Genomic DNA, 72089 nt, shown 5'->3' on the forward strand with positions numbered 1-72089 from the left:
TTCATCTTCATCCTCTGCGACTTTGACTTCTACTTCTTTATCGTCTTTTTCTTCTCCAACACCTGGTTCTTCTTTTAGTTTTGTTTTTTCTTTGTCTTATTTCTTTTGAGTTTTCTTTAATCTAGTATTCTTACTTATCTCGTCTTTGTCTTCTTCCTCTTCTGCTTCCTCTTCTGATCTTCCTCACTGTATTTTTCTTCTTCTTTTTTCTTATTTTCTTTGACTTATTTTTCACAATATTCATAATCTCAACTTCTTATTTTTTCCACTTTTTTACTCCCCCTCTTCTTCCTCTTATTCTTCTACTACTTTGTTTTCTCATTTTTTCTTTTTCTCTAACCTCTCAAGCGTCTGATTCTTTTTCTTCTTTTTCTTCAACTTTCCCATCTTGTTATCCTTATACGTCTTCATTAGTTTGGGTTATCCACCTTTTTATTTTTCTTTTCGGAATTAATTGATATGACTTTGTCTTGTCTTTTTGACTTCTTCGTCGTCTATTCGTCTTCTTTTCTGCTTCTTCTTCTTTTATATCCTTCGACTTCTTCTGTAGTTTTTTTTCTCTTATTTTGAATAAGATTTACAATTGATAGTTGTATTGATTTGTACAGAATCAATTTCCTTAAAGATAGTATAATAATTCTTGTGCAATAAAAAAGAGAACGTAAGATTTGTGGGCTAACATGTTTTTTTCATCGTTGTTTGCTCTGATTATGCTACTTCTAATGAGGTTTTGTAAAACTTTTTTTCATTCAATCAAAATCAAATTCAGATGAAACACTTTTACAATACACAACATTTCAAAAACGATATCTCATTGCTCTCATTGGAAATTAGACCATAATGTCCGTTTTACATGTATAATAATAATAAAATGATCAAAAGTTGCAACAAAGCTGTAGAAGTTCAGGAACAAATTTTACGTCATGCTTATTTCCTATTTTGTTCTCTTAGTTTACTTTCAACCATCTTGGCCATCTCTTCATTCTCCTTCATATCAGTCGCACATTTTTTTGACATCAAAACAGCTTCATCATTTCAAATATTATTTTCTTGTAGCTTACGTTCATGAAATCACTTATATATTTAAATTATCTAAATTTAAATAAAAATTACAGTTAATATATAAACGTATTATAGTATCTATCATATATAAATAAAATGGAATTTATATTTGTTACCTCCGATAAAAAATATCGTACAAAAAAAAAACCTAAAATATGTTTCTTCCTTAATTTTTTTTTCTTCTTCAATATCTGTAATTTCTTCCTGCTTGTTTTTATCGTCTTCATTTCTTCCGACTTCTTTTCACTGTCTCTAATTTCTTCATCTTCTTTCTTATCTTTCTTTATCATATTCGTCGTCTCGATATACTATTATTCAGGTTTTTCTTCGTCTTTTACTTTTCTGCTTTATCTAATTTAACTAATTTATTTTTGCTGTTATCATGTATTATATTAAATTGATGAGAGTGTTGTATCTTTTAAACAAAAAAAACCATTAAGACCGTCTTTGATTGATCGGTTGAATTGACTTTAAAAGCTATATTTTTAGTAAACTTAGTGAAAATGAATAAAAAAACTATGACTTTTTAGGAAAAAGATTAACTAAACTGGTTTCACTTAATCGATTTAAGAAGAATCTATTTTTTTGATCCAAAATCTCAAGCCTTGTATGTATATATATATCAAGACTAATACAATAAAAAAAACATAAAGTAAAGCTCTAAAGATGGAGTTTTTTTTTCTTTATTTTGTATGTTTTTCTTAATACATATGAAATGGGGAGAGTCGATTAAGTAGTGTCCCTATTTTTGTTATGCTCATCAGATACAATTCTTCAAGTATATATTTTTTTACTTTCAAACATCTGATAAGCAAATATCAAAACATAAATGTATTTCAGAGTCCTTGGTTAAAGGAATAATATCAACAGAAGGACACAAAAAAGATTATAGTAATGTTTTGTAAATGTTAAGAACCAGAGAGATTCAGTAGTCAGTCACATTGTTGTCGCTTCTAAGTTTGACAAATTTTAAATCACGGTCGGTGTTTACTTACACACATGCACATAATAGGTGTCACATAAAGCACTAGACACAAAATACAAAGAGACCAATTTTAGCTCATGATTTTAAGCTAACGTGAGCTCCAATCTAAATCAAAGATTGCTACTACTCTAACACTGTTTACATATTCACATTTCCCGCTTTTGTATATTTGAACTGGTAAACCGTAGTTATGGAACACCCTAATCCTACCGTCCCAAGTTGCTGTCACGATCACAAGCCCCCACAGGTGCGGCGTACAAGGGTTAAAGTTCTCACACATGTTCCTCAAGAGCCTCAGCTTAGACCTGATGCTGGCTTTAGCTGAAATCGCTGATGCACCTGCACTTGTTACTACGCCAAGCTTCTCTTCTGGCCACGTTGTTGCTCCTTTCACTGGAGAGAGACAATCCATCCACAACAGGAAATAAGCAACTTTTTTTCGCAGATCAGCAATGAAACTGCCCCCCCCCTATTTCTCCTTGCCTAGTCAAGGTATGTCAACAGACATAAGACCTGATCGTTTTTGGTTTCTGAGAAGAAACAGCCTTCTTATTTGGTTGAGAGTAGTCTTATACATGAATCACTGAGCCCTCTACTGCTGACACAATGTGTTTCCAACAAAGCAGAGGTTGGTCTCAGTGTTTTCCTAAGACTGGAAGCTGCAAAACATCCACCATGAAAATAAGAAAAAAGATTATATCAAAACAAACCCATAGAACAATTCACCTCAGCACTGAAATTCCACTGTTTTTAGAACTTCATACAAAACTGAAGCAATTATGCGTGCAAACCCTCAAACGTGATACACAAGAACTTCTACTTCGGTAAACTAAAAAAAAAACAAAGACAAATGATCCAATATCCCAAGAGTTAGATCCACCAATAAAGAAACAAACAAAGTTCTTTTATCAAACACAGTTTTGTCTGATAATGCATGGCCCATATCTGCTTGTGTCATAAAGAGGACCCGAGCCTAAATTTTATAAAGAAACAAACAAAAAAAAGTTCCCTTTCAGTAAAACTGAGGACTGTGAATGTCTAAAGCAGATATCAAGTGACATCAAATCAAGTGTACACTGATCCTCCTCATGTATTCTGTTAGGATCTAGAAGATAAGTAAATTTAACAATGGAAGAAAGTAACGATAGAACCATGTGTTAAAAAAAAAAAAAGAGGAGGGAGGCACGCATTATACAAAATTTGTAATGAAATGTCTCAAGAATCTAGTAAACAATAAACAGAGACAGCAGAACAGAATACACAAAGATTGTGCCATTAAACGTAGAGTGATAGGAATTCTGAATACTGGAGAATTCGAGCTTCGCGTAACAAATGATTATAATCCATCCAACCCATAAATTGTGTGCGCCTCACAAGGTGTAAACCTTGACATGTCAAAATTGTAATAATCTTTTAGAAGAACATCAAACTATACATGTAAGTAACTATACATGTAAGTGAATAATAACGAAATACAAATGCAAGTAATCACGAAGAAAAAAAATTCGTGGAGCCAACTTACTTTTAAGGAACAGTACCGTTGTAACAAAAAAAAGGAAATATGGACTTACGCTTACCCTTCAGGTTCACGATCAGGTTGAGGCAAGTGGAAGCTCAAAACGGGAACATCTGGATTAAAGAGAGAGAAAATTCTGACAAATTACTTGACGCTTTGTAATTCAAACGATGCATCATTCAACTTGACTTTGCAATATTAGTGATGCATCTTAAAATCATAACCACAATGTATAGAATTTGAATTTTTTTTTTATACAAAACGATGCATCTCTGAAAAATATAAGTGATGCATCATAAGTTGTCTAATTGTATAAAAAGTAAACCGAACGAATATAACAACAGAACAAATCGATAAATCTACCTCTTGATATGTTGTCCATTTTCAAACCACCAATGAAGATAACCTAATCAAATCATCATGGTGGAAAGTATATATCAATATAAGAATTAAAAAAAAACAAATTCAAAACACAAAACAGTGAAAAGAACATAACAGAACTAAAAATGTGCTCGGTCATGAAGATTGCTTTAAGGAAAAACATAAAGAAGCTTAGGTCAATTAATATTTACGAACAATAACTGATTACTCCAAAATATTTACGAACACAAATATATAAAAAGATGTTTAGGAACAATAAAGAAGAGGAACACGATACGAGCATATATAGAGTATGATAGATGCTTTAGGGTTTAGAGTTTTTATGTTGGTAACTCATTTAACAGATTCGGTGGCTATGATCGAGATTAAAACCGCTGGTCCATTAACAAATTCAATGGCCCATAATCGATGAAAAAAGCCATGTCACACATATTGACACGTAGGATTAATGATCGTCCTATCATAATTAATTAAAATGACACATATATAAATTTTAAGAATGACACATTAGCAAATCACTCTGGAGACGACACATAAGATTTTTGACTTTGCAAATAATAATATAGATTAGCAATGCAGTAGGGACGGCGGAACACAGAATAAAAAGTGCAAGAAAACCCAAGAAAAACTTACCGGAATCCGGCGGAATCCGACGATGGAAGCACCCAGCTCTGCACGACGAAGATGAAGAGAGGGGGGGGGGGGAAGAGGGTGATTTATTTTAATTTCTGTTTTATTTGAATTTTTATTTTCTTTCCTCATTTTTAAATGAAATATTCAAATATTTTATTTTAATAGAAGAGTAAAAGAGGGATCAACAAATTATTATAAGTTTATAAGGTCATTGGGAAAAAATAAGGTTACACTTGAAATGAAACTAGCTCATTAAAGTCATTCCAGCAACTTGTCCTTTTAGCAATTGTCTATGCCCCTAATCGGTTTTATAGACGAGATATCGACGAAACAACTGTGGGAAAAAGGCAACACGTCAGCACCAACAGGGTGACTCCAGAGGCGATTCTAGGGTTTTGAACCGTTCTTCCGGTCAACGTAAGGGCCTCGGCGGCATTGCGGCAACAGGACAGGAGGTCCCACTGTAATCGGAGGTGATGAAAACATCGGAGGACTAGGAGAACAAAACAATTGGTGAAAACAAGCTAAGAGGGGGGGGGGATGAAACAGCTTTGGTTTTGAAGTTAGATGATGATGACCAAGGAGAGAGATCTCCTAACTCAAAGGAACAGAAGTTAAGTGTTGGAAAGGCGAAGTCGGTTACGGAAGATGTGGTGGGAACATCATTGCCGCTTGAAATTAGTCAGTCACAGATGAAAGACCAAATCTTTCAAGGTGAAAAGCAAGGACGATCATGGAGCTCGGTAGGCAAATCTCCATTAGGCCTGCATAAGTTCAAAGTTTTGATTAACGTTGTGGATGGGATCAGGGCCGGTCCATATAATTGTTAACTGCAAAACAGTTACACGTGTGTGTGTCTCCACATTGTTTTGTCTTCTAGATATGTGACCCTGAGTCAAAGTCTGTTATGTAAACCTATAAATACAGTTTATATATTTAATAAAAGTGTGTGGTTTTCTGATAGACAAGACTTTTTAAGGTCTCAGGGCTATCAATCCCCTTGTCAAAGTAGCACAAAGAGGTTTATCAATCCAGATGTGGTGTTAGACACTAAACTATGTGATTATGTTCTTAATTCAAGCGAACAAGAGTGATTTTGGTTAACTAATGACAACTACAAACTTAAACAGGATTAAAGACTAATGACAATGACTAATGATGTGAATATGATATGATGGAGGCATGAGATTCTAGACATGATAGTTGGTTAATGTGCTTTGGTGCTAAACTAGAAATGCTAATGACAATGATGAGACATGATTCAAATGATTAAGAACTCTAATCTAGGTTAATCCTCTCATGAAGGTATTAACCCCTATACTAATCCATTTTCAAACCAAATTCCCATTTGTGAAATATGAATCAATATGCATTAATAAACAGTTCTTAATGATCATTCAAGCAAATAACAATACATCATCATGCAGAAAATGCTTAAACCTCTAATACAGCTCTTTCAGGAATTTCATCAAACACTTTTGGTGCATGAAATTCCCAGAATCTAGATCTCAAGTGATATGCAAGGATCTAGCATAGAGAACAGCTGTTTAGAGAGATGAATCAATGAATCTAGCCCTAAGCACTCCTAATCTAATACTTTAGCACCCTAACCTACACATCTAGAACCTCGTTAAGGTGACTACTCACTAATCATACTTATCTCTCTTAGACCTTTGCAAGTTGAGAAGATTGGCATGATTAATGATGAGAAATGGAGATGGAGATGATAGATTAAGAAGAAAACAGCTTTAAACACAAAGATCTCTTAAAACTCTCTTGATTCCACACTCAAATATATATATTTCTCTTCTTAATGGAGTCTTTCACAAAAGAGGCAAGAGACAAAGGGAATAAAACTTAGTTTCTCAGAAAAAACCCTAAAAAGTATTTATACCTCTCTAAAAACGAACCGGGTCAGCCCGGAACAAACCGGGTCCTGACCCGGCTTTAATGGATAAAGTAGAATTACTGCGGGTTGGTCCAGTGTCTCCCAGGTAGCACGCCCAAGTCGCAGTAGATGAAGAATGCTGCTTGTGAGACTTAAATCGCTTGTCTTAGCCGCACACCCAAGTAGGAGTGTTTTGCGAGTGTTGCTGCGGCTTGATCTTCCTCTTCTTCAACTCGCAGGTCCAAGGCGGTTTCTGGGGAATGTACATATGTGCGGGTTGGTTTCCATTGCACCTAGGACGCAGGCTCAAGTCGGAGTGATTTGCGAGTGATCGTGCGGCTTAGTTCCAGGCGCGGCTAACTCGCATGCCTAAGTCGCACGATTGTGGACTTAGCATTTCTCTTGCTCGGGAGCATCAGACCTCATACAGTGATAGCTTACCCGCACTTCTCAACTCGCAGCATCAGCTTTCAGGCATTCATCTTCAGGCCTGCGGGTTAACCAAGTCGCAAGACCATCTCGCAGCATTCAGAGCAGCTTGGACCACTTCGTATTCCAGAGAGTGTAACTTCCACGAAACCTGTCCGAATTGAGTGATTCTGGTTGCAGAAGACAGAGGACTCATTTATCTCCAACTTTGGTGAAGGAAACTTCGGTGCTTGGGAAGTGGAAGGCTTCCTGGAGGGCACATCTTTGCAGTGCATTTACACGAACAGAGAGAGGCGTCTAAACATGTGTCCATTCCGGAGACCGTAACTTCCTGCTCATAGCTCCGAATTGAGTGATATTGGACGTTCTGGAAATAAGACTCAAATTTCTCTGATTCTCATGAAGGCCCCGGAATCTGAATCGGCCTGGAAGTACACCGTCCTTCGCATTCTTCAGAGCTCATCGGCTTGGTCCAAAACAGCAGCGAGACAGGGGTTTCTTCCGACGAGCTTAACTCTCTGCTCACGCGTCCGAATGCCATGATTCCACTTGCTATGAAACCGTGATCCAATCTTCTCCAACTTCTATGAAACACCCGACATCTGAATCGGACCGGAAGGTTCCCCGGACAGGCGATTTCGGAAACGTGTCTGCACCCGGAGATTTTGGCCGAGAGATTCAATAGCCGGTACGCGTTTTGGCCGATAAAGTCTACCTGCGGTACGTGAAAATGGCCGATAAAATCCTTCCTGGTACGCGAGAATGGCCGAGAAAAACCTTCCTGGTCAGCGAGAATGGCCGAGAACCTCCTTAAACCCAATTTTACCACTTTTCAAGCTTTGATCACCATTCCACCTCCTGGATTCATCTTTTCAGCTCCAAATACACCTGATAAACACTCAAAACATGCAAAGACTCATTGGGACCTAATGCATCTCCTAAGTTCTAAAACAAACCCTAAGGACCTAAAATGCATGGAATAAAACATGATTTAGAATGAATTATGCAACCTAAATGATGCAAATTATGAACATATCATTTTCGTTTACAAAGTATCAAGTAAATCATAAAACAACAATACGTAGAGTGTCAAAGAAGAAACAGAGAGAAAGAGAAAACAGAGTAAAATCTGTGTTGTCTGATCCTTAATGACTTTGAGAGTTCGAAGTTCTACAACTCTTGGACTGGACTTAGTTTCCTTACTAGTCCTCTTGGAGAGCCAAACAAGTTACACCTAGACACTTTGTGGGCAAAGAAGTTTAAGGAGGCTAGAGTTTTCATTGAGGTGGATCTGACAAAGAAACTCTTGGTATCATTTCCAGTTAACAAATGGCGAAATGTGGTGGTTTCGTTGATCAATCAGTTTATAATTTTAAATATTTAAAATCAATAACTATTTTAATCTACGATAATTTAAACAGGTGGTTAGAGTTATACCTTTTTGTATTAATATTAATGGACGAGTTATAATTATGTTTCATAATCACCTTTATATTTAATACTAGAAAAAGTTAAATCAACAAAAAATTATACCTAAACATAAAAATAAAGGTTTGAAATTATATCTATAAAAATAACTATATCTAAAAACATAAATTATATTCAAACACACAAAAAACACAAATTTATATTACAAAATTTGATAAAAAAAAATATCTGCAGACGCACATGTTAGAATCTAGTCTATACTATTAAAGAGATATAATTCTAAACACTCCTAAAATTGTTTAAATGTTTTGTTTGGAAATAGTTATAACATTATCCCATTTTATTGCAACATTAATTATTATTTTTATTTTATATTTAAATTTATTCTGAAACTATAGATATTCAATTATATTTTAAAATAATTATAGTATTATTGTAGTGTTAATTTGAATTTCCTAAAATATAGGTTTATTTACTTATAAAAAAATCAGTTACTACTGTATCTTTACAAAAATAATATATTGAAATTAATTTAGATTAAATTTAAATATAAAAATTTAAATAATATTTTTATAATATTGCATATGATAAATAAATTTTTAAGATACTATTTTCTGAATTTCTTAAATATAGTTTAATAAACAATAGAAATTCTATCATTATTTTATATTTAGAAAAATAACAAACACAATATCAATTTAAATTTTCAAATATTCAAAATTAAATAAAATTCTCATAATAATAGAGATGTTAAACGAAAATGTTATTTTTATTATTTTTTTTTTGTCAACAGCCTCTTCTCCTAGACCGAATTGGTTAGCCAAGCCGGTGGAGTGAATATTACATAAATCATGTTTCCTGGGTAAACTTTAGCGCTGTGTGCTAATGTGTGATATGTCTATATTTTTGCATCATTTAGGATGCATTTTAGAGTCCAAATCATGTGTTTTCTCATTCATTTTAGGTCTTTAGGCATCAAATTAGGTTTTAGGGTTTGCATTAGGTCCCAAAGAGTTTTGCATGGTTTGGAGTCTTTATCAAGTGCTTTGGAAGCTATTTGGAGCTCAAGAGGTGTGATCAGGAGTTGAAATGGTGAAGAAAAGGTTTAAAATTGGTGAAAACCGCTTGAAGGAATCTCTCGGCGAAAACTTGTACCGGCTGGATCAGTTTATCGGCTAAAAATGCTATCTGGTGGTCTTTATCGGCTAAAAATCATTACCGGGTGAAAATCCTACCTGGTGAAGTTTTACGCCGAGACGGGAAATTTTTATCGGCTAAAAAGCTCAACGCAGTACACGTTTCTCGGATATTTTCCTTACCGCGGGGAACATTTCTCGGCTAAAATCTATATTCACCCGCGCGCATCAAAGATTGAAAATCCGGGGAATCTCCTGGTCCGAATCAGTTAACGGGGTCTTCATTGGAGATAATCAAGTCAGGATCCCAGAACAGTTGGAATCATATAATACAGAGCAGTGAGTAGAGAGATATCGCCACCGGGAGACACACCTGTCTTGCATGCGTTCAAGAGCCGATCCGATGAGTTTCAAAGATTACGTGGGACGATGCCTTTACAACTCGAATCAGTTTACAGGTCCTTCATCAATAATTGAGATCTCTGAGTGCTCTTTGCAGAACACCTGAGGTCATCCAATTTGGAGCTGTGGTCTGGAAGATATCGTCTCCGGAATAGACGTTGGTCTAAAAGCTGATTTTCGTGTCGTTCTGATGTGTGGCAAAGATGAGCAATCCGGGGAGCCTTCCACTTCCAAAGCTCCTATGGTTTCTTAACCAAAGTTTGATCTGAATGAGTAATCGTGATCATGGAATTGGTTTCAACACATTTGGAGTCGTGTGCTGAGAGTTATTGCAGCCGGAATACAAGTTGATCAGTACAAGCCTAAGGAGTTGCGATACGCGCTAAGTGTTTCTGCGAGCCTCGGCATCATTACATTGATATCGCTTAGGCTGAGGCTCGTCCCATGAACCTCTTTGGACCAGACCTCGTGCTAAATCCTCGATGTATTAAGACCGAGGCTCGTCCCATGAACCTCTTTGGACCAGACCTCGTGCTAACTCCTCGATGTATTAAGACCGAGGCATGCGTACTGAAGAAGCAAAGCTGAAAATGACTAAGTGTTGGACGTGAACCTCGGCTTTGAGACCCCGGTATTGCATGTCGGACTTTATCTGCCCTGATTCCTCGACTACCAAGCCCCTCGGCATTGCATGCCGAGGTCCCTTGTCACAAACCCAGATTCAAGAACAAGTTGACTCGGAGAATGCACGTGAAGATGGATTGAAGACTAGGGTTCATGCATGTTCTTGACGTGTTCTTCATGAGATCTTCATCTTGATCTTTGCTCACGTGCACCCCTTGACATCAAGACCTCAGCTTCACTCTCTCACACACCGAGGTTCTCACCCGACAACCCGAGAAGAGCGCTCAGTACCCGGTTTGTTCCGAGCTGACCCGCAACACTTATCCCTCGCTAGAAATAGATTTTAGGACCAAAAACCTACTCACCTTTTATCTTATCTTATTTCATACCTGTTTTAGCTTTGAGAACTTGCCTCTTTTGTGAAACTTGATTAATCTAATCCGATATCTCGTTTTCACGTGAAGATCTTGTTCTCTGTCTTTTCTTTTATTCACCAGCATCAAAACTTCTAATCATGACTAGCTACACGTCTTGCAAAGGATCTAGTGAGCTTGTTATGATTAGTGAGTAGTCCACTTAAGAGGTTTTAGATAGGTAGATTAGGGTGTTTCCATGATAGAATAGCGAGTTTAAGGGTCTAGTCTTGCATGTTTCATTCTCTAACTGATCAGATCTCTAAGATGGATCCATGAACATCACTTGCGGTCCAGATCTAAGACATTTCTCGCATCAAAAGTGTTTGTAGAAATGTCTGAACCAGTCGGTTAGAGGTTTAAGAGTCTTTCATCATGAGAATGATAGTTTGTTCTTCTTAAATGACTTTTTGAATTGGGTCTTAAAGCTGACTGATGATAGACAAGACTTTTTATGGTCTCAGGGCTATCAATCCCCTTGTCAAAGTAGCACAAAGAGGTTAATCAATCCAAGAATGTGGTGATAGACACTAAGCTATATGATCAAGTTCTTAATTCAAGTAAACAAGAGTGGGTATTGATTAATCTAGAGACAACTACAAACATAAACAAGATTAAAGACTAATGACAATTGACAAAACAAGAACTAAGCAATGACAAATGATGTGAATATGATATGATGGAGGCATGAGATCTAGACATGATAGTTGGTTAGGGTGCTTTGGTGCTAAACTGGAAATGCTAATGACAATGATGAGACATGATTCAAATGATTAAGAACTCTAACCTAGGTTGATCCTCTCATGAAGGTATTAACCCCTATACTAATCCATTTTCAAACCAAATTCCCATTTGTGAAATATGAATCAATATGCATTAATAGACAGTTCTCAATGATCATTCAAGCAAATAACAATACATCATCATGCAGAAAAATGCTTAAACCTCTAATACAACTCTTTCAGGAATTTCATCAAACACTTTTGGTGCATGAAATTCCCAGAATCTGGATCTCAAGTGATTATCAAGGATCTAGCATAGAGAACAGTTGTTTAGAGAAATGAATCAATGAATCTAGCCCTAAGCACTCCTAATCTAACACTTTAGCACCCTAACCTACACATCTAGAACCTCATTAAGGTGACTACTCACTAATCATGATCAACACACTAAATCCTTTGCAAGATGTGTTGTTAATCATGATTAGAAGTTTGATTTGATGATAAGAAATGATGAATAAGATGGAAAGAAACTTCAAAATCGATCTTAAGCTCTCTAAAACAAAGTGTATTAAGTAGGTTTTCACCAAAGGGGAAAGAAAACTAAAAGTGGATAAAAAAGTTCTCTACAAATTAGGTCTAAAAACCTTATAAAGGAGGCTTAGGCGAACCGGGTCAACCCGGAACATACCGGGTACTGACCCGGCCTTGATGGGAAAGTATGGGTTTGCCACGGTCTGGTGTGTTCTTGGTGTGACCGTGGCAATCCTGACCGTGTCAAAGCCTTCACTTGTGTTCTTGGTTCCTTTTGATGCCACGGTCTGATCAAGCTTCGTCTGAAACCCGTGGCAAGTCACCGTGTCAAACGCCAAAGATGTGTAAAAGTTGCCACGGTCAAGCCCCCAGACCATGGCATTCAGACCGTGTCAACACCCGCATGCATGTGAAATCCTTCCCAGCCAAGTATTTGTTTGCCACGGTCAAGTCTCAGACCGTGGCATTGAAACCGTGTCAAAACTCGAAGCTGTGTAAAAGTTGTCTCCAGCCAATTGTTCATTTGCCACGGTCAAGTCCCAGACCGTGGCATTCAGCTCGTGCCAATCGCCGAAGGTTGCAAGAAGTTGCCACGGTCAAGCCTCAGACCGTGGCATTTGGGCCGTGTCAATCGCCGAATGGTGTGCAAAAGTTCCTCTCAGCCAAGTGTGTGTTTTCCACGGTCAAGTGTAGACCGTGGCATGAAGATCGCGTCATTAACCGAGGGTGTGCAAAAACTGCCACGGCCAAGTGTGGACCGTGGCATTCCATCGCGGCATGTTTAACTTAGTCATTCTGGGCTATTTGGACCATCTCGCATTCCGGAGAGTGTAACATCCTGGAGACTTGTCCGAATTGAGTGATTACGGTTGCAGAAGACAGAGGACTCATTTGACTCCAACTTTTATGAAGGAAGCTTCGGTTCTTGGGAAGTTTAAAGCTTCCTGGAGGGGTCATCTTTGTAGTGCATTTACACGATCAGAGAAGGCCGTCTATACATACGTCCAGTCCGGAGACCGTATCTTTCTGCCCAAAGCTCCGAATTGACTGGTCTCGGATGTTCTGGAAAGAAGACTCAAGTGTCTCTGATTCTCATGAAGGCCCCGGAAACTGAATCGGCCTGGAAGTACTCCGTCCTTCGCATTTTTTCAGAACTCGTCGGCTCGGTCCAAAACAACAGCGATACAGGAGTTCCTTCCGTCGAGTTTAACTTCCTGCTCAGGCGTTCGAATTCCGTGATTTCACTTGCTATGAAACCGTGATCAAGTCCTCTCTAACTTTTATGAAGCACCCGCCATCCGAATCGGACCGGAAGGTTCCCCGGACAGGCGATTTCTGAGACATGTTTGCACCCGGAGATTTTGGCCGATACACTTTACTCGCGGTACATGAAAATGGCCGGTAAACTCTTCCCGCGGTACATAAAAATGCCCGAGAAAAACTTCCTGGTCAGCGAGAATGGCCGATAACCTCCAAAGATCCAATTTTTGCCACTTTTCAAGCTTTGCTCACCATACCACCTCCTGGATTCATCTTTTCAGCTCCAAATTCACCTGATAAACACTCAAAACATGCAAAGACTCATTGGGACCTAATGCATCTCCTAAGTTCTAAAACAAACCCTAAGGACCTAAAATGCATGAAATAAAACATGATTTGGAATGATTTATGCAACCTAAATGATGCAAATTATGAACATATCAACTGATTCATGCTTCTCAAAAGGGATTTTGGTATAAGAGAGGATCAGTTTAGATGTTTAATACCTTCATGAGAGGATTAACTTATCTTGAGTTCATGTTAAATGAAATTGCTTGAAAATATTGATTCATTAACTCACTAGTTTAGCTTGGAAACACCCTAGTCTTTTATCCTGTCTAAAGCCTCTGCCTTTATCATCTAATATCATCACCCGATCATTTGCTTTGTTACTTGCTATTATTTGCATCTTCATCTAGCTTTCATTACTTGTTTTATTTATGTCTTTTCTTGTATCTCAGGTAGATTAATCACCAAAAACCTTGCCTGATCATCTTGAATTAAGTTAATGAGCATAATAGATTGGTGCCTCTCCACAAGTTTGGTTTGATAACCCCTTGTACTACAAGACAGGGGATTGATACCTCTATAAAGGCTGAAAAGCTTTAGCTATCAATTGGCGCCGTTGCCAACTTGTGGGAACATTATTTTCTTGCTTGTTCTTGAGATCAAGTGTTTATCTTTTTTGTTTTACTGATTACTTTGCAAGTTCTGGTTTTGCTTTCAGGTGTATGAAAACCAGATCTCGCATCTCTGAACCGCCTATTCCTTACGACAACAACATCAACAGCCTTGAAAGGAGGGCACACGAGAGAGGAGCACACATTGAACGGTTAGGCATGGCAGAACAGCAACGGATTGCAAAGCCGAGCAACAGGCTCATGTGAATCAAGCACAGGCCGAGAGGAATGAACAGCAGGCCTATATTAATCAACAACAGGCTCAGCGAAATGAAAGGCTCGCTCAACAAAACCAGCATCAGGCTAACCGAAATGAGCAGCAAGCACAACACGTTCCTCAGCCTCCACCACCAGCTCAGAGACAACCTCCACCGGTCTTTGTTGGAGAAAACGACCGAGCCAATGCACATCAGTACAGAGCCGGGATCCAAGCACCACCTGTGCAAAACAACAACTTCGAGTTTCACGGTTTACCCGGGGAGGATCCTCTAGAGCATCTAGATCAATTTGATCGAGTTTGCGATCTAACTAAGATAAACGGGGTATCAGAAGACTGCTTCAAGCTACGCCTGTTTCCATTCAGTCTTGGTGATAACGCACACCAATGGGAAAAGAATCTCCCAAGGGGCTCTATACAAACGTGGGAACAATGCAAGCTCGCCTTCTTGTCCAAGTTTTTCTCCACATCTAGAACGGCCAAGCTGAGAAATCAGATCTCAAGCTTCACACAACACACCAATGAAAGCTTTAGTGAAGCTTGGGAGAGATTTCGAAGCTATACCAACCAATGTCCACACCATGGCTTCTCGAAGGCTTTTCTCCTGAGTACTTTATACCGAGGTGCACTTCCAAAGATAAGGAACCAACTTGATATAGCTTCAACCGGAAAATTTCTTGGGAAGGAGATAAACACAGCAATGGAACTTGTGGAGAATCTTGCGATGTCTAATGATACCTATGGAGAGGATTTCAACAGAGCTAACCGATCTGATGGGTCTAGTAAAGAGTTGCGAATGGAAAAAGACATCAGGGAGCTACAGAGCAAGCTTGATAAAGTCCTCATGGCTACACAAAAGCCAATAAACTTTGTAGGAGAGTTTAATGAGCAAGGGCCAAGCTTTGACTATGTGAATGAGGATGGTCTCACACAAGAAGAGATCAACTATATAGGGAATCAACAAAGGTATCAGCGGTTTAACAACTTTGGGAACAATCAGAACCTCTCTTACCGAAACCCCAGTGTAGCCAATCCTCAAGATCAGGTGTACCCTGCTCAACAACACCAACAAAGCTATGCTCCTAAAGCTCCATTTCATGACAGCTTTCAGCCCAAGCAACAGTTCGGCGGGCAACAACAGAGTTATGACCAGCAGAATCAACCGGCTCAGAGCAACACCTTCAACAGCCAACCGCAGCAACACAAGTTTCCACCAGGGTTCAGTCCATAGCCGATGGGTCAGCAGCAACAGCACCAGGCACCGGTTCAGAATCATGGGACCTGACATGTGTGGGCTTCTACAACAGCTGTAACAGAGTCATCAACGAGTTGAGAGCCAGCACGCGACAATGCAACAGGATATCATGGAGCTTAAGCAGAATCAAGCTTCAACATCATCAAGAGGTCCGGCTATACCAGGAAAGCCGGAATCAAACCCCAAGGAGTATATGAACGCCATCACTTTGAGGAGTGGAAAAGAATTACATGCTCCAGAACCTAAGCCAAAGCTCATTGAGGACAATGAACAAGTTGGTGGGGAGGCAGCCTCAAATGATGAGCAAGAAGATGAGGTTTCAGAGAAAGAACCGGCTAAAGACAAGGGTAAAGAGGTGGAGAAGACACCTGAGCTTGAAAAGCCATACGTTCCACCACCTCCTTATCAGCCTAAGATACCATTTCCAAGGCGTTTCAAGTAGCAGATCTTAGACAGAGCCAAGGCAGTTTTTGAAAAGCACTAAGAGAATACTCAAATGACTTTTCCGATCATAGATGCTTTCCTAGCTATACCTCAGCTTGGAAAGTTTCTAAAGGAAGCCATACTTAACAAGACAAAGGAGCTTCAGGGGATGGTCATATTGAGCCACGAGTGCAGCGACATCATTCAAAGGAGATGAATACCAAGAAAGCTATCAGATCGGGGCAGTTTCACTTTGCCGTGTGCAATCGGTCATCTGAAGTTTTAAAGTTGCTTGTGTGACTTAGGAGCTTCCGTGAGCTTGATGCCCTATTCGGTGGCTAATAGGCTGGGGTTTAAGAGCTACAAACCGGCAAAGATCTCCCTTGTGTTAGCTGATAGATCAGTGAGATTACCGGTTGGCTTACATGAGGATTTACCTTTGAGAATTGGTGAAATAGAGATCCCCACAGATTTCATAGTTCTAGAGATGGATGAAGAGCCTGTCGATCATTGACGTGAGAGGAGGCATGATCGAGCTGCACATCGGTTCTGAAACCATGAAGTTTGATGTGAAGGAAATGATGAAGAAACCGACCATTGGAGGTCAGGTTTTCTATATTGAAACCATGGAGGAGCTAGCTGATGAGCTCCTTGAAGAGTTAAACACAGAAAACCCATTACAAGTGGTCTTGACATGGGAACAAAGTGAGCACGGTTTCTTGAACGATGAAAGCGAGGTGTACAAGCGTCTCTTGGACCAACCGAAAGAACTTGAAGCTGAGACGAGGGTTTTGGAGCTCAGGAAGAGTGGCCTCAACATTTTAGACATCGGGGAGTCCAAGACTGTTGGGGAGACACCTCAGGGTATCATGGCCGCGACATCTTATGCCGAGGTCAGTGGTGAACCACGTGAGAAAGAAAAGGCTGAGGTAGCTGTTCCGAGGCAATGCAGCTTTGATGCTGATTGGAACGAGGCTGATGCACCTCCTGTTGAGCTCATGCCTCTACCAACAGGACTTAGGTACAATTTCTTAGGCTCAAACTCTTCATATCCCGTAATCATCAATGATAACTTGTTAGAGAATGAAGAGAGTGCATTGCTTAGCGAGCTTAGAAAGTTGAGGAGAGCAATAGGGTATTCTTTGGCCGATATTAGAGGCATCTCTCCTGACATATGCACCCACAGGATACACCTAGAAGACCAGACCATGTCTTCTATTGAGCATCAACGACGTCTTAACCCGAACCTTATGGAGGTGGTTAAGAAGGAGATACTCAAACTCCTTAAGGCAGGGGTAATATACCAAATCTCTGCCTCAAGGTGGGTATCTCCTGTTCACGTTGTGCCCAAGAAAGGTGGGATCACAGTGGTAAAGAACGAAAAGGATGAGCTTATAGCCCAAAGAACCATAACCGGTCATCGTATGTGCATGGACTATAGAAAACTGAATTGTGCATCTAGGAAAGACCATTTCCCATTGCCATTCATTGACCAAATGCTTGAGAGGCTAGCTTATCATCCTTATTTTTGTTTTCTTGATGGGTACTCGGGCTTCTTTAAAATCCCCATAGATCCCCAAGACCAAGAGAAAACTACATTTACATGCCCTTATGGCACTTACGCTTATAGACACATGCCCTTTGGTCTTTGTAATGCACCTACGACCTTTCAAAGGTGCATGATGCATATCTTCTCTGACCTCATTGAAGAGAAAGTGGAGGTGTTTATGGACGACTTTTCCGTCTATGGCTCCTCTTTCTCTGATTGTCTTTCTAACTTGTCTCAGGTTTTAAAGCAGTGTGAGGAGCACAAGCTTGTCTTGAATTGGGAAAAGTGTCACTTCATGGTTCAAGAAGGGATCGTGTTGGGTCACAAGGTCTCGGAGAAGGGCATAGAGGTGGATAAGGCAAAGATAGAGGTCATGGTGAATCTACAGCCTCCGAGTTCAGTCAAGGGTGTAAGAAGCTTCTTGGGGCACGCTGGCTTCTACAGAAGGTTTATCAAGGACTTCTCAAAGATAGCCCGGCCTTTAACAAGGATCTTGTGCAAAGAAGTAGAGTTCTTTTTCGATGATGAATGCATGGAGGCCTTCTTAAAGATCAAAGAAGCTCTGGTGATAGCACCAATTGTTCAAGCTCCCAACTGGTCTTTGCCATTTGAGGTGATGACAGACGCATCAGACTATGCCGTGGGGGCTGTCTTGGGTCAGAAAAAGGATAAAAAATCTTCATGTGATCTACTACGCCAGCCGCACATTGGATTCAGCTCAAGAGAAGTACGTAACCACCGAGAAAGATATGCTAGCCATCATTTTTGCGTTTGATAAATTCAGGAGCTACCTTGTGGGGTCAAAGGTCATTGTCTGTACAGATCACGCAGCCTTGAGATATCTCATGACAAATAAAGATGCTAAGCCGAGGCTACTCAGATGGGTTCTTTTGCTTCAAGAGTTTGATATGGAGGTGCTTGACAAGAAGAGTATTGAGAATGGAGCTGCCGACCATCTGTCAATGTTAAGAGTTAAATCAAAAGTACCTCTAGACGATGCTTTGCCCGAGGAATATCTCATGTTAGTCAAGTCTTACTTGGAGATAGAGGAGGCTAACACGATCAGGGAAAGAAGCCTCCCATGGTTTGCGGATCTTGTGAACTACTTGTCATGCGGTTTAGAGCCACCAGAGTTAGATTCCTATCAGAGGAAATATTTCTTTAGAGAAGTGATGAGGTATCATTGGGATGAGCCGTATATATATGTGCTTAACAAGGACCATCTCTATAGAAGATGCTTAGCCGAGGAGGAGATTTATCCTGTGCTGCAAGAATGCCACAGTTCAGCATACGTTGGGCACTTAGGGGCTTTCAAGACGGTGGCCAAGGTTCTACAAAGTAGATTTTGGTGGCTGACTATGTTTAAAGACGCTCAGAGTGTTGTCTCAAGGTGTGAGTCATGTCAGAGGCACGGCAACATATCCAAACGAAGTGAAATGCCTCAAAACCAGATTTTTGAAGTAGAAGTCTTTGATTGTTGGGGCATTGACTTTATGGGTCCCTTTGTGAGCTCATACGGGAATCAGTATATACTTGTTGCTGTGGACTATGTGAGAAAATGGGTAGAAGCGGTTGCATCTCCGACCAATGACTCTAAAGGTGTGGTCAAGCTTTTTAAGAGCACCATTTTCCCAAGATTTGGAGTTCCAAGGGTAGTTATCAGTGACGAGGGTAGCCATTTTATCACTAAGACTCTTGAGAGTCTGTTAAAGAAGCACGGTGTGAAGCACAAGGTGGCTAGCCCCTATCATCCACAAACAAGCAGTTAGGTGGAGGTATCTAACCGTCAGATCAAAGCAATTTTGGAGAGAACCGTGAGCTCATCTAGAAAATATTGGAGCAAGAAACTTGATGATGCTTTGTGGGCTTAAAGGACCGCTTACAAAACCCCCATTGGCACCCCACCGTTCAACTTGCTATATGGGAAAAGCTGTCATCTACCGGTTGAGTTGGAGTACAAAGCCTTGTGGGCAGTGAAGCTTCTGAATTTTGACATCAAGACGGCTCAGAGAGAGTTCTAAAGCTTCATAACTTGAGGAGATCCGGTTAGACGCTTTTGAAAGCTCTAAAATCTACAAAGAAAAGACCAAAGTGCTTCATGACAAGAAGATACACAACCGAGAGTTCAAAGAAGGGGACCAAGTGATGTTGTTCAACTCGAGACTTAAGCGCGTGTGGTGAAAAGAAAGAGATCGTGAAATGACTAAGTGTGGGGGAAGATCCCCGGTGTAAACACCACGGTATAAGCGTACCGAGGGTCGATGTTAAAAGAAACGGTAAAAAAACCTCAACCTGAGGCCGCGACCTGTTTACACCGAGGCCGAGTCGCTTATTCCCCCAGGCACCAAGTGTTATGTGTTTAAACAAGTGCCCTCGACATGATGCCCTTGTGGTGGCATGCCGAGGTGCCTGGTAACGAGAATGAACAAAAACAAGAACACTGGCACTTAAGTCAGAGAAGAGGGTTTAAGCGGTCAATGGAAAAGACTTGAGGGCCACAAAAATTTATGTGTTAGCATGAGAGCCCTAAGTTCTCGGTCTAGTGCCCTCGGGTGGAACACATCGAGGCCACTCGTATTAACACAAGAAAAATGAGTCCAGACCGTACGGCCCTCGTCTTATCCACACCGTGGTTATTTGAAGGTTTTGCGCGGCAAAACGAGTTTAAACGCTCGGTCAAAGCATTTTTAGGTGCGGTCAACGGCTGGATACTGTAAGGAAGGGGGTACCAGTGTTGCTACCATCCAAAAGACAGCTGGAAAGCAACCCCCAGCCCATACCTGCCCCCATACCGAGCCAAAACGCAGAGTTTGCCTTCTTCACTCTTTTCTCTGCATTTCACGCACATAACTCTCTCATTTCTCACTAGTTTTGCACGATTCCAAGTGTTCTGAACTCGTTAGAGTGTTGTCTATCCTGCATACGCATATCACCGAGCTTGAAACCTGTGTTCCCAAAGGTACTTGCATTTTAAGGAAATCATCTTTTTCCATTATCGTTTGCAAGCTTTATTGTTTCTAAAATGTGTAATCGATTCTTTTAGACTGTTAAAAACCTTGGGAACAATTTTAGAAATTCCATCTGGATAGACAACACATGAAATCTGGTTCTTGCACTGAAAATCGTTTGTTCTTGAGTTTTTAAAATTCATGAGAAATTGTGCTTTAAACCGGCTTTAATGGTGATGGGTTTCTCGGCTGAACTGTCTGCTTTTCTCTGTTATTAGTGATTGTATTGACTCGTCTATTGATCACTTTGAGCCTGAGAAACCATTGAACCATTCTTTTGAGAGAAAGCTATGTTCTTGTTTGTTCTTTTGGCGTTTGAGCTTAGCGATATACTCGGTTTTCATTCCGTCTTTGAGGATTTCTCTTGCAGATGACTGAGAGGACAACTGCTTTAGCCCAAGGGAGAGAAGTTCAGAGGAGAGCCAGCAAGGGCAAGGCTGTGGCCTCAGCAAGAACTGGAGGAGCAAGCAAGAAATCCTCCGCAAGCACCAAAGGGGCCGAGGGCGAACCAGCTGCGAAGCGTGCAAAGAACAGCGAGCTCACGCTTGCACCTCAACGTCATCCTTCTACTTGCTTAAAGATCAGCTGTACAACCCCCTCATCGATCCACCATTGCACAAAAACATGAAAGAAGAAAAGGCCGAGTCTAGTAGGCCTCCGAACGAGCGAGGAGCCGATGGATGTGAGAACAAGGAGCCAAGACTCTCCGAAAGAAGAATGGGAGCCGGCCGATACTACTTCGATCCTTATGTTTGGGGCGAGCCCGAGTACCACACGAGGAAGTTGTATTTGAGAGTTAACGGTCTCCAAAAGTGGTGTAAGTGGCAAGATAAGACAATTCACAAGTTGGTGGATTGTGTGAGGCAGCTAAAGAAGAAAGTCAAGCAGCTCACCGCGCCTTCATCACCTGACAAGAACTCGGCAACCTCAACAGCACCGGTCACACTGCACGAAATCTCGAGTTTCCACCAGGCAAAAAGGACTGGAACGATCCGGCCACGACATTTCAACCTGATTCCTCGGAGAGCAGCCCACCAAGAGAGCCTAGACCGTCCTGTTCAACGTCAAATCCCTCATACTATGTGGGATCAGACCTTAGCAATTGAGGTAAAGACTTCAAACCATTGTAAATATGCATTATGTCTATATCATCTTGTATTAGTCTTGTTTTCTTTTTACTTCTCTCACACGCTTTTATAACACAGGGGACTGTGTTATTTAAGTGTGGGGGAGGAGCTTTGTGTTTTGTGATATTGTTTTCTTTGTTCTTATTTAATCTTCTGCATTTGGAGTCTCATGTAGCTTAGTGCATATGAAAAATCAGAAATTTTTCACAAAAATGCTCATTCTAGTTGCATTTCACATTTTAGGATCGAGTCTAGTTGCATCATATAGGATTGCATCAATGCATGAGAGTAATGGTAGGTTTTTTCTTGAGAGATCATTCGCTTGAGTACTTGATTTTCATGTCTGTTAGTTCCTTGTTGCACGCTAGACTTGAAACGATTTGAATCTGAGAAGCAAACTTGAAATTGAACTCGGCTCTAATAAGTGATAACCTCTGAACATAACGTGTAAATATCTCTTGATGCATAGTTTGAGTGAGTTTTGTGGATTACATTTACACATATTTGAGCTAGAACCTGTTTTACCGCTCTTTTCCTTAGCTCAAATAGCTGATTCCACCTTTGGATCAGTTCCTCACCTTGAACCAAGCCTTCTTTCAAGCCTAATGAACTTCGTGTGTGAAATGTGAGGCCGCCTTGGATCGGAGCTTAGCAGAACGTGTTAGGTTTAGAGCGACAAGAGCAAGTCTCAAATGAGTGTTTAGTTCCAACACCAAGGAACTATTAGGTCTAGCTGTGGGTGAGTGAAAAGGAGAGGCATTCTTGAGTGGTCTTTGAGAGAATTCATCTTTGAGAGGAAAGAAAGAGTGTGTCAAAATGAGAGCGTGAGGAATGAGGGTTTTTGAAAAGAAAAAGGATTAGGTCTTGGATCTTGAGTCTTTGAAAAGAAAGAAAAGCTCTAAGTGTCTAAAAAGAAAGTGTCTGACCTCTGAGTGAAAACAAAAAGAAAAGAAGCCAAAACGGCTCAAGTGTTTAAAATGAGAAAAGTAAGAGGTTAGATGTCCAAAGTTGAAAACAGAGAGCTAAGTGTGAAAAGAAGATTCCAAGCCGAAAGACTTAAAAGAAGAAACCCCTTTTTTGAGAGATGAGAGTGAGTGTAAAGAGAGTTGTGAGGTTCATTTTGAGAGTGTGTGAGCTAGAGTGTATTTTGGCAAGGGTAGTGAGCCGAGGCTTGCTTTTGTATGCACCCATTGCTTTTTACCTTTAGCATTCTGCCGAAGCTCTGATCATTCCTAGAGAGATCCTTGATTGCTCTGAACCTTGCTTGTGCATTTGCATTTGAATGAGATCATCTTCATCTCATAGCCTCACCCTTAGCCAAACATCACTCGCTTGATGGTGGGCTTGCGGGCCTAGGGTTGTTTTTTAACAAGCCCGTTGTTCCTCCTTAAGTTTTAAATTTATAAAACCCTAGTGTCTGCAAGTGCACAGATGTACGTTGTAGGACTTAGGGTGTCGATCCACAGGGAGGATGTCTAATCTGCAAGAAACAACAAACTGGGAAGTAAGCAAACTCATAAACCAATAAAAGATTTGGGGTTTTTGGTTAAGATCCTAAACTAAACGTAATCTAATATTCACAAGAGAGGCAATGCAAGATGAATTGTTAAAAGAACATCTAAAGCATATCAACTCAAACTAAAGACTCTTAAACTCATATGTGGCGATTTAGACTTCTCCGATTTACTCTAATCGATGTACGGTGGCATTTCCAATTAGCTTCCGGGCGATTTATCTTCATCTATTTCTGGGAATGTGCATTGAACTAGAATAGACACATGTATGATTAACCAACTGTCGTCACCTTACTCAACTAATCTCTTAGATCTAGCAATTAACTCTCGCTCTCATGCTAAACTTAAGATCATGCATTGAACATTGAATTCGTCTGCTCACATATTCTCTATAGGTAGCTTTCGACTCCTATAGCGACTATGTTCTTCTGAAGCTAGGTATGGATGATCTGATATAGCACTCTCGTGGCTCTGATCGATCCTAGGCTCAGAGAATAGGTCATGAATCTACTCTCATGCTTTACGAATAACTTAGAAGAGATGATATCCAGAATATGGCTAAGAACAATAAAAATCCTAATCGATATAGATGCTTGTCGATATCTTTAAACAACTTGACTCTCTGGGACTAATCTACATGATGCAATGAATGATAAAAGACATAGAAGAATGCAAAAGAATGAAACAGAAAAGTTAATAAGATAAAAAGGAGGAAGAGCAATGGCTCTGGGGAAGAATCTCCATCTCCATCGCCTAACCCTAGAAAAACAGAGTTTGGTGGCTCAAAATCTCATTACAGGAGCACACACCCGTTTAGGGCTGCTAAACAATATATTTATAGGTCCTAAGGTCTTCCAGGTCTCATTTAGGGCTTCTCTGAAGAGAAATGGCGAAGTGGGCTTTGATGTTGGGCCTTGTGGCTCGTCCTAAGGTCCACCGGGGGTGAGAGTCTTCCAGGGCAGGTAAAACATGTGTTTCCCGCGGGTGAGAGTCTTCCGGGACTGGTGAACTGGGTCAACTTGTTCTCCATGTATCTTTTGATTCCACTGTTGGATCTTTGTGATGTAAAGTGCTATGGAAAGCTGGTTGTCTCCTCTTGATTGTCTCTAAATTTGAGTTGGATCGGACAGTGAGAGAGTTTTCATTTGAGGCTGAACTTCTGATGGTCTGACTCTGAGCTAAAAATGTGGATTTCTTCCATTTTGCCCTCATATTCCCTAAGTTTCCTGAAAAGAGCTTTAAAACTACAAATACATGGAAATCATAATAAAAGTTCCTAAAACAAAGTAAAACCTTTGAAAAACCATTTGAAATCAATATTGAAAAGTGGTCAAAATCAGGTGTTATCACTTGAACGTGCATCAATAGATTCAATTGGTAAATGCTTAATGAATGTCAAAGAGCCGTGTGATAAGAAGAGTTTGTGGAGATCATTTGTTGAATTTCGAAAATTAAGGTAGAGTCTTGCATTGCACATGGAATTGGCAACTTGAAATCTGAGTCTCTTTGTGATCGTATCTCTCTCCCATAAGGAATATGCACACCCGCTGCATCCAACCCCTTTCTCTCATTTGCTCTTTTTGCTTGAGGACAAGAAAATGACAAGTGTGGGGGAGTTGATATGTCTATATTTTTTCATCATTTAGGCTGCGTTTTAGAGTCCAAATCATGTGTTTTCTCATTCATTTTAGGTCTTTAGGCATCAAATTAGGTTTTAGGGTTTGCATTAGGTCCCAAAGAGTTTTGCATGGTTTGGAGTCTTTATCAGGTGCTTTGGAGGCTATTTGGAGCTCAAGAGGTGTGATCACGAGTTGAAGTGGTGAAGAAAAGGTTTAAAAATGGTGAAAACCGCTTGAAGGAATTTCTCGGCGAAAACTCGTACCGGCTGTATCAGTTTATCGGCTAAAAATGCCATCAGGTGGTCTTTATCAGCTAAAAATCATTACTGGGTGAAAATCCTATCTGGTGAAGCTTTACGCCGAGACGGGAAATTTTTATCGGCTAAAAAGCTTACCATGGTACACATTTCTCGGATATTTTCCTTTACCGCGGGGAGCATTTCTCGGCTAAAATCTATTTTCACCTGCGCGCATCAAAGATTGCAAATCCGGGGAATCTCCTGGTCCGAATCAGTTAACAGAGTCTTCATCAAAGTTGGAGATAATCAAGTCAGGATCCTAGAACAGTTAGAATCATAGAATTCGGAGCAGTGAGTAGAGAGATATCGCCACCGGGAGACACACCTGTCTCGCATGCGTTCAAGAGCCGATCCGATGAGTTTCAAAGATTACATGAGACGATGCCTTTCCAGCTCGAATCAGTTTACAGGGCCTACATCAATATTTGAGATCTCTGAGTGCGCTTTCAAGAACACCTGAGGTCATCCAATATGGAACTGTGGTCTGGAAGATATCGTCTCTGGAATTGACGTCGGTCTAAAAGCTGATTTTCCTGTCGTTCCGATGCGTGGCAAAGATGAGCAATCCGGGGAGCCTTCCACTTCCCAAGCTCTGACTGTTTCTTCACCAAAGTTTGAGCTGAATTAGTAATCTTGATCGTGGAATTTGTTTCAAGACATTTGGGGTCGTGTGCTGAGAGTTATTGCAACCGGAAGACAAGTTGATTAGTACAAGCCTAAGGAGTTGCGATACGCGCTAAGTGTTTCTGCGAGCCTCAGCATCATTACCTCGATATCGCTTAGGCCGAGGCTCGTCCCATGAACCTCTTTGGACCAGACCTCGTGCTAACTCCTCGATGTATTAAGACAGAGGCATGCGTACTGAAGAAGCAAAGCTGAAAACGACTAAGTGTTGGACGTGAACCTCAGCTTTGAGACCCCGGTATTGCATGTCGGACTTTAACTGCCCTGATCCCTCGACTACCAAACCCCTTGGCATTGCAATCCGAGGTCCCTTGTCACAAACCCAGATTCAAGAACAAGTTGACTCGGAGAATGCACGTGAAGATGGATTGAAGACTACGGTTCATGCATGTTCTTGACGTGTTCTTCATGAGATCTTCATCTTGATCTTTGCTCACGTGCACCCCTCAACATCAAGACCTCGGCTTCACTCTCTCACACACCGAGGTGCTCACCCAACGACCCAAGAAGAGCGCTCAGTACCCGGTTTGTTCTAGGCTGACCCGCTAAATTTTAGGACCAAAAACCTACTCACCTTTTATCTTATCTTATTTCCTACCTGTTTTAGCTTTGAGAACTTGCCTCTTTTGTGAAACTTGATTAATCTAATCTGATATCTCGTTTTCACGTGAAGATCTTGTTCTCTTTCTTTTCTTTTATTCACCAGCATTAAAACTTCTAATCATGACTAGCTACACGTCTTGCAAAGGATCTGGTGAGCTTGTTATGATTAGTGAGTAGTCCGCTTAAGAGGTTTTAGATAGGTAGATTAGGGTGTTTCCATGATAGATTAGCGAGTTTAGGGGTGTAATCTTGCATTTTTCATTCTCTATCCGGTCACATCTCTAAGCTGGATCCATGAACATCACTTGTGGTCCAGATCTAAGACATTTCTCGCATCAAAAGTATTTTTAGAAATGTCTGAACCAATCGGTTAGAGGTTTAGGAGTATTTCATCATGAGAATGATAGTTTGTTCTTCTTAAATGACTTATTGAACTGGATCTTAAAGCTAACTGATTAATGCTTCTCAAAATGGATTTTGGTATGAAAGAGGATCAGTTTAGATGTTTAACCTTCATGAGAGGATTAACTTATCTTGAGTTCATGTTAAATGAAATTGCTTGAAAATATTGATTCATTAACTCGCTAGTTTAGGTTAGAAACACCCGAGTCTTTTATCCTGTCTAAAGCCTCTGCCTTTATCATCTAATATCATCATCCGATCATTTGCTTTGTTACTTGCTATTATTTGCATCTTCATCTAGCTTAAATTTCATTACTTGTTTTATTTATGTCTTTTCTTGCATCCCAGGTAGAATAATCACCAAAAACCTTGCCTGATCATCTTGACTTAAGTTAATGAGCATAATAGATTGGTGCCTCTCCAAAAGTTTGGTTTGATAACCCCTTGTACTACAAGACAGGGGATTGATACCTCTATAAAGGCTGAAAAGCTTTAGCTATCAGTGTGTCCGCCTTTGTATTCTTCGCTCGTGGTATGTAGATCAATGTGAAATGTTAGAACTTCTCCCTGCATTTTTGGATTTCCTCCAACTGTAATGCAAATGCTGGCCAATCCTTGGGTGCCGACACCATCTTCACCACTTCAGAATAGTCTGTTGCAAAAGCCACTTCTCTTCGCTGATTTTTGATCATGCAAAACATTGTCCATAGGAGTGCTTCTACTTCTGTATGTAAAGGAGATAAACTTCACCGTAAATTTCTTGTCCCCGTTATTGTTTCATTGGTTTCCTCCTGTCAGTAGTACCAACATATATCTGACATTTTATCCGTCTCTTTCAAGAACCATCCACAGAGTACCATCTGCCACTAAAGGAGGTTGGATGCATAGTCAAGTCCGTGAGTTTGTATATCCGTTTCAAATGTCGTTCTTTATGCTTTTTCCCATAGAATGGCTTCTGTTTCCGCTAATCTGAACATCATTCGTCGATCTCTATTCATATATGAGAATAGTTTGTCATTTCTTAACAAAAATGTTATTATATATATATATATATTTATCATATTCAATTTGTTTAAATTTTTAAATATTTAAAATTAGTAAGTATTTGTATAATACAGTAATATGATGGAGCGAATTAGAGTTATCAAAACATGCAAATTTTATTTGCAGGTTGAGTTATAAAAAATGCAAGATAGTGGACTGATTTGAGATAGATTAAAAGGAAATATTAATCCATTTTAACAGTCATAAATATATAGATTGGTTGTGTAATAATCTATATTTACATAATAAAAAAGTTTAGAAAATAGATCAAAACATTTTTGGTAGCTACAATTACTAAAGTTGAATCATAAATATTATTCCACAAATATATGGTTTTTATATTATATAAAAACCATAAAAATATATAAAAATTTGATTTTCTATCTAAATAAATAATTTTTTATTTCTTTAAATTTATTAACATTTATATTAAATTAATTAAACAAATATATTCTACGCAGATGTGCGGGTGAAAATCCAGTTTGTATAGTTATTATTACAAATTTACAATCATCAATATACACAAAGTATCACAAACTAGTTAGTCGCTTATATTTTTTATCAAAATAATATTAAAAAATACTCATATGGATGCAAAACTTAGTTTGACTAAACTCAATGTTCTTTAAAGATCTTTGGTGTATTTTTTTTTACATATAAAAACGATTCCAGACCAAAATCAAAAATGTATCAAACCAATCTGAATGGTATTCGGTTTCCATTCGCCTTATATTTTATTAACCAAAATTCTTATAAACCAGCTCCAACTAATTTGTTTAGCTTTAGAAAATTGTTGATTGTATTACCATAACAATCTCAAAAGGGGACCTCAAGTGAGTCGTCCCATGCTTCAGCACTTCCATTAGAAGCATCTTCGACATCTTCTTCCATAGATAGCCTAATGTATTCTCTATGAGCAAAACGATCCCACTCGGTCCATGTAGGATTTGCGCGCTCCTATGTATTAGGAATCAATAAAAGAGCAATGAATATCTCTATAAGTACATAGCTAACTTGAAAGGAAATTCTATTGTGTATATATATACCTGGCGAATGAGGAAGGGATCACGCGTTTCAAACGCCATAAACTTGTTTAGGTTAAAAAGTATGTTGAAAACATTTCCGGAAAGTTTAGAACCCTTCAAATCACTTAGACAAATGTACCCTTCGTCTTCTGGTTTGACCATATCGAATAATTGGCACAGAATATCCTCAAACAGCACTGCCTCTTGCGCCATGCATTCCATTCGATGCAGTTGCTCCTCGTAAAAGAATTGCAGCTCGTTCCGTGTCAAAACTCCATTTGCATCCAAATCTATGCACTTGAACCTATATCATCAACTTAAATCATAACATAGCTCTTACCAAATAATACCTACACATGAAAAGTTTCACTCTCACCAGTACTCAAGACTAGGTTCTGATGACTTGTCTTCTTCAGCCAAAATGAAATAAACAAAATCCTCATAACCCATCTTTCCTTCGGTTTTATTAGTGAACTTCCTTGGTACCTATATAAGAAGACAGTGAAAATGACATTTCCAAGGCTTGCTAAAAGGAAGAAGAGGAGTAGCAAACCTGCGAAAAGATTCGGTCGACAATCCTGTAGGTCAGAGCATGATTACTATATCGGATGAGATTCTCTTTGTCAATCAAGAAATCATGGTCTGTATCGAGCTCCCAGAACTTGCAATATATGACATAAAAATGTTCATACGAAAAGTACCTAAATAAACCATAGAGAGTCAGAATTGAAGGGTTAAATTAGCTGCAATTACAATTCACTAATTAATCTTGAGCCACCTACCTCAACACCTTATTAATGTCTTCTTCTTCATCAGCATGTTGCATTGCGTCAACTAAATTTCCTCGCTTAAGTTCTCTCAGGGTAAGATGTCCATTCCCACTCCTATTTATGTAGTAATATATTCTGTATATTACAGTTTCAGCTGTTTCCAAAAGTTTTCCACAAACATTACAATGGACGTCATATATTTGAAATTTTACATTTATGAAACATATTTTAAGAAAATTTATTATACAATATATGAGGCACATTTTCTTACTTTTTGAGAAATATAATCATTTGAAAATAAGATATTGGATAACTTCATAGCCTTGGACTAACCATATCTATCCTGAAACTCAGGTGTGCCTTGCAAGAATTCTAGACCAGGGTGTGTCGCCAATAGTTCTTGGAGCACAGGCTTGAAATCATCCTGGCATAAAATTTCATCAAGAACTTTAGAATTCTTGTATATATTTCAATAAAGAATTGTTGCTACATAAAAATGAAGAAGATATAACAATATCATCTAAAGCCAAAAGAAAAAAATGGGATAAACATTACTGTAAAAAAATTGGGATCAACATTAATAAGTGCAGCGTAGAAAAACCACCTGAACAATGTACTTATTATCTGATTGCTTCAGTATTGTAAATATTTGAGTTGTTATCTCCTTTGTCAACATATTTCCATTAACCCAGTAATCAATGAAGGTTTCTCTGTAAAGAAATATCCATGGCTGTAAAGAAAATATCCATGGCTTTTTATCTTTGTTCTAATATATATTTTTAGCATTTTTCGCAACAACCAACTCCGTAGCGAAAAAATGTGAGAAATATTGCAAACCTTTTCACAAAACCAGTGTTATTGGTGTCAATTTTCTTGAAAATAGAGGTGGAAAAAAATGATGGAACCTTGCAGATCTCAGTAGTGACCAACTTAAATTCTGTGAAAATAAAAAGAAACACATGGTTAGTCACTAAATATTAGACATGAAGATATCTGAAAGAGCAACCAACCTTGCAGTTGCAAACCATCCTCATGGCCATGGAAAAGACTATTGATCTGAGTTATACACTGCTCTTTTTGGTCATTTGGTGGTGGGCGACCATCTTCAAAGTAAAACTATAATAAATACATAATAGAAAAGTCTTAGCACCAAAAAGTCAGAGATTATAGCAGTACGAGATGGCGGTACAACAAGAAAATGGTGGTACCACCTCTCCATACTACCATCTTCCTTACCGCCTCACTAAATGGTTACATAAATAGAATAACTTATAGCACAAAAATACATAGATCATAGCGTTATGAGATAAAAAAATGTTGGTACCACCTCACCGTACTACCATTTCATTGAATGGTTTATACATTAAGTGGTAAAACATTAAAAGTCAAAGCCTATAGATATATAATTAATTAGAAATTGGATCAACATGTAGACCTGAGGAATGAGTTCTTTAACATGGTCAGAAACTACTTTGAGAGGAGAGCTAAGATTAGATAGTCCAGTTCTTTGTCTAGTGATCCGAGGTGAACCGGTCGAGTTCCTTGGAGAAAGAGGCGGGCCATTACGTGATGGAAACATTGAAGCCAAAGGACTATTAGAACCTGAATTTGTAGCCGAAGAAGAGCCTCCACATACAACATTCAGTGCAACTCCAGATTTGATATCATTTACCAAAGAGGCAACCTATAAGAATAGATAATATCTCAAATTTTAGTCACATGTATATATCCAATATTCTCATATTATTCCAGAGAATTTCATAACATTTTACCAAACGATTGGTTTCAGGAAGCGTAAGCCATTGGTCAAAGAGCTTCTTGACGAAATCTTGATTCGATTTCATGGACATTGGTGATGTCTCCGGTAACTGTAACAGCTCTATATCGAGCATTAGAGACTCCATCGCCTTGGATTGGATCTTGCTTCGAATTTGATAAATTCTCAAATACAAAAATTCCTTGGTGGAGAAAGTGAGATTTTTATTTACATTCATACATGTGTAATAGTGTGTATTGCATATTAAGAAAAGAAAACTGATTCAATTAAGAAAAAGAAAAAAAAAAAGATCCTTCCGATCCTGGAGGAGATTAGCTCTGCAATTGTAGAAATTTCAGGGCAGATGGAGAGAAAGAAAAGGGAAACACACCTATTAACATTTTCTTAGTCAAAACTATAATTAGTAAACTGTTGAAAAATAAATACAGTAATTACTTTTTCCCAAGAATCAACATTAGTGTAAGCTACTACTTATTAAGGGTTGACACGTTGAGCAACAAAACCAGAAGCATTCGACATTTGTTTTCCCAATTGAATTTTTTAGTCAAACGACAATAATTATGAAGACATATTAACAAAAAAGAGCAATTATGTGATAATTTGTTTATTTTTCATGAATATTCCCTCCGTTTCACAAAGAGTGTCATTCTGACATTTTTTGACACATATTAAGAAAATTATTAAAAGTACAACTTTGTCCCTTATTAATACATTAAATAATTTGTTTTTATCTAATAAATACATTAAATTAATAGGGTTAAAACTGGAATATTGTTTAAAGTTTTACATTGAAAATATAAAACGACACTCTTTGTGAAACAAAAATAAAACCTTAAAACGACACTCTTTGTGAAACGGAGGGAGTATCACTTATTAAAGAGTTCTTTACATTTACATGTTATGACACTTTCTGAGTTAATTACAGTTATTGACACTTATGGTTGAGATGACACTTTTTCTAAGTGTATACACGTGAACAGCCAGTTTTGTCTTTCCGTAGCAATTTGTGTATCATATACCGGTTTGGATTTAATTTCTTAACCGATTATGCAAATGATTAAGCGATTACTTAACCCCCAAACTTAGTATCCGAGCCTACGTTTTCGATCTTCGCCCACCGCCGAAATCTCTATTTCGGATTCCTCTTCTGATAGTATTCCTCAAGAGTTCGATCTTTCGACCAGTCGACCCTTCCGATTTCTTCTCCACCACACCGCCGTTAATTCTTGTGTCGTAAAACGACGATTGTCTTTGCTCGTGTATTTTTAACCAATGATTGCTGACAACTACACCGGTGATTCCTCTTTATGATGCTTGAATGTTCACTGCCGGTTGCAACCAAGTTTTTTATGACTCTGAACAGTAAAACAGATGTTCTTGTCCACTTAATCATGATGCCTACCACAGGTGAGAATGGCAATATTGATAACTATCATAACATATTTATGTTCGTATATGTAACATCCTGATTTCTAGTATATATGGAAAGACTTATATGAATTAATTTGGTTACCTATATCATTAAAGTGCATTTATTTTTTCCGGTCAACTGTGGTAGCTTACGGTATCGTGTGAGTGAGGATAAAGCATAGGGAAAGAACACGTGGAGATTGCATAGACAGTAAACAAGTCTTACAAGCCTTCCATACCAAATAACTCCTGATCGTCGGACAAAGGTGGACCAACGGGCCTAGAGAGGACGTTGGGCCAACGAGCCTAGAGAGAGGACGTTGGACCAACGGATCTAAAGAGGACGTTTAGTTCACTGAGAGCGACGGTTAAGGACGTTCAGAGTTGATAACCAATTCAGATGAAAGGCGGATTCGGGGTCTCATGGATTTGATAGCCACTCCGTCTGGTTCCTGAAAGGAAATAAAAGAGCGGGGTCTCACAATATATATAAGAAATGTGGACAAATCCATATCATTGAATATATAAACCACATACGTGAATGTGTACATAGCCAGTATAACACAGTTCTCATTTGTCCGTATGATGTTTAGGCATTGGGTGAAGGAAAAAAAGGGATGAACAACATCTTATCGATTTTATATTGCAACTACATGGATCCGGAACAATGTCAAACACCTTCAAAGCTAGTAAGGCTAATGGTGTCGTCCACTTAGGTGTTGATTGGTTCACCCGCTATCACCCGCAAACGCAGCGTTTGCGGCTGGTAGCGGTTAGTGGTGTTTTATCACAATCATAGAAATCGCTGCAAACCGCTCCATATTGTTTTACACCGTTGAAATCCAAAAGCTGCTTCCCGCCAGCGTTTGCGGTTGCGGGTGGTAGCGGTTTGATAAAAAAAAATCACACTAGAAAAAAAATAGAAGATCACGTTAAAAACAGTTATAAAATCCTAACCCTACTAATCTTCTCCTATATATATAAACTTTAACCTCTCATTTTTTCTATCAAGTTCTAATCTCTAATCATGACTTTCATATCAGTTGAAGAAAATTAAGATACAAGCATAAGTGCCATAATACTTTAGTTTAATTCATTTATATTAATTATTCTGTTTCCACTTTTAAAATAAGAAATTATAAATATGTATCTTATTAATTACAAAATTAGTTTGTTATAATTCTTTTTTTTTGTTCTTTAGAAAGTTACATGATCAAACGAGATGACATGTGCGTTACTTCAACAGATCATTGCGAAAAAACAAACTCAAGATAAATATCCTAGATTTTTGAGTGCATTCCAGAAAAAACATATTTTGAAAAATACTAATGAGCAATTTGGAGTTGATTTGAGTTGGAGTCGTGCAAAAAATCGATTAGATCAATTGAAGAAATTTTACATCATGCATAAGACAAATCCAGAAAATCCATGTATTATAGCAAATTTTTTCCTGTCTATTACATCACTAAACACAATTTTGGGTGATGTTCCTATTAATTAAAATAAAACATATTATTATAAAATTTATTAGTTTTTAAAGTAATTATTTAGTATTTATTTATAATTTTTTTATTAATTATTTTGAACTAGTGATTTTGATATTAATTATAATAATATAGTTTTTCTGTTTTTTGTAATTATATGTGATTTTATTTTGGTAATTTTATGTTTAACCGCTAAAACAACCGCTGGTTTTCCAGTCAAAAATGTCCCGCAAACGGACCCGCCTTAAAAGTTTTACCAATCGTGCAAACTGCTAAATAACGCTCAAAACCGCAATCGTCCACTTCCGCAAATTCTCGCACTCGCAACCGCAACCGCTGCGTTTAAACCAGTCAAATCCTTAATCATGAAAGCGTACCACATGTAATCATTGCGATATTGATAATCACCAAATCATGTTTATATATAAGAATGTGGACAGATCCATGTGTTTAGCATTTAGTCGACAATTAATTTGTATTTAAGTTTACGGAAATGTGTAGTCTGTTAGACATTGATATGTTTATTTGTTATTTTACAAATGTGGATGTGTGAAGTGTGATAACCTAACTGATGTTGTGGACATGACCACCTGTTATCCGACCGTAACCTAAAACACTACTCTATATATTTTGCTTTCACAAAAAAAGAACTTGTCGTTCCATGACATGATTGCAGAGGGAATATAAAACCCACTTCATGACATGATTGCAGTGTGAGCTTGACATAATGTTCCATCTGGGGAAAGCTCACTTCATGCTAGAGGAAATGGTTATGAATGGTTGCATTGTGGAGACGAGCAAAGCCAACATACTTTCACCTATACAACTTATGGACAAAGCCCATTAATTCAAGAGACTTGTTTGTTTCCATTTCATCACACTGTTATAAAACCTCTTGGAATACTAATCCATTTTTTCATCGATTGGAATTAAAAAAAAATACTTCCTTTATGTTTTTCTTGGTAATCGTGCTAGTTAAAATAAAGGGAGAGTTTCAGATTTAACCCATATTCAAAGTCAAACACCAAACTAACCTCTTTTTTTTCTCTCTCCAACTTTGTCATTTTCTCACAATTTTATCCTTCCCACTTAAACTATTAACGAATGCCATTATAAAATCTAATAATTTAATTTTTCTTTAATTGGCTAAAGTCTTCTTGGACCTTCTAAAGACTTTTTAATTACGAGAATCTCATCGTCTTCAATACCTTCAACCACCATGAACAATCATGAAAATGGAATAAATGCTTATCAACCAGTTTTAAAGCTGTAATAAAACAAATATCTAAGCTCATTCACTCATAACCTTGCTCATTCTATCATAATTTCTTCTCCAAAACATCTGGGCAAAGTTACAATGCTTCGCGCCATGCTTTTTCAGTGAATTCTGGTTTACTCGACACCTGGGTTGTTTAATTTCGGTGAAATGCTAAGTTTTGGGTGGATAAGAGAAACTTAGGGGAGCTCAATTTTGTTAAAGGTAATCCTCGCACTTCAATTTCTCCACATTTCTGTTTTTATATCGCGAAAGTAGACTTCTCGTGAACTATACTGAAGTCTATGAGTCAACATAAGGTTATTTTTGCAATTGACTTTTAAAAAGAAGACTTCATTAAACCTCACGAGAAGTCTACTCGATATCATTTGAAAACAAAAAAAGCATAGTATACTTCATTTGAAGGCTTAAGAAGTCTACGAAAAAGAGGTTATTTTTGTAGTTGACCGTATTTTGACTTTTAGATTTAGACTTCATTATGAAGTCTACTGTTTTCGTCTGCATACGAAGTCTACTTTCAAGTTACTTTTGTATTTGACCAAAAACGTATATGTCATTTTTGTGTTTGACTTCTGTTTTTCAAAAATTAAAAAATTTAAAAAATTCCAAAAAGCTTCAGTAGACTTCACAAAGAAGTCTACAAACTGTAGACTTCTCTGTGAAGTCTACTTATTGTGTTCGGTCAAACTTAGAAGAAATATTTTTTTGAGTAGACTTCATTGTGAAGTCTATTAAAAAAATTCAATTGCAAAAATAACCTATTTTGTTCCGTAGACTTCTATTTAAAAAGTAGACTTCAAACATAGACTGTCAGAGAAGTCTACTCTTACATGAAGTCTACAATAGAAGTCTACTATGTTAATCAATGCATTGGTCAAATGCTAAAGTAACTTTTTTTGCCTGAAGTCTACTCCTGAAGTCTACTGAAGGAAAAGTCAACAGATTGATCAATTGCAAAAATGACCTTTTTTTAGTAGACTTCAGTAGTAGACTTCTCAATGAAAAAGTAGACTTCTCCTCCAGTCTACATTTGAAGTCTAATTAAGAAGTCTACTTTCCTATGTTTTTTTAAAAACGCGTTTTAAGCAAATGTATAAACTATTTTTCAAATTTTTTGGTTCACAATTGCTTCTTAGTAAGTGATTGAACTACCCATTGAATTTTATCTCATTTCATTGGATATTTATTGTTGAATCAGAAGTTTCGATTTTTAAGGTACCTATCTTATAAAAGTAGACTTCGTCGTGAAGTCTACATTCTAAGTCTGCAATAGAAGTCTACGTTTTGACGTTTTTGTAAAAACGCGTTTTAAGAAAATTTATAAATTATTTTTCAATTTTTTTTGTTTATAATTGTTTCTTAGTTAGTGATTGAACTACCTAGTGATTTTTATTCCGTTTTATTGAATATTTATTGTTGAATCAGAAGTTTCGATTTTTAAGGTACTAAGCTTATCAAAGTAGACTTCGTCGTGAAGTCTACTTTGATACAAAAAGTCTCTATGCAGTGTTTGCTAATACGGTTTATATGGTTATTTTTTCAGGGAATGGCTCAAATTCCAGCTGTGTACGGTGAGTGGAAGTTTAAGGAGAATTCATGGCATTTTGTTGTTGACATGGGCAAAGGTGGAAGAATGTGGTTTTTGAACGATGGTTGCACCTTTGGGCAGCTTACTGAAATGGCGCGAGATGATTATAACTTGGGCAAGAAGACTGAGATCATCGAGTTAACCTACGCACTACCAGTCTCAATGTTGCAAAATATGGCTCCAGATACACCTCCAATGCATGTCACCAATGATAGACAAGTTTCAAGCTTGATTGCGTTAAGCAGAGTACATGTGTTACGCCTTTGTGTGTCCTGTCGAGTGGAAATGGATACTGAGGAGAACCAGGAACGATCAGATGAAGATTTAGGTGACGAGTCTGAGGAAAATTCAGAACATTCTACCGATGATGAGGCAGACAGTTCTGATGTGAACGAGGATGGAGAAGATGTCGACGATGCAGCTTACTCTGACGGAGAAGATTACAGTGTCGACGGTAAAGTGAAAGATGAAGATGATGATGAAGATGAAGTCTGTATTGAAAAGGTCAGAAACCGATATGGTGAAACAGGGAGCACGCCCATGTCATGGTCTGATAATATATATGTTAGGGCAAGTTTCCCTACAAAAGAGAAGCTGTTATCAGAGGTTAGACTGACTGCCATAATGTTAAAATTTGCTTTTAAAACACAGAAGTCTACCAAGACCCTGTTTGTGGCTAAATGTCGAGTTGAAGGATGTGCATGGATGGTTAGAGCGAGCGTGAAGAATGATGCATCCACTTTTTGGGTGACAAAATATGTGAAAGACCACACATGTTCAATAGCCCATCGAATGGCTCACCGTGAGAAGTCTACTCCTAAGTATATTGGCAAGCTGTTTATAAGCCATTTCGGCATCATTGATGGACTTACACCAGAACATGTCAGGGTTTCAATGAAGCATATGTTTGGCATCAAGATGGATTACACTACCTCTTACAGATCTTTGATATATGCCCAACAATTGGTCAGGGGAACAGCTGAAGATGGATATGCGAGTCTCCCAGCTTACCTATATTCAGTGAACAAAGCCAATCCGGGAACTGTATCAGCTCTTCATGTAGATTCGAATAACAAATTCAAATATCTATTTCTCGCATTTGGAGCATCGATTGCTGGTTTTCAGTACATGAGAAGAGTTATTGTGGTTGATGGATGTCATCTAACAGGGAAATACGAGGGTACTTTGTTGGTTGCCACTGCACAAGATGGAAACTTTCAGATTTTTCCTTTGGCCTTTGGAATTGTTGATGGTGAAGATGATGCTTCATGGGAATGGTTTTTTTCTAAACTGTGTGAATGTGTCTCAGATGGTTATCCTTTGGTGATAGTTTCTGACAGACATATTTCTATTAAGAAAGCTTGTGAAACTATTTTCTCATGGGCAAAACGAGGGATCTGCTACTACCATCTACAACATAACATAGTAACAAAGTTTAGGGGGAAGCAGTTGCTGTACTTGGTTAAACGTGTGGCTTATGCTTACAACCTCTATGATTACAACCGGTACATGGCGGAGCTGAGACAGATCAAGCCTGACCTTGCTGACTAATTGGAAGAAGCCGATGTCTCTCTTTGGTCCCGAGTTCATTTTGTTGGAGACAGATACAATATTAAGACTAGCAATGTTGCAGAGTCTATAAATGCTGCACTTAAGAAGGCCCGTGGCTATCCCATTTCATTCCTCTTGGATTTCATACGAGAGAAGTTCGATCGGTGGTTTTTAAAACGCAGAGAGGATGCTTTGAGTCTCACAACACATAATATTCGGGGAGTGGAGTATTTGCTGGCGATTCGTGGACATTATGCAGATGCAATGGAGGTGGACCGAATTGACACTTGGAGATACTATGTGAAAGGAGGAACCAGGAATTATATTGTTGATTTGGAACATGGAATGTGTGAATGTGGTGTGTTTTATATCGAGAATATCCCATGTTCACATGCTATTGCAGCTGCATTAGCCGGTGGGATAGCTGTCGATTCCCTTGTATGTCCGACTTACTCAAAAAACTACTTGTTTGCCGCATACTCTGCCAACATATATCCCCAAATTTCAGAGGTCCAAGGAGGCCCAACATCAATATGTCTGCCACCAGACATTCGCCGTGCACCAGGCAGACAGAAGAAGTCTTGGTGGCAATCATGGCTAGAAATTGCTAGGAGGAAAAGCAAGAAGCCAAGGAAGCTGCACAAAGTATACAGCTGCTCCCAATGCAAGCAACCTGGTCATACCCTACCGAATTGTGTAAATTGAGCTAAACTCATCTAACAATGTTGCAATTTTTATTTAATATACTTAGCCGTCGAAGATTCACCAGGAAAATAACAAGAAGGCTCCGGAATAGGAAGACAAAGTATCTATTGTTCTCAAAGAAGTCTGCTTTGGAAGTCAACTTGGGAAGTCTATTGTGGAAGTCTACTGTCGAAGTCTACTGTGTATGTGATATTTAGGTACAACGGTTATGTTTGAAACGACTTCATATATGTAAGTGTTTTATAACCGTTGTACCTGTTTGTGTTCTGTATTTCTGCTTATAAATTATCGGGTTTAGACGAATTATAGTCTCATTCCAGACCCTTTGAAGATGTCGAACCCGATAAACTTTAACTCTCTCCCTTCCGACATTCTGTGGGATATCCTCTTAAAAATCACTTCTCGTTCCTACCGCGGGCTCTGCAAAGCAAGGGTTTTCTCCAAACATCTAAATGACATTTCTAATGAAGAGGGTTTTTTAAGAGCCGTAGATCTAATAACTCTGACGATTCCATGGGTCTGGGATCAACATGGGAGGGTTGACGCTTTCTTTCGGCGCTGTTTGGAGTGTAGAAATCCCACAACGCAATACCTACGAGCCGTTTCTCTAATCTTCTATGAAGATAGCATCCAAGAAGGATTTGACTTAATAAAGGTGTCATCAAATGGAGGATGCCTCATGGCTACTTACTCCATGGTTATGTTCTCTTTAACCATGGATGGTAGCCATGATGTATTTAACCACATTCGTGGTTTAGTTCCGGCAGAGGAAACAAAGATGAGGAAGACTATGCAGCACATAAACAGGTGTCCGACCACTTATAAGAAGCCTGACGCGTTTCACGAACCGGTCTTCCATGTTTTTGATAAGGCACAATCAAGGAGTTGTGCTTGTATGAATCTGCCAAACCAGCATTGGATGGATGATGAAAGCCTCGTGGACTCATATGGTGACAAACTCTGCAGTCCTTGCTTCTGGAAGTTGGAATGTGCCATATTCTGGAAAACAATCCCTGGATTTGCAAATGAATGGCCGCAGTGAAATTAGTTGACTCCATGTTTTATGTTTTTTGGATTTACTTATATGTTTACATGACTATGGTAGAATTCGTTTGTAGATTTTGTTTGTAGACTTATAATTCTTATTTTAATAAAACTTTTTCCGTGTGCACTATCGGTGTACACTTTTTCCGTATACACTTTTTCCGTATACACTTTTCGTATACTCGAAAATTACAGAACTTGATCAGTTGTAAGGGTGAAATCGAAAATTAGAAATACTAACATGTTAATAGACTTAGTAGACTTCAGTACAGATACAATTACAACTTAGTAGACTTCAGTCAAAGACTTCAGTCGTAGACTTCAGTTTGAGTACAATATCCTAAACGAAAATACAACATATTTGGCAAGTTAATTATAAGATAGGTGGCCAAAAAACTTCCACACCTATCATCTACCAATTGCTAAAATGACCTCCAATCACATTGAAGGTCATTTATGCAAGTAGCCCAAAAGTTGCCATAAAAATCAAAGTTAGTTTTAAGAACGGAAACACTAAGCTTGCCTATCATAGACATCCAGCCCGGTTGCATCTAGCTTATCATGGCCCTTACATCCTGTTTCGTCATAGAGCTCTGCAGCCATTTTCTCCCTGATTTTCCGCATGTTTTTATCGCAAAGTTCCGGAGGAAATGGCAAATCCAATGCATGACACTCGATGTACTTTAGGCAGTACACTCCGCAATCACCACTCTGAATGTTTTGAGGTATCTCCGTACCTGGTACTCGCGAATGGGTGAACGGCGTATAGGGGAATCTCCACTTGTCATCCTCAGGTGCACAGGTCTGAAGAAGGTAGGGTATCATAACCGCAAGAGGCTCCACAACTTCAACAATTTGTTCGTCAGATGCATGTTTGGTTCCCGCATGGCTATCCCATACCGTGATATGCTTCGTCACAAATGAGACCCATATTGCTACCCAATGGTCCTCCCTAATGTGCAACATGGAGTACAAATAGTCGACATCATATGCCCACGTGTTCTTAGTCTGGCAATAGATAGGTAATTCGCCAGTGTAGTACGAATATGCTCCAGGCGGTAGAAGTTTGCCAGACCCATTTGCATTCGGCTCGGATTTTTTTGAAGTCTTCGTAGTCACGCCTCCAAACAGTAGCAAACATAGAGTTGAGGAAGCAAATCCGGTCGGATACAAACCACTCCGGATGCTTGGATAATCGCAGCCTGAGTAGGTTGATGTAAGCTTCCATGTGCTGCTCATTGGGGAAAATAAGAAATGAGTGAAGTCTGCAAACGAAGTCTATTATAGAAGTCTACGTATGAAGTCTAAACACGAAGTCTAATATAAGAAAGTAAAACACTAACCGTATCAGCTAGCCATTTCGTCGGTGTCCGGAGAATGTAATACCAATCGATCGAAGAATGTCTTGGGCGTTTTGGATAGGCACTGTATAAGTGAAAGAGTTAGATAGGAAATAATCCTATGAGGAAGTCTACATACATACGTATAGAAGTCTACTTACGGGTTTGATTTGATAAAGTTCATTAGAGTGGTATGCTTCGCCCTGACACCGGTTTGATCAAAAGGATCATATCCACGGGCATGGCCGGAGTGAGATGCCGACATTGGAATGATGGCCTTTGCGTTGCTGTTTCCTAAGAAGGGACTCTTCTGTGTCGCAGCCAGCTGGCGGTGTCTGGCACTCGTTGCTCGGGGGCGTTAACACTCTCACACGCACCAACGTTGACATTAGCCTTCATCGGAGCATCATCTTTCTCTGAATTACTCTGCAGTTTATTGTCAGAAACATGCATGAATATACAAATGAGTACACCAATGCTATAATTTAGTAACATGTTTTATCATAGTCTGAAAATTGTAAACAACAAGTTTTGAAAACATAAGTAAATAATCTCACATGGTACATAACAGTAGTAAACATGTTCGAATTCAAATGACATTAGTATTAAGTGTGCCTAACTTTGTGTGATCTTGTCGCATGTAATGTTTTCGTATAGGCGGAGGGTTTTTTGTACTAACCCCTTCATGCTTCTTCGATCCAGTGCCTTGCTGCTGGGTTGGCTCTTCCTCAGTGTGCTTCGCCGACCCTGTAGTCAACTCTTCTACCGCACGCTCTACAGATTCAACCTTCTCGGTGAGACGTTTGATCTGCTTTTCACAGCTACCAAGACCATTCAGCATCTTGGTTGAAAAGCTTTGGAAGCATTGGTCGAAGTGCGCTTTCATAGTAGCGACAACTCCGACCCCTTCTTCACCAACGAATGATGTGGCAGATGCAGAGGCTGTGCAGGGTCTCTTGCGACTTGATTCATCTGAGGGAAGGCTCCTCTTTCCGGCTTCTGACTTGACGATGTGTGCACCCAAAACACCTTCCAAAGGCCAATGGTTTTTTGAGAACTTGAAATTGGGGTCATGGAGTGCATTGACAATCTTGACAATATTTGGATCCTGTTCGTCATCATCCCACACGGGAAACATATCCGCCAAGTCCTTAGCCACGCAGGACTGTATGCGAGCCTGGAAAAACACAATTAATAAATGGATTTAGAGCCATATGAAGCCTCGGAAAACTACGTATGAAGTCTACTCCTGAAGTCTAACATAGAAGTCTACTCCTGAAGTCCAACACAGAAGTCTACTCCTGAATGTCAAACACTATTAATGATACATATAGAAGTCTACACATGAAGTCTACTTCTGAAGTCTACATTGAAAACTCATTACTACATAGAAGTCTACTACACTAATACAGTACCTGTTTTAGCATGTTGGCTTTGACGTTCTTTCGTCCTCTGGATCCTTTGTAAGCCAGCAAAAGAGGTTCTTCAGTAACATTTGGCAATGGTTCGCCAAATTCAGCAGCAAAATCCGGTAGAGCATAGTACACCCACACTTGAAGAGCTTGCACAAATCCTTCTATGTGAATGTTTTTGCTGAGATCTTTCTCCTTAACAGACTTGATCAAATGCTGAAAAGCAATTCTTCCCCATGGAAACTCCTTAAAACCTTCGAGATCCATCACTAGTCTAGCATGGTTGACATTTGTGGATGAGCCGGGTCTCGTTGCCACTATGAAACCAGCGAAGATCCCAAGATAACCCAACCGCAACCTATCATCACGAGACCATGATGAGCAGTTGGAACAGGCTTCGACAATTTCGGTAGTGCTTGGGCCCGACTCGGCATCGACCCCCATTAGCTCCCAAAATGCACGCGTGTCATCGACAAGCGCAAGATCAGTTAAAGCCAAGTCATCCACGTACCCGCAGTTGAGTCCGGTGATCTCCTCAAACTCATGCAATGAAAACCAAACTGGAGTGGTACCAATCAGGCTCCATATCTCGTACCTCTGCTTGCAAACTATCTGAAAGGTCAGCATGTGGTGCACCAGCCTAGAAGCCCAACCAAAATCCAACTCGTGGAACTTTAAAAAGACACCCAGCGGTGACTCGTAAATCTCTTCCCACTCATCCTCTTCTAGAGCTGACTTTAGTGCAGGGACCAGCCTATAATCATCAGCGTAATAGCCGATGCTTTTATCCGGGGCTGGCTCAAACCCTTTGGTGTAAAGTCTTCTGGGGAATTCAGAGGCCATCATTATCTAACAAAGATTCCTGCATCAACGGTAACAAAGCTCTAATGAGAAAAACTAGTAACGGTTTGAAACTATACACGAATGAAGTCTACATTTTCAAAATGAAGTCTACTTTATCAAAATGAAGTCTACTTTATCAAACTGAAGTCTACTTTCCCAAAATGAAGTCTACTTTCCCAAAATGAAGTCTACTTTCACAAAAAAGAAGTCTACTTTCACAAAATGAAGTCTACTTTCACAAAATGAAGTCTACTTTCACATTCTAAGTACAATCCGAGTCGCGAAGTCTACTGAAGCCAACCGAAGCAATCTTAACATAAAAAAACAGTATATGAAGCAATCAAAACACCATAAATACTACATATGAAGTCTACAGAACCCAACCGAAGCAATCAATACATGATAAATACTGTATATGAAGTCTACTAAAACAAATCATCGAAATGGAATCTACAAAGTTTATAGTGTTACCGCCTTTATTAGATGAAGCTGGCGTCGAGAAAATACAACCAGATCTGGGAAAAAAACCTAAGTCAAACCCGACGGAAAAAATAACAGGAAGATAGAAGAAATTTAAGAATTGCTAAGTATATAACTTCGGAACAACATCTACTAACCGTTTTGAGGCAGGAAATGACGTTAACCTCCAACGGCGAAAGCAGATCTGCAAAAAAAAAAAAACCCTAATTTCAGATCTGGAAACAGAGGGTTACGAAAACGGAACGGTGATGAATACGGAGGAGTAGGGAAGCATGGGGGTGTGGTTGGAGAAAGAAAACTTGCCTGAACGAGTTTATCGGCGGCGGTTCTGTATGTCGGCGGCGCCGGAGCAGAGAATCGCCTTCGACTTTTTTTTTTACACGAACTTTCGACGGTTTTTTTTAACAGGATCTGTAAAATTTGTATATATAGTCTGGTAATTCCGTACGGTTCGGGTAAGTTTTTTTCGGTTAAGGTTACTAATTTTCCGGGGTCTAGGTAAATTTACCCGGTTAAAGGCAGTTTCTCTTGGTTAAGGGACGTTACTCCCGGTTTAATATCGGTTTAAATTTCCGTTAGGTTAATTTATTCGGTTTAGTAGACTTCAATATCGAAGTCTACAACTTTTAAAACCTAAATAATAAATTTACTTCTACTTAATTTAAAAACATACATTTCCATTTACCAATGTGAAAAAATAATTTCCGTGCATTTGGGTTACGATTACGGAATTTATGATGGTAAATTTCATACCAATATAATTTTTTATAAATTTTTAAATTAAATTTACAGATTTAGTTACTTAGTAGACTTCATTTTCACTTTAGTAGACTTCATTTTCACTTTAGTAGACTTCGTCAGCGAGTAAACGGTAATTAGGACATCCATTTTTTGTTTACTCATACAGGATTAAATGGTCTTTTCACTACCCCTTTAGGTTATTTCTGCCAAATGTTTTTTCAGGGGTCTACTTTTGTATTCAAAGTCAAGTTTTGGGTTATTTTTAGCCAAAACCCCTAAAATAAATATAGAATAGTGAGAGGAAATATTTACTCTTATCCAAAAAATGAATAATTCATTTAGACAAACTCATTAAGATGATTCACTAATTAATAAATACATGTTTATCTAAAATTTAAACAAATTTTACGTTTTGCTAGACGACGACGTTTAAAACCAATAATTATGTTTCCTCCACCAAGCTCAGTGATGCTGCTAGGGTTAGGGGGTCACATATGAAGTTGAAATTTAAACCCTAATTTCTTGAAAGTGCATGATGCGTGTAGGTCTTTCCTACCAAGTTTTACCCTAAATAAATTGACGAGGCTGCAAGTGCACAACTGATCGGTGATAGTATTTAGGGATCAAATCCACAGGGATTTGTGTGCCTAGTGATTTCTAACGATTTGTAAGTTTATGTCTAGAAAAAATCGGGTTTAGAGGGTTTGGTGTGTCAAAATTTAAACTAAGAATAAAAAGAAAATCTAAACTATCTAAGAAAGCAAGTAAACAAATCACAGAAATTGTATGCAATATTTAAAACGCTGGACTTTCGGGAACTCTCTAGGGAATCATAATCGGTTTTAACAACTAAGGTAATAGATTGGGTTTTTCCAGTGATAAATTATCTAAGGGTTCTAGAGCTCGAGTACAAAGGTATGACTACGTCACTCTCGTGATCATGACAAGTTGCCACCCACGATCCTGACCTGTAGCTTTCCTATCGGGCCCCGGTAACAAGTGAACGCAATAGCTTGCACAAGACTCGTCTGTACTCATGATTTACCCATAGGTAGCTTTCGCCTCCTATGGAAAAATTGCTCGTTTCATTCTAGGCCAGACAGATAATGAAAACTCTCGCAACACTAAGTATCTAGATCAGACGCTAGGTGATCAATCAAGCATATATGCCTTAAGATCAAGAATAAACGAAGAACATAAATAAAAATCCCAAATCTAAAAACCTAGATATCTTAATTGATTATGAGAGCCTCTTTTGGGAACCCTATGTCCAACCAGAGATCGACTCAGACACAGCTGAGCTCAACACAATCATGGGTTTTAATAAAAACAATAAAAATAGTAAAGAAAAAAGATCTACTAATGAGTCCAAGGTTAAGAAAACTTCTCTACAAATCGATGCAAATAAGAAAAAGCGTCTAACTATTTGTCTCTGTCTAAAGCATGAAAAAGATATTTAAAAATAACATAGAAGACAAGTATTTATAGTCTTCAATACACCAGGATGTCTAGGGCTTCAGATTAAAGGTTGGAAATAATTTGTGCTTGAAACGGGCTTCTTGGGACCAAGGATAGCCGGCCGCGGTCGTAGAGTGCGTGACTGTGGGGGATTTGTAGGTGGCAGCGGTTGGGCAGTTCTGGCTGCAAGAAATGGAGGTTCGGCCGCTGTCACTAAGCGTTGAGGGATCTTCATTTGTCTTCAGGGAAATTAAAATATCTTGAGATCCAACCGTTGGAGTGTTTCTAAACTAATTGCATTTGAATCATCTACTAAGTGTCCAATTTTGGGGATGAACAGATGGTGAGAAGGTCTTTGTCTCTCTTTGAGAGTTATGACTGTTTGAACTTATGCAAAAACGCTCTTTTGCTCCAATTGGTATATCTTTCTTCCTTGTTACCTGAAAAGTCTTTTAAAATCCAAAAACATAGAAATCCTTTAAAAATAGTGTAAAAACACCTACAAAAGATATTAAATTGACCCATAAAAATTGTCAAAAACCGGTGTTATCAACTCTCCTAGACTTAGACTTTTGTTTGTCCTCAAACAAAACAGAAAATCAATTCTCGGTGAGAAGGTTTTGAAAACGCAGGAACTAACAAAATCTCAGAGACTGTCCTTCTAAGCCATAACCATCTATATCTAGTCTAGAAAATTCTCACTAAAACACAAATGATCCTAGTCCACGGTTTCCTTCATGTAAAACCTAGATTACCCAAATCTCGATTCTGGTCAACTAGCTCTCTACATTCATTAAGTATATAACGTGAGTTTCTCATAAAAAACATCATCCAGAGTAGAAGGCGTTTGGTATTAAAAGGTTGTTTAAAGGTGGAGCTAAAGTTTTTAGGGTAACCTTTTATGTAGAGGATGCAAAATATTATGCAAAATCGCAAGAGAGAATAGACCTCGGACGTCCATAATTTTCAGTCCCTTCTCCTTGCTAAAATGATGTCTCGTAGCCTCCTTCTTTGATAATAAACTTCCATAGTTCCCCCAGACTTAGATCATTTACCGGGAATCGATAAGTTGATCCTTCGGACTCCAAAATAAATGAACCAGGGTTACCTCGTACAGAAAAATCAAACCACAGAGACTCTCATAAGGTTTTTATTTCCTTTCCTTTCTGATTTTTTTTTGTTTTGTTTATTTTTTTTTTAAAGCAGAAACACTTTTTACTGTAAGAGAGAGAGAGTCTAAAGGACGAAAATTACCATGATTTTGAAGTTTTTCTGTGGAAAACCAAGCTTTCTTCTTTGTTCAATCATTCCCAAAAATTACCAAACTACCCGTCTTCAGTGACTGAAAAACTGTGTCGGTCATCTTTCTCTCCGACGTTTTTGCACATATAGGCATATAAGACAATGAAAAACAAGAGTGCATGGGGTTTGAATAAGGCAGGGTAAGGTGGAGAATTAGCTAAAGATGAACTAACCATATAGGACCAGCAAAGAGAGTTAAAAGGGATAAGAAGTCCTAACTGTATGATTCATTTCACTAGTCTAATGCCTTCAATGAGAAAATTAAGTCAAGATTAAGTTCTAATAAATAGAGCTAGTGTATTCCATTATCTAAATCTAAACAACCTAAATTCCTCTGGGGTACTTTGGTTCATAAGTCTCTAGCAAACGCCTAGTCTAGGTCTAAATCACGAAAAAGCTATACGCAGAGATAGCCTAGAAGCACACTGGTCTAGATCATCATAGCATCATAGTTTTTGTTTCAAACATTCCTGAAATATATTTAAGAGTCGAATAAGGTTACATAAAAATTTAAAGAGTACATGAAAAAAAAGTAAAACAAAGAAAATGATCATATAAACATCCTCCCCCAGACCTAAATCACACCGTTCTCAGTGTAAAAAATTGGTGGAAGGATAGTGAAGGGAAAAATAAAAGAAGAAAACATGAAAATGACAAGAATGATAAAAGCTAAAATAAAATGTAGAAAGAACTGTGGTGATGGTAGATGGTGTGAAGTGCAATGCTGGTCCGTCAATCCTCCATCTCTATTGAGTCTCCATCAAAGTTGTGTTGTTCCAGTAGGAAGTTAACCACTGGCTCAAATCGTTGTTCTTGTTGTTCAACTCTGTACTCCAACTCGGAATGTGATACGTGTGAGTGGGACTAGGCAGAGTGAGATGGTGATGCTAGGTTGGTCAAAGCCGGTGGCTCAAAACGTGACCGTGCTGCAGCTGCGTCTCGTCTGGACTTAGCCACTAAGTACCATCCAATGGTGAGTTGCAAAGGTCTATAACATAAGGAATTTAGATAAGGATTTTCTATGATTCTCGAACTAGAATAGACACAGGTAAGATTAGCCAACTGTCGTCATTCTAATCATCTAATCACTCAAACTCGACAAGTAGCTTTCATGTCTTGCGCGAGAGAGATCATGCATTAACTAAATGGACTTCACCTCGGGTCATGTCCTGATAACACTGTATTTTTACCACTTTTATGGATCGCTTTGAAATATTTTTTCTATGTTTTTTATTGCTTTCAAGTGTTTTTATTATGTTTTTCTAGTATTTGTAGTTCCAAGAGTCTTTTCAGGAAACTTAGGTAAAAGCTTAACAAAATGGATAGAAGACCAGATTTTAGCTCAAAGTCAAACCGTCAGAAGTTCACCCCATAATGAAGACCTTCTCACCGTCTGATCCAGCTCAATTTTGGAGAACTTAAAGATGGAACTACCAGCTTTGCAGCACTCTTTACAGCTTGGCAATCCAACAGTTCAATCAAAAGTTACGCGAAGAGCAAGATGTCCCCTAAACCAGCCGGCAAGCAATCCTACCCGCGGCCAACAGCTATTTCCCCACGGTCCCGACCTTCCCGACCGTGAAGAATGGCCTGTCCGACCCCAAAGCCCATTTTCAAGCCCAAAATGATTCCCTTATTTGACGAAACCCTAAGTGACGACTTAGACACTATAAATACATGTTTTTGGAGCCCTAGACGAAGGGAGACACATACAATTTATTCTTTTTGCAGCTTTTAAGTTTTTATCTTTCATTTTCTTAGGTTTTAGGTTTTGGGAGATAGAGATCTATCTCTTGAACCCTCTTTGATCTTCTATCATATCGATTTCTACTCAGCTTTTTAATACAATGTTTTTGCTTTCGTTCATCATATCTGAGTAGATTATTGTTGGGTTTAAGGGATTTTTGATGGGGGCTATATATATTCGATGAGGATTCCATTAGCTATTGAACCCGAATCCTAGAACTTTATCTTCTAAACTTATTTATAATGCATGGGAGTAGCGTCATGAACTACAATCTGATCCTGGTTTTGGGTGTTACGAAAGTTTTCATTTGAGGCCAGATCTAGTTCGGGAAGAGAAGATCGACCATAGGAGTGGAAACCTACCTATGGGAGAGCTGTGAATATTGATGAGTCTTAAGCATATCGCATCTTTTATTTTCCAGGGCCAGAGTGGAAACCTATTGGTCAGGGTTGAGAGAGATAGTTGGTTATGATCACGACAGTGGCGTATTAATACGTTTGTGACTCGAGTTCTAAAAGTTTTAGCTAGGATCTTTTTAATTTACTCTTTACCAATGTTTTGAATCATTCATCCTCCGGAGAGAATTTCCCTGAAAACCCCAACGTCTCGTCTTTATAAGTTTTCGCTGATTTCAATACAAATTTTAGTCCTTATGTTATTTCCCTTCATTCTAGTCGATTTTCATACAAGCAATTAGTTCTAGCCGTTTTCTTGTTTTAAATCAATTTCTTTAAGTTTAGTTATTAGGTCTTTGTCTCTCCTTGAGAGTTATGACTGTCTGAACTTATCCAAAAATGGTCTTTTGCTCCAATTTGCATATCTTTCTTCCTAGTTACCTAAAAAGTCTTTTAAAATCCAAAAACATAGAAATCTTTTGAAAACGGTGTAAAAACACCTACAAAAGATATTAAAATTGATCCACAAAAATGGTCAAAAACCGGTGTTATCAACTCTCCTAGACTTAGATTTTTGTTTGTCCTCAAACAAAACAGAAAATCAATTCTCGGTGAGAAAGTTTTAAAAACGCAGGAATTAACAAAATCTCAGAGACCGTCCTTCTAAACCATAACCATCGTGATGCATGAATCAATATCTAGTCTAGAAAATTCTCACTAAAACACAAATAATCCTAGTCCACGGTTTCCGTCATGCAAAACCTAGATTACCCAAATCTCGATTCTGGTCAACTAGCTCTCTACATTCATTAAGTATATAACGTGAGTTTCTCATCGAAAACATCATCCAGAGTAGATGGCGTTTGGTATTAAAAGGTTGTTTAAAGGTAGAGCTAAAGTGTTTAGGGTTACCCAAACCCTCATTTGGAGAAACCCTAAGTGACGACTTGGACACTACAAATACTGTTTTTAGGAGCCCTAGACGAAGGGAGACGCATACAATTAATTTTTTTTGCAGCTTTTAAATTTTTGTTTTTCATTTTCTTAGTTTTCAGGTTTAGGGAGATAGAGATCTATCTCTTGAACCGTATTTCTTCTTCTATCATATCGATTTTGACTCAGCTTTTTAATACTATGTTTTTGCTTTCGTTCATCATGTCTGAGTAGTTTTATTGTTGGGTTTAAGAGATTTTCGATGGGGGCTATATATGTTCGATGAGGATTCCATTAGCTATTGAAGCCAAATCCTAGAACTTTATCTTCTAAACTTATTTATAATGAATGGGAATAGCGTCATGAAAATCTGATCCCTGTTTTGGGTGTTACGAAAGTTTTCATTTGAAGCCAGATCTAGTTCGGGAAGAAAAGATCGACAATAAGAGTGGAAACCTACATATGGGAGAGCTGTGAATATTGATGAGTCTTAAGCATATCACATCTTTTCTTTTCTAGGGCCAGAGTGGAAACCTATTGGTCAGGGTTGAGAGAGATAGTTGGTTATGATCACGACAGTGGCATATTCATACGTTCGTGCCTCGAGTTCTAAAAGTTTTAGCTATGATCTTTTTAATTTACGCTTTAGCAATGTTTTGAATCGTTCATCCCCGGGAGATAATTTCCCTGAAATCCCAGCGTCAGTTTTTAATTTAGCAATGTTTTTAATTTACGCTTTAGCAATATTCATACGACAGTTTTCGCTGATTTCAATACGCTTTAGTTATTTTTCTTCATTCTAGTCAATTTTCATACAAGCAATTAGGTCTAGCCGATTTATCATTTTTAGTCAATTTCTTTAAGTTTAGTTATTAGGTTCATTTTAATTCTCGTATTTTTCCCTTTAAGACTAGTTTTTACGTTTTAAAAAGACCACCAAAACCTCTACAAAAATCATCTGGTTCTAGACTTCCTTACTTCATATTTCCTTTGAAGGATTTTGTAGGAAAGATCCTTCTTCCCTGTGGTTTCGATCCCTAAGTACTATAATCGATCAGCTGTGCACTTGCGACTATTGATTTCATTTAGGGTAAAACCTGACACACCCTCACCACACGAGATCACGTCCCCGCTGTACGTAGCTTTTGTCTCCTACGATGGTTACATACACAAAATCCAGATCAGACAATCTGATACATCACTGTCATGACTTGATCAAACCTTAGATCAGATGCTAGGTGATCAATCCAGCATACAACATTAAGATCAGGATGGATGAGAGAATCATTAAAAAAAAACAAAATCCTTAATCTAAAATACTTAGATGTTTTCGATCATGGGGTCCCTTCTAATTTCCCTTGACCCAACAAGGTAAATACTCAGACATAGCTGAGCTTAATGATATATTCATATATTTACATATTTAGAGTGCATTTTAGTTCATTGTTTAGTCCCAAATATGTATTTTAGATAGCTTTTTTAGTGTTTTGTCTTTTTTTTAGTTTTCATTAGGTCCAAGTGAGTCTTGCATATTTGGAGTGTTTATCAGGTACTTTGGAGACATTTAGGAGCAAAAGAGTGGAGATCGTTGGAGAGAATGCTGAAAAATATGAAGAATGGGTTAAAAATGAAGTGTCGGCCATTTTCTGTACCGCAGGTCACATTTCTCGGCCAAAAACACGTACCGCGGTACAGAACCCTCGGCCAAATCGTGTATCGGTACATGACTCTCAGACATAATTTATCAACCGCCAATACTCTTCAAATATCTCCCAAGATGAAGCCTTTCCATTCCTATTCAGTCCGCAATGTATGAATTGAAGTTCTAGACGATCAAGACATCGTTCTTATGGAGTTTGAATCAGGTGATTCGGTGCAGTGAGCAGAAAGTTATGGCCATTTGAAGATTAACCTGTCTTGCAGTCAATCTGAACCAATCCAATGCACTTCAAACAACCACTGTACCGGAAGCTATGCTGAACTCAGTTGGAGTTGGACCCTTCATCAAAGTTGTAGCTTATGGAGTTGGAATCTGGAGTACTGGATCACTGGCTTGGAAGTTACACGGGTTTAAGCACACATATGTCTTCCAAGAATCAGCCTTATATTTGGAGTAGCACCTGTTCAAGCGCCAGTTAATGCCACGACTTGAAGGCCACAACCAAATCAACTAGTGGCAATGTCAAACTCACACTTTTCGAGTATGCCACGAGTTGAGGCCACGATCTGATCAGCCTGTGGTGAAGACAACACCAAATCTTGTCCAAAATGCCTAAGTGTCATCTCTTGGATACTTTTGCATGGCCACGACTTAGTTGCCACGACTTGAGCATCATGTGGCACGAGGGAACATCACACACGGTCAGTACCACAACTTGTTTGGCACGGCTTACTCATGTCGTGGCCAACACTTGAATAAAAACACCAAAACATTCAATTATTGCCACGGGATAAGGCCACGACACGGAGAGGATGATTTTTGGTGTGGCACTGCAGTGTTCTTCATGCTTCACAACGGATCAATGCGAGAAGATGCGGGAAAATACGGAAAGATGCAGAAAGATGCGGGAAGATGCGGGAAAATGTGGGAAGGTGCTAAAGGTGATGAGAAGTGGTGTGAAGTAGTGTATAGGGTGGAATGAATCACGGTGCGTTGGAATGGGTAATGGTGAGGTGGAATGGATTGAGTTGGGTGGAAATCCGGGACCATGGTCAAGTACTACTTGGCAGTGGTCCGGTTAGACGAGACCGCAGGGGCTTCTTGCGGCCAAATCCTAATTCTCCTTGGTTCCTGCTGGGCCGAGCAGTTGGGAACCAATCTTTCTTTTTTGGTTTTATCAGTTTTTTTAATTTGTTTTTGTTTTTTTTGCTTTTTTTTTAAGAAACACCTAAAACTAAGAAAAAAAGATCAATAGAAAAAGAAAGAAAATCTAAGGAAAAACAATACATAAATGAGTTGTCTCCTATTGAGCGCTTATGTTTTAAGTCATTTAGCTCGACTTGGTGTAGGAAGTGGCTTAGTCTGATGTAGACCTTGTCCTAAGACAAGTCTTTTTCGTAATCTCTTTGTTCTGCATAGCAGGTTCTTCGTCACTCCAAAGTTCTGCTTTAAATACCTCTGTTGCAAGACGTTTTCCTGTTCTGCTGTTAACAGGAACAACATTAAAGAAACTGTCCTTGTCGACATTAGCAAATGATATCCTCCGGTTTGGCCAATCCATGATGGCTCTGGCAGTTGCTAGAAAAGACCATCCAAGAATGATCGAATGTGAATCATCTTTGGTCTTGACAATGTAGAAACCGACAGGTACAATGCAGTCTCCTATCCTCAAAAGAATGTCATAGGCTACTCCTTTAGGTGTAGCACTGGATTCATCTGCTAGGTTGATCGTTGTTCTAGTCCTGCGAAGATGCTTAATACCAAGCCTCAAAGCAGTTACTTTGGACATCATGTAGAGACAAGCTCCAGAATAAAAAAAGAACTTGGTTAAATATTTCACCTCTAATGGAAAAAGAGATGAGAAACTGACCTTTGTCTTCAATCTTATGCAGTGTTCGAACAGGTCTTCCTTGTTTGGCATGAATGAACAAGTTTTCTATCTCACAAATAGATTCCTTGGTCTCCGAATAGTTTCCTTGGTCTCACAGAAGTAGTGGCCGATGATATAGTCTTTGCATGTTCTGGCAAAGGTGATTCCTTCAGGTAAGCCTAAACCACATCATTGAAACTCATCTAGCTTCTCCTTGGTGATCTTGTTGGTATAGTAGCTGCATTCTTCAGGTTTATTGAGATTGGATTGAGTAAACAGCAGCATCAGGAGATGTTCTAGGAAAAGACAGACGTCTAGCTCTCCTAAAATAGGTTCGGATATCCTCTTTGGTCTCTTTTCTGTATCTAAAGAAGACTTGCAACACTACAAGAAAATAGGGATATAGCAACCTCAAATATAGTTGCTAATTAGTCGCTATTACTATATGTAAGATCGAGTTCCGACTAATTCAATCAGTCGCTAATATTGCATCGCTAAATAAGATAGTCCTTAAGCAGTCGCCAAATACCGACTGAATAACGACTAAGTTTGGACGATGTGAATCAGTCGAAACTCAGTCATTACATTAGCGATTCAATAACGACTGTCATTGCGACTTAGTTACGACTGAACAGTGACTATATGGTTCGATATTTGAATGGTAATGTGGTGCAATTTAACAACTATTTAACGACCAATTTAGGACTACATTGCGACTGATTTACGACTGCATTGCAACGGTTTTAATAAATGAAAATACATTCTGGTAATATGAGTTGTATCCTCCTAATCTGGTAATTTGAATCCACTTATAGATTTTTAATAAGAATAAAACGGAAAAGAAGTCATTCTAAATTAAACTGCAAAAAGTCATTAAATTACATAATACCATTGTTCAAAAAAGGAGACTTATACAACCATGGAACAAGTTAATGACATAGTAACTTCCAATGGAAAATGAGTTACTAAAACCAAAGACCAAATGGTTACATATTTAACCATTGAGATAGGTTCAAAAGACTCTAAAAGAGCTTAGATACTTAAAAAACAGAGATGTAGAAGAACCTATGTTTCTGGGGTCCGATTAGAGCTTGTAGCTGCAGTTTGTGGAGCAGAAGTAATCAGATCACTTGAAAGAGTTTGCTTAGCAGGCAAAAAATCCATGAACTTTGGATCAGTTTCAGTCAAATATCGTTCCACCATAGATATTTTGTCGAGCTTGGCTTGTTGCTCTACTTCATGCTTGGAGTTCCCAGCCGCTTGTTCTTCTATTTTGTGATGAGCTTCTTGTAGCTGTTCTTCCAGTCCCTTGTATGTTGAAGAGCTTTCTGGGCATTTTCTCTTTCCATTGACACGCGTCTCTGGGAGGCTTCTAATTCCTTAAGGAATTCCTCGCTCATTCATGAAAGTCAACTGCAAAAACAAAATAAGGATCAAAGCATCAATGCATATATATTACCATCAAAGCATCAAAACATCAAACAAAGTAACCATTTGAAAACTAAAAAAATCAAAGCATATTATAAAAAAATATAACACAAACAAAAAAAGAAGACTTTTCATGAAGAAAAAGCTCATTTTCTTCTTCTACGGATAGCTCCACAGATGGTGAAGTACCATCTGAAGTCTCTGAGTCTATCCCGAGGTCAGCCAACTTGGCTTCCAGGTTCTTCATATATGCTTCAGCCACAGTTTTGGAGTTTCGGTCTACAAATGTCCCATCTGGTTTTGTGTGAACCTTGATGAAAACTTCACCAAGACTCACCGGTCTTCCGAACTCTTATTCCTGAAATGATAACAATATGAATGAAAGAGTTACTTCCCATCATTTCTAACTTACTAAAGATGATATACTGACTAATCAATAAAAGAGTTAAAAATGATATACTTACCATTTCTTGTTGGATTTGGAGGTAGAACTTCTGCCCTGAGAAGTGAACCAAGACCCTTACGCTCAGACATCCGAGCAGCTGATGTTGTGGCACTCTTCTCTTTGGCTTCTTCAGTTTCCCAATACTCTGTCATCTGTTTCCAGAGAGTATCGCCAATCCAGTTCGGTTGTTCTCGAGAAGCCCTACCCTTGCTGACCATGTCTTTCATCCAGAGTAGACATATTCTCTCAAAATTTTCTTGAACCGTACCGGTTAATAAGGGATCCCAGGTGTGGGTTTTCTACAAGAAAAATAGAGAAGATGATGTTAGTGAGCAAGAAAAAAAACAAAGGGCTCATATGAATATGATCGACACAAAAAACGAGAATATGGATAGAGAACATTACCGCAAATTCAACAAAGTATCTTTCCTGTCTCTCCCGAGGCACACATGTCCAGCTATAGAATGGGCTAACTTGTTTGTAAAAATTTTGGTTATCTTCCGGGTAAGTGAAGACTTGTCACGCCTAAACCTACAAACACAGAAACAAATCAACAAAACAGTTAAAAATATTATCATATCAAAGCTATACACACAAACATGAATAAAAAAAGACTTCAAACAATCATTGACTATAAATTATAGTTACTATACAATAAGTGTAGTTACTATATACAATAAGTTTTCACTATATAGAATACACTTGTTGACAAAAGAAATTAGAAACCTATCGCGTATAAGTTGAGAATGTGCATTGATACTTTGAACCATCAAAATAAAAAAACTACTACGTTGAGGATGTTACTAAGGAAAACATCAATTCATAAAAGTAACAATTTGGATAGGTTTCTTATCATTAAATGTTTAACAATCCATAATAATACTAAGGTAACTAAGAAAGCTAAACACCCTATACTATGCAAAAACACAATCAACAAGTAAGTACAGACAAGCTAAACACCCTTAACTATGCAAAAAAATCAGAGATTTAGCGATTAAGAAAGCTACTAAATTAGATATGAAACTCATACCATGTTGTGTTCGACTTCTTTATGGGATAGAAGACTGTGGTATATGCTTCCTTGCCAGGCTGAGTGAGCAAGGCATTGAGATTTCTATGCTGGTCTTCCGCGAGATTCCCCGTGAATAGAGCTTCTCTTCTTCTGCGAATGGACTGTGACCTTCGTAGGAGGGAAAGTTATGAGCTTCAGAAGTTTGTTCGTGAGATACAGGAGATGGTTGCTGTTGGGAGAGTGGAGAGGGTTGTTGTTGAGAGATTGGAGAGCTTCTTCGTTGCGGCTGTGAAGTGGTGTGTGGTTCAGACTTTGCGCTTCGATGTTGACTCTGCGAGTTTGGGAACAGCTGCGTTGGCGGCGGATAATCCCTCATGGAGATTGATGGTGAATGCGGGGGAGACAAGCGGCAGCGACGGCGACGGCGTGAAGTCGTAACAACTTGGCAGAGGCAACAATGTTCTGGCTTGCGAAAAAGCCACACCTCCTCTACCTCGTCCTCTCTTCTTTCAACCACGACCATGCATCGGTTTACAGGGATCGATTGAACAAAAGATTAGGGTTAGAAGGTTGATCGATCGAAGGAAATAGGGTTTGAAGAAGAAAGGGGATTTAGGGTTTCTTAGTGTTTGTCAAAGAAAAAATGGGAATGAAGATGAAATGGCTAAGTGTTTGTCGATGGTTAAGTGTTATTTGGGCTGGTGGGTTTGTTTACATTTTATTTTCTTTTGGGCCAAATTGTGGTCGCAAATTAGTCGCCAATTTCCGACTGTTATGTTTTACTCGTGAACTTAGTCGTTATTTGATGACTAAATTACGACTATTTTTATTAGTCGGTAATTAGCGAATAATTTCAAACTGTTGTTTCTTTGACGTTAAACGGAGGCAAATCAGTTGCAAATTAGTCAGAACAGGTAGCAACTGACATATCAGTCACTAAATGCAGTCGCCAAATAACTGTTTTCTTGTAGTGTAAACAACCAAGCTTCCAAATGTCATCGAAACCTTCACAGATAGAGATTATCTTCACAAAGTTATTGAACTCTATAATCTCTCCCTACAGAGATTGGTGATTCTTGTTCTAATGATTTGTCTGGGTTGCCTCTGATAACACCGTATTTTGACCATTTTTATGGATCATAATAATGTCTTATGCAGGTGTTTTAACTCTATTTTGAATGGTTTTTAAAGTGTTTTCAATGTTTTAGAGTTTCAAAAGACTTTTCAGGAAACTTGGGCAAAAGATATGCAATTTGGAACAAATGAGTAATTTTGGATAAATGCAGACCATCAGAAGTATGGCAAGCGATGAAAACCTTCTCACTGTCTGATGACCCCCAAAATTTGTGAAAACATAGAAGACACAACCAGCTTTCTAATTCACTTGGTTTGGAGACAATCCAACGGTTAGATCTTCAGATAAAACCGATGAAATAAAGACAGAAAATGCAGTTTTAGAAGACGACATCAACCGGGACCGCGGCCAAAGGCTATTTCCTTGCAGGTAGAAGCACCGCGACCGTGGCCATTAGTCACTCACTTCCCAGACGACCTAATTAAAGCCCAAGTCGTTTCCATTTATTATTTTTGAAGCCCTAAGTGTCTATGACAACTCCAGAAGCTATAAATACCTCCTTTAGGTCTTTCTAAAGGGGTGTGCTTAGATTTTCGTGTGAGTCACACAAACCCTAGAGAGAGAGAGGCCGCCGTCTTAGAAGGAGGAGCCGCCGAGGGAGAGCATCATCGCGCCTCAACCATCGCCTCTGTTCTTCGTTCTTCTTCCCTGTTTTCTTTAATTTCCTGCAACTTTCAATACTCTATGATGATTGTTTACAATATGTTTGAGTAGTTTTCCCAGTTGGGTTTAAAGGGATTTTTCAAAGAGAATTTCGTGTGTATTTGCTTATGAATTGATAGATTTAGGATTTATAATCTTCTAGATGTTCTTCGTTTGCTTTTGATTTTACTGCATGATTCTTTGCTGGCCACTTAGAAGCCGATCTGATATGATATGTTGCGAAAGCTTTCATTGATTGTCTGAACTAGGGTGAAACGAGCAATGATTATATAGGAGTGGAGACCTACCTATAGTTGAGTTGTGAATGTTGATGAGTTTTGTTCTGCTATTGCATCTTCTCCCTTCCAGGATCAGAGTGGAAACATACTGATCATGGTTGCGAGAGATAGTTGTTTAGTGCTATGAAAGTGGACTATTCATACTTCCATGCCTCGAGTTCTAGAACATACGTAGTTGATTACCTTTATCATATGCTTAATATCGACATAGCATAGTCCATGAATCCCTGCGAGACCCTTGAGCGCAGCGTTTGTTTTTAATTGTTTAGAACCTCCGATTTTATTTGCTTTACATTCGATTTTTACTTGCTTTTATTTGTTTTCGTTTTAAATTGCTTTTTACTTGCTTTTTAGTTTAGATTTAGTGACAACCAAAACCAAAATCTGTTTTAGTTCTAGTCTGATTTAAGCATTGCCGTGAATTTGTACTGAAACAACTAAGTCTCTGTGGATCGATACCCTAAGTACTACAGCGCACATCTGTGCACTTGCAGACATTTAGGGGTTATAAATTTAAAACCTGAAGCTTAGTAAAACCGACCAACCCCGTTTACAATCGCATCAGCCTCCTCAATGAACATGCGAATCCTCGTCTTCAAAGTACTGCTCTTTGTATTCATCTTCATAAGCCAAGGCTATGTCGCATGGTAGTACCTCATCTTCATCCTAAGATGCTTCAGAGCTGATAGAGTAGACTGCTTGCTTAAAGAGAGGGATTATGGTCATTCCCGGAGGTACATCAGACGAGTAGTGGCCTGTATGAATCAAAGGGGACTGTTGAGAGTCGGGCTGATGGTAGGTCGCTGTTGGAGGAGAGGCAACCTTGGAAAATGGGTTGGTGGCTGATATACTCATATTTTGTCATGTTTAGGATTACATTTTTGTCCAAATATTGAGTCTCATGCATACATTTAGGTAGTTTTACATATATTTGTCTTTGCTTTTGTCTTTAGTTAGGAATTGCACCAGGTCCGAGAGGGTCCTGCATTTTTAGAGTGTTTTCAGGTCATTTGGAGACTTTTGGGAGCAACTTGGAGCTGGGATAATGGAGGAACCCTCACCTGTGTACAGCAACTCGGACAGATGGTTTGGTGCAGACAAAACCCTCACTTTGATCGCGTGGGACGAAGGACTTGCAATGCAACTCAACCTCCAGTGTCTTCATTTGGAGCCATGAACTGGGAGATATCGCCATCGGAAGGAACACATGTCTCGCGGCCCGATCAGGTCTTACGCGATGCGCCTCAAAGAACCGGTGGAACGGAGCCCTTGCTGACGTCATCTGAACCCGAACTCTTCATCAAAGTTGGAGATGATAGAGTCACGGTCCCAGAACAGGTCGAACCATTGGATTTGGAGTTGTGAGCTGTGAGTTACGGAAGGCGAGAGACATACATATCAGCCAGACGTCTAAGAGTAGATAAGGTGCTAAGTGTCATGATTTGACACGGTGATAATGCCACGGCCTGAGCTTGCCCGTGGCATAATATGACAACTCTCGGGATTTGTCACGGTTACCATGCCACGGCCATGCACTTAGCCGTGGCAACCTCCAAAGTTTGCTAAAAGAGACAAAAGAGCATGACACGGCCTTAATGCGAAGGTCTAACCTGACCATGGCAATGTTTTCCCTACCTTCGGCGATTGACACTGTGAGAATGCCACGGTCTACATCAGACCGTGGCAAGGTACTACTAATGAAGCCAACTTTCGGGATTTGACATGGTCTTGAGGCACGGCCTTGAACCTGACCACGGCAAGCAATGAAGATCTTTGACACGCCCATAATGCCACGGCCAAACATCAGGCCGTGGCAATCATCGAATGATCAACACCTTGCCACGCCCAACATGACACGTTCCAGATCAAGACCGTGGCAATCCAAGAAGTTCATCATCCAAACCCAGAAAGGAAGAGACACGGCCACTAGACATGGTGTAAATCAAGCCATGAACCTTGATCATGAAGAATCTGTCCAAGAACTTTGACACTGTCAGTTTGCCACGGTCTGGCCAAGCATCATCTGACCGTGGCAAACCACACCACTATCCATCAAAGCCGGGTCAGGACCCAGTTTGTCCTGGGCTGACCCGGTCCGCAAGAGACACTATATATGCTTTTTAGGGTTTTTTCCAAGGGGAGAGCTTGGTTTTCTCTCTAGTTTTCTTTCCTTTTTAGTGTAAAAACGAGTTTGTTAAGAGATATCTCAAGGATTTAATCAATCTAAGTCTGTTTCTTATCATCTCATCTTCTTATCTTTGCTTCTAATCATGATTAACATCACCTCTTGCAAAGGAAATGGTGTGTTCATCATGGTTAGTGAGTAGTCTTCTTTTAAGCTTCTAAGTGTGTAGATTAGGGTGCTTAGATGTAGATTAATGATTGTTTAAGCTTAGATTCTCTTCTCCTTTTCCTTAGTTAGCTGATCCTAATGCTAGATCTCTCATTATAAGCTTGATCTAGAACTTAGGCATTTCTCCACCCACAAGATGTTTGATGAAATGCCTGAATGAGCTAACTTAAGGGTTTATGCCTTTTTCATCATGGAAATGATTATTAAATGCATGAATGACATATTAGAACTGTTTCTTAATGCTCATTGATTCATATTTCACAAATGATGATTTGGTTTGAAAATAGATTAGTGTAGAGGTTAGTGCCTTCATGAGAGGATTAATCTAGATTAGAGTTCTAAGTTAATTGGAATTTGAGATCATGTGATGTTTGCTTTATCTTTCTGTATAAGATTCAGTCTTTCTTAGCTGTTATTTTGATGCACAAAGAGGCTGTCTGGTCATTTTAGACTTGGAACGTTATGCTTGTTGATTGTTTATTCATCTAATGGGAATTAGTCTTGAATTGGTAATTAGCAAAGGGATTTTTGTCATGAGAATGAATTAATCTGATTTGGAAGTCTAGACTAAAGAATTGCAAGTGTTGCATTGTTTGCTTAGCATCATGAATTCACATTTAAAGCACCCTGATCAATGATCACATCTAGAGGTTTTAGCTTTCTCTTTATTTGAATTTGAGTGTTTGTTTAGTTTCTCTTGCTTGTTTAATTCTTAATTACTGCTTGTTCTTTTTTGCTTTATCTTTTTAGATCACCTTGTTACCAACTCATCTGCTTATTAGACTTGATTAAGATAGCTCCTCATAGTTCTAGTGTCTAGAATCTCTCCATTTGGATTGATACCTCAAGTGCTACAATGACATGAGTAGTTATGGAATTGATCAAGGATTGAAAAAAACCTACTATCAATTTGGCGCCGTTGCCAATTGGAGATTCATTCTAGCATTAGGACTTTGGATCTTCTTGAGATCAAGTCATTTTCTTTTGTTTTACTGATTACCTTTCAAGTGCTGTCTTTGTTTTCAGGTGTATGAACACCAGAAGTCAAGCAAGGAGACATAGAGAAAGAGCTGAGCACATTGAGAGGTTGGGTATGGATCAAGGGCAACAGGCTCATGGTGGTAATGGAAACCACCAGGCTCAGCAAGAGGGTCCAGCACCACGTCCAAGAATAGTTGTGGGAGCTGGTGATGAGGCCAATACTCAGGGTCAGAGATATGGGATTCAAGCTCCTACACCTGAAAACGATTTTGAGATCAAATCTGGCTTGATCAACATGGTGCAATCAAACAAGTTCCATGGCTTGTCATTAGAAGACCCATTAGATCACATTGACAACTTTGATAGAGTTTATGATCTAACTAAGATGAATGGAGTGAGTGAGGACAGTTTCAAGTTGAGGCTATTCCCTTTTTCTCTAGGAGACAAAGCTCATCAGTGGGAAAAGTCTCTACCTCAAGGATCAGTCACAACTTGGGAGCAATGCAAAAGAGCATTTCTAACCCAGTTCTTCTCTTCATCAAGAACAGCAAGGTTACAAAATGAAATCTCAAGTTTCATTCAGAAGAACCATGATTTATATTGTGAGGCTTGGGAAAGATTTAGAGGGTATACCATGCAATGCCCTCACCATGGATTCTCAGATTGTCAGCTGCTAAGTACCTTCTACAGAGGTGCTTTACCAAAGGTCAGACTTCTCTTGGACACAGCTTCAAATGGTAATTTCATGACCAAGGAAGTCAATGATGCCATGACCCTAGTGGAGAATGTAGCTCAGAGTGATGAGCTTTATGGATCAGACTTTGAAAGGAATTCAAGAGGAGCTGTGAGTGCTGAAGAGGAATGGACAAGGAAAGACATCAAGTCTCTCAACGAGAAGACACACTTCTCTTAGCTTCTCATCAGTCAGCCAACTTTGTTAGAGATGTGAATCATGTGTTTCATGACACATTTCAAAGGGAAGACATCACAACTGAGGTGAACTTTGTAGGTGGCCAACAAGGTTACCAAAAGGGCTTTACCTACTACAAGAATCCTCCAAACCAGAACTTCTATCTTCAAAACACTCAACAACAAGGTTTTGTCCCTCCCCAACAACAAAGTCTCCAACAGAACTCAGAGAATAAGGATCAAGAAGTGCAGAACCTGCTCCAGCAAATCCTCCAAGGTCAAGCAAATGGTGCCATGGACTTCAACAAGAAAATGGCAGAGATTAACAACAAGGTGGATTGCACTTATTCTGATCATCTAACTCAACTTTCCACCTTGGCTTCCAAAGTCAAGACTCTAGAGAACAACAAGGGCCACTGCAGTTCTCAAGCTCAAAGATCTTTACCAGGGACATCAGTTGCACATCAAACAGAATACTGCAATGCAATCCTCTCAAATGATGAGAATCATGCTGCTGTCGAAGAAATTGAAGATCTTCTCAATGGAAATGTCTCAAGTGAAAAATGCCTGACAAAAGATGAGGAGGACGCCATCATAGATGAGTTTGAGTTCCTGTTCTGTGATCTCAACGAGGACATTGAGAAAGAAGGTGGGGAGGCAGCTTCTTTTGATATGAGAAAGAATGATTCTGAGATTACTGAAAGATAGGATCAGAGAATGGTTCAAGGAAGGACATCTGATGGAGTCTCTAGCACTGGTTCAACAAGGGTGAAACCCAAATCAATTCCCAAGCTAGGTAACCCAGGAAAGTTCTCCATCTCATGCTATCTTGGAAATTTGAAAGTGGACAATGCTTTGTGTGATTCTTGATCAAGCATCAGTGTAATGTCTTTAGAAATGGTGGAGAGACTAGGGATCAAGAGTCTTAAGCATCACCCCATGTCAATTACCTTTGGAGATTCATCCTCAAAGAAGCCATATGGAATCCTTGTAGACTACCCATTAAAGATTGGTGAATGCACAGTTCCAACTGATTTTGTAGTCATGAAGATGAAAAAGACCAAAGAGCTACCTCTTCTGCTTGGAACTCCATTTCTGAACACCACAGGAGCAAGGATGGACTTTGATACTCAAAGAGTGGTGCTTACTAAGGTAGATTATGAAGTATATTATCCCCTTAAACCTCCTCTTGCTGGATTTTGTGGGGTTATATCTGATGATTCTGATGAGTTGAAACACTATGAGATGCAGTATGTGGGGAGTATTGGAACTATAGAAGAAGCTCAACCCCTTGCATCTGTTGAGAAGAAGAAAGAATCCTTAGTAAGACCTGATCTTGAGTTTGAAGGAGATTTGTTTAGTGATGATGAAGCTTGCTTGGAATCTTTTTCTCCTACACTAAGTGAGAAGGAGGTCAGCAGCAACAAAAGCAATGGTTCAGGGTCTCAAGACAAGAACCCAACAAGCACCAAATCATTCACTCTTGGGTCCTCTTCTCAAGTCTTAACTCTCACTCCATGGAAGTCTGATGGTGGAGCTGTGGAATACAAGGTTAAAGGCATTGGAGGATCAAAACCTTTTGCAAAAGTCAGGGCAATCCTCACACAAGAGCTCATAGACAAAGGGTCATCTGGTGTTCAAGAGCTGATGAACAGGGACCTACTGCTTGAATTCATGGACAAGACAAGGAGCATCAAAGTTCCTCCTCTCACTCACTAAGAAAAGAGTATGAAAAGTCAAACTTAGTGACTTAAAACAAAGTGCTCTTGGGAGACACGCCAAGCTTATCGTTTGTAAATATTCTTTTTAATGCTTTATTTTGCTGTTTTTAGGATTTTTTGATGTGTCTTGTAGAGTGTGTTCAGGTTACAGATGACCTGGTGTTCTTTGGCCTCAAGAAATGGTGGACAAGATGCAAGGAAATGCAAAATTTGGCTAAGTTCACAGTTTGCCACGACCATGAATCACTGCTTGACCCAGGCGTGGCATGAGTTTTTTTCTTGGATGCCAACCTTCGGTGATTGCCATGGGGAGATTGCCACGCCCAGAATTGAATCGTGGCAAGTTGAATTTTGAATAGACCACCATTCGGCTTTTGCCACGGGAGGAATGCCACGGGTAGATTCAAGGCGTGGCAACATGTTTTAAGGCAGCAGAACCTTCCTTTTGCCATGGTCTCTTTGCCACGGTCACATCCAAGCCGTGGCAATGTGTTAGAGGAAGAAAAAAAGAATGCCACGGGCTGTCCAGAGGAGCTTCCAGACCGTGGCAACAGGGGGTGGCAAGAGGAACAATGCACAAAAACGAGCTCCAACCCTCACTACAAGCACGTTCAGATCAGTGCAAGGAGCAGCATCAAAACTAGGACACCTCCAGTGATGTTTAGCCCCCTGAGATTCACAATTCCACTACTCCCTTCCATCAAAAACAAATCTGGTAAGACTCCAAACTCCTTGTACATATGCATCTAGTTCTTTATTTCTCATTTTGCATCTTTCTTGCTTTTGCTTTTCACTCCTCTCTTATGCTTTAATAACACAAGGGACTGTGTTATCTAAGTGTGGGGGAGGGGTCTTGTGTTTACTAATCATGTTTATTCTGCTCTTATTTTCCTTTTCACTTTGAGTCTCATTTTGCATTCATCTATGTGCATATAAAAACCAAAAAAATGGAAAAATCTGAAAAATTTTTACAAAAAAATGCTCATGTAGTTGCATTCACATTTTAGGTTGAGTTTAGTTTGGATTTTAATATAGGTTGCATCATATGCAAATGGGAGTAATGATAGATTTTTTCTTGAAGAGAGCATCATTTTAAGAGCTTGGTCCCTTAAGGCATTACAAAACTGGTATGAAATAAAGTGTGAAACATGCTTTGAACTGGTGTCTCAATACTTTTGTGCTAGCTGAATCAAGTTGTGAATAGCCTCAACCTTGCTTAAGTGAGAACCCTTGAATTTGACATCTAATTATCATGTTTGTGCATATCATTGTGAATTCATGGGTACCACATACATATTTGAGCTTTCTTATCCTTTTTTATCATTCTTGCTAGCTCAAATAGCTGATCTCTCATCTTGAGACAGTTCCCTGCCTTTAGCCAAACCTTTCTTTGAAGCCTAAACACCCTTCTTGTGTGCATGATTTGTGAGGCCTTGTTTCTAGTAGACTTGGTAAAAAGTGTTGGGTTTAGAGCGACAAAGATAGTGCTGCATGTAGATACTAGTCCAACATCAAGGGCTAGTCTAGGTTTAGGTGAAAGTGAAAGCATTGATTTTGAGTGTGTGAGCTGAAAAGAAAAAAATCTGAGTGATGAAAGTGGAAAGAACCGGATTGGTTAGGGGAATGAATGCTTAAATGAAAGAAAGTGAGTGTGTGCTGAAATGTAAAGCTCATGTGTTGAAATGAAAAGAATCTCATAAAAAGAAAAAAAAAAGAGAAAAGATTCAAAAAGAGGCTGAATTAAAGAAGAGCTTGTGTGTTAAAGAAAAGAAACTCACTAAGTGGTTGTTAAAGAAAGCATTCCCCTAAGAGATGAAATGAAGAGAGTGATGAGAGCTGATTGAGTGTCAAGGATAAAATGCCATTTGGGGTGAGTAGACTAGAGAAAGAATCTTGAGAGATTTAAAGTTGAGTGTGAAAAGCATTTTGGGTGTGGGGTAGATGCAGTTCTATCTTTGTATGCATCCATTGCTTTTTAACCTTAGCATTTTACTAAAGTCTACTAATTTTTGAGTGATCCCCTTGCATGGAATACCAGTTACTTGATTGAGATCATTTTAATCTCAAAACCCAGTCCCAAGCCAAATGAATTCACTTGATTTGCATGAACATGATCCACTTGAAACTTTAAATGAATGTCAAAAGGTTGAGGTTAGGAATGCTTGTGAAGGTTTGTGCTTGAGTTTGGTTCATTTGGTGACAAGTATGGCTAATTTTTATGAGTAAATCAGTTTGCAGTGCAGTCTAGAATTGGTAACTTGAACAATGAGCTTTGAATTCTTTTAATGATGATCTCTCTTTAAAGAAATATGAACTCCCATGCATTCAACCTCTCTCTCTCATTTGTTCTTGTTTGCTTGAGGACAAGCAAAGGAAAAGTGTGGGGGAGTTGATATACTCATATTTTGTCATGTTTATGATTGCATTTTTTTCCAAATATTGAGTCTCATGCATACATTTAGGTAGTTTTACATATATTTGTCTTTGCTTTTGTCTTTAGTTAGGAATTGCATTGGGTGCTAGAGGGTCCTGCATTTTTGGAGTGTTCTCAGGTCATTTAGAGACTTTTGGGAGCAACTTGGAGCTGGGATCATGGAGGAACCCTCACCTGTGTACAGCAACTCGGACAGATGGTTTGGTGCAGACAAAACCCTCACTTTGATCGCGTGGGACGAAGGACTTGCAATGCTACTCAACCTCCGGTGTCTTCATCAAGAATCAAGACGAATGAGTCTAGTGTCCGGAACACTTGGAATCAGACGATTTGGATCCATGAACTGGGAGATATCGCCATAGGAACACATGTCTCGCGGTCCGATCAGGTCTTACGCGATGCGCCTCAAAGAACCGGTGGAACGGAGCCCTTGCCGACGTCATTGTAACCCAAACTCTTCATCAAAGTTGGAGATGATAGAGTCACGGTCCCAAAACAGGTCGAATCATTGGATTTGGAGTTATGAGCTGTGACTTACGGAAGGCGAGAGACATACATATCAGCCAGGCGAGTGTCATGATTTGACACGGTGATAATGCCACAGCCTGAGATTCCCTGTGGCATAATATGACAACTCTAGGGATTTGGCACGGTTACCATGCCACGGCCATGCACTTAGCCGTCGCAACCTCCAAAGTTTTCTAAAAGAGACAAAAGAGCATGACACGGCCTTAATGCCATTGTCTAACCTGACCATGGCAATGTTTTCCCTACCTTTGGCGATTGACACTGTGAGAATGCCACGGTCTACATCAGACCGTGGCAAGATACTACTGATGAAGCCAACTTTCGGGATTTTACATGGTCTTGAGGCACGGCCTTGAACCTGACCACGGCAAGCAATGAAGATCTTTGACACGCCCATAATGCCACCGCCAAACATCAGGCTGTGGCAATCATTGAATGATCAACACCTTGCCACCCCCAACATGACACGGTCCAGATCAAGACCGTGGCAATCCAAGAAGTTCATCACCCAAACCCAGAAAGGAAGAGACACGGCCACTAGACATGGTGAAAATCAAGCCATGGCAACCTTGATCATGAAGAATCTGTCCAAGAACTTTGACACTGTCAGTTTGCCACGGTCTGGCCAAGCATCATCTGACCGTGGCAAACCACACCACTATCCATCAAAGCCGGGTAAGGACCCAGTTTGTCCTGGGCTGACCCGGTCCGCAAGAGACACTATATATGCTTTTTAGGGTTTTTTCCAAGGGGGGAGCTTGGTTTTCTCTCTAGTTTTCTTTCCTTTTTAGTGTAAAAGCGAGCTTGTTAAGAGATATCTCAAGGATTTAATCAATCTAAGTCTGTTTCTTATCATCTCATCTTCTTATCTTTGCTTCTAATCATGATTAACATCACCTCTTGCAAAGGAAATGGTGTGTTCATCATGATTAGTGAGTAGTCTTCTTTTAAGCTTCTAGGTGTGTAGATTAGGGTTCTTAGATGTAGATTAATGATTGTTTAAGCTTAGATTCTCTTCTCCTTTCCTTAGTTAGCTGATCCAAATGCTAGATCTCTCATTATAAGCTTGATCTAGAACTTAGGCATTTCTCCACCCACAAGGTGTTTGATGAAATGCCTGAATGAGCTAACTTAAGGGTTTATGCCTTTTTCATCATAGGAATGATTGTTAAATGCATGAATGACATATTAGAACTGTTTTTTAATGCTCATTGATTCATATTTCACAAATGATGATTTGGTTTGAAAATGGATTAGTGTAGAGGTTAGTGCCTTCATGAGAGGATTAATCTAGATTAGAGTTCTAAGTTAATTGGAATTTGAGATCATGTGATGTTTGCTTTATCTTTCTGTATAAGATTCAGTCTTTCTTAGCTCTTATTTTGATGCACAAAGAGGCTGTCTGGTCATTTTAGACTTGGAACCTTATGCTTGTTGATTGTTTATTCATCTAATGGGAATTAGTCTTGAATTGGTAATTAACAAAGGGATTTTTGCATGAGAATGAATTAATCTGATTTGGAAGTCTAGACTAAAGAATTGCAAGTGTTGCATTGTTTGCTTAGCATCATGAATTCACATTTAAAGCACCCTGATCAATGATCACATCTAGAGGTTTAGCTTTCTCTTTATTTGAATTTGAGTGTTTGTTTAGTTTCTCTTGCTTGTTTAATTCTTAATTACTGCTTGTTCTTGTTTGCTTTATCTTTTTCGATCACCTTGTTACCAACTCATCTGCTTATTAGACTTGAATTAAGATAGCTCCTCATAGTTCTAGTGTCTAGAATCTCTCCATTTGGATTGATACCTCAAGTGCTACAATGACATGAGTAGTTGAGGAATTGATCAAGGATTGAAAAAAACCTACTATCAGTGGCTACGGGTGGAGCTTGGACGACCGCAGCTGAAGGGTTGTTGGCCGCAGGCACGGGGTATGTGACCACGGAGAAAGAACTCCGAGGTGACCCAGTTGATTTATGTTCTCTTTTGTCTTTGAAGTGTTTTCCTGGGACTTCTGGCTCAGTGTGCTCTTATCTTAGGTCAAGATCTTTGTTGAGAAGTGTTTGATGTGGGCTAGGGTTAGGGTTCGTGATTAAGTTTTAAATTTATAAAACCTAAGAATACTGCAAGTGCACAGTTGTACGATGTAGTACTTGAAGTGTTGATCCACAGGGAGGATGTCTAATCTGCAGAAACTTCAAACTGGGATAAGTAATAATAAACTCAAGAGGGTTTTGGTTTTTAGGGGAAAAGAAAAGACAAAATAAAACTAGACCTAATGCTTAACTAATTCGACTAAAGGCTAAAATATGAAATAGAGTTGAGTTGCCAAGGACAATATACGGGATGCTCGATTCAAAAAAGGGTTCTAAACTCATAGGGGGCGACGCAGATTTCCCATGTTTACCCTAATCGATATCTAAGTATCTTCTAACAAGTCTCAGGTAGAATATCTTAATCTATTTCTAAGATCTGCATGGAACTGGAATAGGCATTTATATGGCTAACTGATATATATATATATACATTTCCATGTTTAAGATGCATTTTTGGTTCAAGAATTGAGTCACATTCATACATTTTAGATAGTTTCCTCATGTTTTTTCTTTATTTTAGAGTTTTAGGACTTTGCATTTGGTCCAAGTGAGTCTTGCATGTTTGGAGTGTTATTCAGGTGCTTTGGACTTCGTTGGGAGTGGAAAAAATAGAATCAGGTGAAGGAATGGTGAAGAAAAGGTGCAAAAATGGTGAAATGGGTATTTTGGAGTCTATGGGCAAAACCATGTACCGCAGGCAGTTTTTCTCGGCTAAAAACCATGGCGCGGGAGGAATTTCTCAGCTAAAAACGCGTACTGCGTACATGATCCTTGGCCAAAAATCTCTTGTGCCAATACGCCTCAAAGATCGCATTACTGGAAAGTCTTCCCGTCCGATTCAGATTCTGGGGTCTTCAGCAAAGATAAGATAATTGAGTCAAGGTTCTAGAGCAGTCGGAATAAATGGATTTGGAACAGTAAGCTGAAAGATATGGCCAACGGAAGACGAACCTGTCACGCATCCATTTGGAACTTTCATGAAGACACCGGAGACTAGATCGGACGAGAAGGGATGATCAGACCCTGTTTTAGTTTGAGAGAATGTAATAGAGTTTCCAGAACATTTTGAGTCAGGAGATTTGGATCTGTGATCTAGGAGATAACGCAAACGGAGTAAGCACAGTTTAGAATCAAATCCGTACTAGTGCAGTGCGCCTTAAAGATCGGCTTACTGGAAAGCCT

General features: G+C 39.0%; 1 protein-coding gene and 2 non-coding genes across 3 annotated transcripts; all 3 read right to left on the reverse strand.

Annotated features, from left to right (window-relative positions):
• Positions 1–15067: 15067 nt before the first annotated feature.
• On the reverse strand, positions 15068–15174 carry LOC112082291. The gene has a single exon (XR_002896950.1). It is a non-coding gene; the product is annotated as a small nucleolar RNA R71 (small nucleolar RNA).
• Positions 15175–28827: 13653 nt separating this feature from the next.
• LOC18010179 (probable serine/threonine protein phosphatase 2A regulatory subunit B''delta) lies at positions 28828–31958 on the reverse strand. Its single transcript, XM_006392464.2, has 11 exons — positions 31681–31958; positions 31344–31592; positions 30919–31024; positions 30746–30845; positions 30513–30618; positions 30242–30332; positions 29921–30062; positions 29692–29839; positions 29515–29624; positions 29160–29442; positions 28828–29070 (listed from the first exon to the last, which is right to left on the reverse strand). The coding sequence occupies exons 1-11, from the start codon at positions 31900–31902 to the stop codon at positions 28930–28932; spliced, it is 1698 nt and encodes a 565-aa protein (XP_006392526.2). The 5' UTR covers positions 31903–31958; the 3' UTR covers positions 28828–28929.
• A 31812-nt stretch (positions 31959–63770) lies between these two features.
• On the reverse strand, positions 63771–63876 carry LOC112082294. Its single transcript, XR_002896952.1, has one exon. It is a non-coding gene; the product is annotated as a small nucleolar RNA R71 (small nucleolar RNA).
• Between the last annotated feature and the right edge of the window lie 8213 nt (positions 63877–72089).

The sequence above is a fragment of the Eutrema salsugineum genome, unplaced genomic scaffold, assembly GCF_000478725.1.
Source record: "Eutrema salsugineum unplaced genomic scaffold, Eutsalg1_0 scaffold_8, whole genome shotgun sequence".
In the NCBI taxonomy this organism is placed as follows: domain Eukaryota; kingdom Viridiplantae; phylum Streptophyta; class Magnoliopsida; order Brassicales; family Brassicaceae; genus Eutrema; species Eutrema salsugineum.

What these genes read in the sequence shown, in the direction of transcription:
- LOC18010179 (XM_006392464.2), bottom strand. Translation starts at nt 31,902, where the DNA reads ATGAATGTAAATAAAAATCTCACTTTCTCCACCAAGGAATTTTTGTAT. An exon ending in TTCCTGAAACCAATCGTTTG is followed by an intron (nt 31,593 to 31,680) that starts GTAAAATGTTAT and finishes CTATTCTTATAG; the next exon opens with GTTGCCTCTTTGGTAAATGA. An exon ending in GGATGGTTTGCAACTGCAAG is followed by an intron (nt 30,846 to 30,918) that starts GTTGGTTGCTCT and finishes TTATTTTCACAG; the next exon opens with AATTTAAGTTGGTCACTACT.